The sequence below is a fragment of the Anastrepha obliqua genome, chromosome 6 (assembly GCF_027943255.1).
Source record: "Anastrepha obliqua isolate idAnaObli1 chromosome 6, idAnaObli1_1.0, whole genome shotgun sequence".
In the NCBI taxonomy this organism is placed as follows: Eukaryota; Metazoa; Arthropoda; class Insecta; order Diptera; family Tephritidae; genus Anastrepha; species Anastrepha obliqua.
The window spans coordinates 72012171-72084259 of NC_072897.1; the positions used below are offsets into that span (position 1 = coordinate 72012171).

Here is a 72089-nt window from a genome sequence, read left to right on the forward strand (position 1 = left end):
GGCTGATATTTTGATACCCAAATAGGTGAATTCTTGCATATTCTCGAATGACCAATTGTAGATCGTCATGTCTTAAACCGGAGCTGGACCTCCACCATAAACTTCGTTTTTTCTGTATTAATTCTTAGCCCGGTAGGTCGTACTATTTTTTCTTGTTTTTTAAACGCAGTCTGTAATTCACTCCTACAAGGTTGCCCATATTCTTTTTTTTTAAATGATTATTATCGTCAACATCAACATGGGTCCGTCGAATATGGGCAACCCTGTACTTTTCTCCATGATAAATATATCATCTGCATATACATACACAAACTTGGAACGGCTTGCTGTATATAGTCCCATTTGGATTTAGTTCGGTAATTGTTGCGTGCAGGAGCAGGTTGAATAACAATGTTCTCAAGGACAATTTTTTCATGGAACTAAATAACTTTATTTTGTAATGTATTGCCCATTTTAATCAATGACCTTTTGCCATCTTTCAGGCAGCATCATAGTCCCACGTTCATATGGTTCTTATTGGCAAAAAACTGAATTAGTTACGATTTGACATCATCATCATTATTGAAATTTTTACCATTCAAGGAGTTTTGTAAAGATCGAAACAAAATGTAATCAGATATTGCAAGGTCAGGATTATATGGTGAATATGGCAAAACATCCCAACCAAGCTCGAATAATTTTTGCCAAGTGGCAAAGATGTATGTGGCCTTGCATTGTCATAATGGAATAGAATACTTTTTCGATTTGTCAATTCGAGCCGCTTTTCTTCAATTGCGTTGTTTCATTTCGCTAGTTGTTCAATGTAGACATCAGAATTGATCGTTCGGTTGTGTGGTAAGAGTTTAAAGTAGACAATTCCTTTGTAATCTCACCAAACTGATAACAAAACCTTCTTTTGATGAATATCAGCTTTTGATGTAGCTTTGAGTTGGTTCCTGGTCTGCGTTTCGAGCTTTTCTGCTTGATATTGTTATAAACAACCCATTATTCATCGCCAGTTATCAGTCGCTTTAAAAATTGATCATTTTCATTACGTTCTTTTAGCAAATCGCAGCTGTTAATGCGTTGCGTTAAAGACGTTTATTTCTGTTCGTGAGGAACCCATGTATCAAGCTTTTGAACACAGCCATGTTGCTTTAAGTGATTTTCAACGCATGTATGTGATACATGAAGCTTCTCTGCAATCTCACGTGTTGTACTGTGACGAACCAAATCGATTATTGCTTTGATTAGGGCGTCATCAACTTCAACTGGACGACCCGAGCGTTTTTCACCTTTGAGTGAAAAATCACCAGAACGAAATTTGGCAAACCAATTTTGACAGTGCCGTTCTTTTAAGGCTTCATCACCATAAGCAGCACAGCTTGCGATGCGATTTTCCCTTTGCGGAAATAAAAAAGCAAAATATGACAAAAATCTTCCTTTTGATTGACCATTTTTCAACAAACGCCAAACGAAAACTTTGCAACCGATCAAAAAACTTTTTTTACTGAATGACAGCTGAATTGTCAACTATCAAATAACAAAATGTTTTTTTACATTTTTACTACGTCTGCAAACCTAAAACTGAAGAAATCTATGAGTGCAATCCGCAATTGCTTAGTTGCCAACCCAATAGAATGTTTGTAAATGTTTTATATGCAGCTTTTAATATCGAGATACCCCGATAATTACAGCAGTTTGCTTTATACACCTCTTTGTAATATATATAGGAATTATCAGGCTTGCTAATCATTAAATACATGCTATTATTTCGCCATATTTCTACCATGAGACTGTGTAGTTGTGTATGCAGTTCTTCTCCGCCGTACACTAATACTTCACTTTGCGTCGGGGTTACGTTCCAAAAAAAACACACCACAAATTGAAACGACGCTGGGTGAATTAAGATTTTCTATAGCAAACCATGTAAAGATGGAAGATAGGTTGCAGGGTTACGAAAATACTACTCTTTAAAAAGAAAATTCAACAATTTTATATTCAATTAATTTATGAAAAACAAAATTAAGATTAATCACTCTCTGCAGTGTTCATAGTGGCTGTTGTCTTAAGTCGGCTTTCTTTCACAAAAAATTGGTCCAATGTTTGCAAAACAGCTTTTTTTTCAACTTAAAATAAACTTCCTTGTAGCAATTGATATTTGTAGCTACCGCCTGGGACACTTTAAAACTCCTTCCGCTGTCGGGATCGCTTTTTAAAAAAATCTTCACAGCTTCGTCAGTCAAACACATCGCTTTGGAAATTTGTTTGGAGGTTAAATTCTGTTTTTTGGAGATTCTTATTAAACGGTCACTGTCATCTTCTTCATTAGCAAATTGCAATTCCAGTTACAATAGTTCTTCATTAGAAAATTCTTTTTTGTGCGGGGTTAGCAATTCATTTATGTCAGTCTCCTCCATACATTGAAAAATAGACTCTTTAGCTAAATTAGGAATTTCATGACGAACAGCTGGAGTACCATCAACTTCTGCAGCGCATATTCGGTGAACGCATTCAGGCCATAATTTGCGCCAAACACCATTCATGCAAGATGGTTTAAACTCCTCCCACGAATCGGAAATAATTTCTATGGTTTTCATAATGTTAATATCTGGAATAGCACAAGTTGAAACCCAGTTTTGAAGTAATGATGTTGTCATCCACGCTCTTTTGTTTGCTCGCCAGTGAACAGGAAGCAGATTCTTTGAACATCCTTTCATAGCTCTTGGATTTGCTGATTGATAAATGAGAAATGGCTTATATTAGCGCTAGCTGCTTCACCTTCTAGAGCAATGCTGTCCAAATTTGCTCGAATCGGATTCTCTCAAAGCTGCCCTGACTAGCTTCAAATGTTTCATTCTTGTCTGAATTAACCATTAGTGTTATCATTGGATACTGCTTTACCTTTTATGTCATCAAATAAGCTTTTTGCTTTCGTCCAAATAGAGAGCAAGGACTTCATTTTGATCATCAAAGCACCTCTTGTACGGGCCATCGTTTTAGCATCTACTGATGTTGCAGGTTTTGCAGTCCCTCTTATTTTATCCCCATCTCAATTTTTAATAGTTCTGACAATTGTTGCAGCCAGACCAACAACCTTTGCTATCTCCATAGCCATCTCTCCCTTATCAAATAGTGGCAGAATATCTAATTTTGTCTTCAATCTGTGAATGTAAAAGAAAAATAATATATAATAATAATAATATATAAATTAGAAAAATATTTCCCTTTTTCTAACCAGAAACAACACGTAAAAATTTATGTAAATTTATTATTCTCTTTTAAAAAAGCGCAACACACTAGGTAATTGAAGCTGAACTCTAAATTTAGTAAAACAAAGAGAAAATAAAACTGTATTAAAATTAACCTGATTTTAGTTAGAAAGAGAGTCCCCGAGTTTTGATGGCATTAGAAACAAAAGTGTGGCTAGCTTTTAGAAAAAAGATAGTGTGAAAATTGGTATAAATTAAGCAGCGGCGCAACTTCGAAAAAACGCAAAACGAAACGACGCAAAGCGAGGTATTGGTGTATTTCGTCTATACCATCGACACCATTGTATTCATGATTTTTTAGTTTAGCAATTGCACTTTTTGTTTCTGCAAAACTAGGGTCACTTATCTGTATTTCAGCAGTTTGCAGTTCTATATTCACGTTTTCCTCATTTTGCATGTTTAGAGTTTCATTAAAATGTTCTTTCCAGCGCTGCAAAATGCCTTGTTTGTCGCTTAACATTACTCCATTTTTATCCTTGCAGTTATTAGTTCTTGAATAGAAGGGTGTAGTTTGTTGTTTGATGGCTTGGTACATTTTTCGCAAATTTTTATTCTTATAGTCTGTTTCTATTTGCTCGACTTGTCTGTTCAGGTACTCTTTTTTCTTCTTTTTAATAATCATTTTTGCTTCTTTTCTTTTTTCTTGATATTCAAGTAAATTTTGACGAATGCATCTGTGTAGATATTTTTTCCGTGCTTCCTTCTTTCTTTCATTAGCTATTTTGCTGTCATTACGTTGTCCCATAATCATTTGATTTCCAACTTATTGAAGGTGCGATATTTTTAGAGATTTTATTAAACTGAATTAAGGCTCTAGTAATAGGAGCCTTTTGAGCATAAAGAGATTTTGAAGAACAACATAGAAGAACTCCGAACTACGCAGAGCTCTGGCCGGAATATTAAAGAAAATCCTCTCAAGAAGCACTGGACCATCAACAGCACCACGAATTAAGACAAAAATGAAAGATAAAGATAGAATTTTTATCCTGTTCTGCAATGATTTAAAGTTGATCAGTAAGCATCGCGGTTCATAGGTATGTAGGGATAGGATCCGAAATGCGTAAATTAAGCAACGCGAAATGTGAGAATATTTTTTGGATTCGTTCAATTCTAGTAGCATGGCACGTATAATACGACCAATTGAAGCATGCATTTTCAAGTTTGGAATGTTCAAATACCGTATGCAAAAGCTTCAGCGTATAAGTGTCGGAGGAATCGGAGCTATGACGCCTAACAAAAGCAAGCATGGCGTAAGATTTGGTAATAATAAAATTTATATGACTAGCAAAAGTAAGTTTCGAATCAAATATGACACCCAAGCCCTTAATTCCACTTACGTCACGTTTAGATATGTGATAAGAGGTGTCACCCTTAGAAAAGGAAGCGACCAAAGGAAGAGACCTAACATTGTCGCCGACAACCAAGCAATGGCGATTGGCAAGTAAGATGAGATTCAACTTAAAAAGGCTGAGTGGAAGCCAATGCAGGCTAATTTTTTTTATTAATACTACGAGTATATGGGAAACCCGATCAAAAGCCTTAGATAAATCGGTATAAACGGTGTCAACCTGGTGCCCTGATTGGAAGGCAGCGATACAATCATCCGAAAATACAGCTAAATTAGACCCTGTTGAGAGGACCTCAAAGAAGCCATGCTCCTCCGGACGCGCCATTTTCTTCACTGCAAAAAGCTATTTATCCTGGATGATGCATTGAAAAAGCTTTGTAGAGGCGGAAAGCTTTGAAATAGGCATGTAGTTACTAATATCGTTTTTATTACCGCTTTTGAAAATAAGTGAAATGAAAGCCATTAGCCAAAGATTAACAACTGATACAACTGGGTATATTAAAGAATTACCCTGCTTGAACAACACCGCAGACAAACCATCAACATCAGTGTTTGAAGAGGGTTATCGAAGGAAACATTTTGATCACTGTCGGAGGAGCATGCCCGCATAGTGAAGCAAGTAGTAAACAGAGCATGCGCAAAATGTATAAAGTTAAATTTAGATAAATTTCAATATAACGATAGAGAGGTAAAATATCTAGGAAATATTATATCAAGTGACGGCATCAAATGTGATCCAGAAAGAGTGAAGGTTATTTTGGAAATTGGTCGACCGATAGACAAAAAAAATTGTAGAAAGTACTTGGTGTGATCAATTATATACGAAATTAAATACCAAATCTTTCTGAGCTATTAAGTCCGCTACGAGAGTTTTTAAAATGTGATACAATATTCAACCAGCTATGATTGCATGATAAATGTATAGATTCAATAAAAAACCTCATTGCACATGCACCCATTTACAGACACCTAATGAATCTAAAAATATAACGATTGCAATGGACGCCTCCAAATGCGGACTAGGTTGTTGCTTGCTACAAGAAGGAAAACCGATTGCATCCGCTTCGAAAAGGTTGACAGAAAGTGAAATCAATTGCGTTCACACTCAAGAAGAGTTCTTGGCGGAAAAAATTCTTTCGGATAGATTGAAGCGTATGAAGCTTGCTCTGATCAAATATGACATAAAATGGTTTACGTGTCCGGTAACGAGCTAGCATACTTTTTGTGCCATTACTATGACAAAACAATTGTAGATAACAACGTTGAAAATTTCACTGAGTTCGTAAACTTCCACAACGTGACCGCTGTATACAACAATTGAAGCAAGTTCTGAAAAACGGATGGCCTAGTGACAAAAAACTGCTATATTTACAGGTTAAATATAGGATTTCCAATAACATGTGTTGCAGGTGAATGGATTGCGCTATCGAGAGATGATTAACGATTTTTTATGGCCGGAATTGGATGGCATTGATCTAGACAACGTTTAATTTCAACAAGACGGCGCTACGTGCCACACAAGCAACGAAACCATTGATCTTTTACGGGAAAAGTTTCCGGACCGCATTATCTCTCGAAGAGGTGATCACAATTGGCCAGCGAGATCTTGTGGTTTAATACCTTGTTACGTTTTCTTTGGGGTCACGTGAAAGAAAAGGTCTACGCCAACAGCCCAGCATTTTTCTTCGAGTATCAAAATAACACCTCTTATTGGAAAACCCTTTACTATGGGAAGCATCGTAATAAGTTAATATTAGATAACGACATCATATTCCTTAACGACCGTATGATTGTTCCAAGTAGCTTGAGAAAAACGTTCTGAGCCAGTTGGAAATGTCACACCTGGGCATAGAAAAAACTAAAAGGAGAGCTCGCAGCTTAGTATACTGGCCGTTAAAATTGATGATGACATCGAAAGAGTAGTGTCTCAATGTAGAGTGTGCCAGAAGTGTTGACTATCAAATGCCAAGGAACCTATGATGCCGAATCAGATATCAACGCTGCCATTTAATAAATTCAGTATGGATATGTGGGAGCTAGTGAATAGCGAAAACGATGTGTTCACTTGTACGGCTCGATCCAAAAAGAACGGGACTGAAAATTATTTCGTTTATTAGCTCAACAGTACAAAGCAAAAGAATGAGAAGTTAAAAGCAAATGAAAAGTCACACATGGTTGCATTTATAAAGTATTAAGAATGAATAACAGTATATGAACAAATTAAAGGGTAATTATTAAGAATGTGGTGTAATCTAGATGTGGTGTCCCCACAGTACTCCCCTCCTAGTTACAGGGTGTGGCAATGAATGCTGGCTTTAACCGGTCAATGGAGATGTTCACCTTGTTGTCGTTGATGCTCACAGTGAAGTATTTAGGATGACGTTCTAACACTTTGTATGGTCCTTTGTAAAGTGGCGTTAATGATGCACGAACAGAAAGATCTCTAACGAAAACTTGATCGCACGTCGTAAGGTTAGTGTGCACAAAGGATTTTTCTTTGTCATGACATGTCGAATATTTGTCATGACATGTCGAAGATGTGTTACCATTTCCGTTTCGCTTGTAGGTCGGCTGCCATCTATAAAGAACTCCGATGGTACACGTAAGGTTGTTCCAAAAACTAATTCAGCCGGGGATGCGCCAATGTCTATCTTGAATGAACACCGAAGTCCTAATAAAATAAGTGGTAAACAACTTGTCCATCGGTCGACGTTATGACACAAGATTGCCGATTTTAGAGTCCGATGCCATCGCTCGACCATGCCGTTGGTTTGCGGATGATAAGCAGCTGTGCGTAGATGCTTTATGCCAAGACATTGTAAAATATGTTGAAATCAGGAACTTTCGAATTGACGCCCTAGATCTGAAGTTATGTCAATTGGAACGCCAAAGCGCGCTATCCAGCTCTCTATCAAGGCTTTTGCTACAGTCGGGGCCGTGCTGTCCGGTATTGCTATCGCATTTGGCCATCGAGTGAAGCGATCAATTACGGTGAGGCAGTAGCGCTTACCGTCAGGTAACGGAAACGGTCCTACGATATCAATATGTAAATGTGAAAAACGTAGGCTCGGGCATTCACGACGTTTGAACGGTGACGCGCTATGTCGGCCAATTTCGTTACGTTGGCACTGGATACAGTGCTTTGCAAACTGGCGACTATCCCGTTGTATACCAGGCCAAACGAAACGTTCGGTCATCAACTTTGACGTAGTTCGCATGCCTGGATGCGAAATGTTGTGTGTTGCTCGCAGTACTGCCTGTCTAAACTTTTTTGTTACAAAAGGTCGTATGCGGCCAGTTGAGCTGTCACAATAAACTCTCTTCGAGCCTGAAGGTAGAACATAGCATGTTAGTTTAAGTGAATGATTTACGTTTAAATAGGAATAGAGTTCCTCATTGTTGGCTTGGTGATCGGCTAGATTATCGTAATTGATCGGCTCCTGCTGTTATGGACTCAATGCGAGATAGGAGGTCTGCCGTAATGTTTTGTTGACTAGGAACATGCCGAATGTCCGTTGTAATTTGAGCGATAAAGTCTAATTGGCGAGCTTGACGATCGGAGGCTTTTTCGAAGCGCTGCCGGAAAGCATAAATTAGCGGCTTATGGTCGGTGTAAACGTGACAATCTCATCCTTCTAGCATAAAACGAAAGTGGCGTATAGCACGGAACATCGCAGTAAGTTCTCTATCGTAAGTGCTGTATCGTTGTTCAGCCTTTGAAAATGATCGTTGGAAGAAACCTAATGGTTGCAGCGTGTTGTTGAGAACCTGGTGTAGAACAGCGCCACTGGCATTGTCCGAACCATCAACCCATAAAGAAAGTGTCGCGTTAGGCATCGCATGAGCAAGTAAGGTGCATTTTGCAAGGCTTTCCTTCCATGCTTTGAAATGGCGAATGTTGCGTATGTTCCCAGGGACCATCTTTAACAACGGCGCTTGATGAAGCAGTGGTTGAGGCAAGAACGGTCTGTAAAAGTTAACCATAGCAAGGAAACGTTTCAGGTCTTTAGCTAATGTAGGCAGCTTAATTTTTGTAATTGTCCCCACACGGCTTGGGATCGGTGTTATACCATCTCTTTTGATAAGATAACCAGGAAATTCAAGTTCTGTTACGCTAAGAACTGACTTTGCGACGTTTATGGTAAGTTTGTGTTCCCGCAAGCGTTGAAAAACCAAATGCAGATCTTTACGATGATCCTCTTGAGTACATGAAGCTACGCAGATGTCATCCAAATAGATGAACATGTTATCGATACCATGCAAAACCTCTTTGAAACGTTTGCGCGGCGTTGCGCAATCCAAATGTGATGTCTGTAAATTCGTATAAGCCGAATGGTGTTGTAATGGCAGTCTTACAAACGTCCTCTGGGTGAATGCGGAAGGCTCTCAGCAAATCGATTTTCGAAAATATTACTTTACCTGCAAGTATGTGTGTACCTGCCGGGTACTGTTACTGAATTTAGGGTGCGACAGTCGCCACATGGCCTCCAAGACCCGTCAGCCTTGCGGACCATGTGCAGTGGGCTTGCCCTATTACTGCTGTATGGTCTACATATTCCCAGTTTCATCAAAAGCTAAAATTCAGCCCGCGCGGCGGCCAGTTTTTCTGGAGAAAGCCGTCTCGGTCGGGAAAAAACTAGTTGACCCATATTGATGATGCGATGGGCGACTGTAGACTTTGCAATGGTTTCGACAGGCGGCGGTCGAGTGATAGCGGAAAACTCTTTAAGTAAGTCTGAAAAATTTGAGCTTGCATTAACGGTTGATACACTTGTCGAGTTGACTTGAGTTGCGTTGAGTTGAGCAATTGAACAGAGCGTTTTGTAAGCAGTTTTTCGGTCTAGCAAACATCGTCCATTAAGATCGGGTAGAAGATAAGAGGATGGTTCCATGTGTAGAAGTCCACGCAAGTGGGGAAAGTTACTGATCGCCATTCACTTGGGAGTGGCCAGGACGATTCTTCTACATATGGTTCAAGCAGCTCACAACGTCCGGGATTAGCCCACGTATCCTCTGGTTAGCTTCCAAACACCCGTTCGGGAGTGAGCTAACGTGAGAAGGCGAAGCATCCCAGCATAGCTGGTTGTGCGCCGGGTTTGGGACCCGCCACTTAAAAAGCCCCCCCAATGAAAACAGCAACAAAGCCTCGGATGAGAACTTCCAACACTGATGACGACCCCTGCAAACGAAATAAGGAATACGATTTGAGGGCATGCACCTGGAATGTCCGGTCCCTTAATGGGGAAGGTGCCTCTGCCCGGCTGGTTGATGTCCTCGTGAGAGTAAAGGCTCACATCACTGCCATCCAAGAGATGCGATGGACGGGGCAAGGAAAGAAAACCATAGGACCTTGCGACGTCTACTACAGCTGCCATGTAAAGGAGCGCAAATTCGGTTTCGGATTTGTTGTGGGAGAGAGACTTCGTCGCCAAGTACTGTCGTTCACTCCGGTGGACGAGCGTCTCGCAACAATCCGCATCAAAGCCAGATTTTTCAACATATCGCTAATTTGCGCCCACGCCCCGACGGAAGAGAAGGACGATGCGACCAAAGATTCCTTCTATGAGCGCCTGGAACGTTCCTATGAGCGCTGCCCCCGCCACGACATAAAAATCGTGCTTGGCGACTTTAACGCCAGGGTGGGCAAGGAGGGAATTTTTGGTCCCACAGTCGGAAAATTCAGCCTGCACAACGAAACATCCGGTAACGGACAGAGGCTGATCGACTTCGCCGGGGCCCGAAACATGGTAGTCTGCAGCACCAGATTCCAGCATAAAAAGATACACCAAGCTACCTGGCTGTCTCCTGATCGAAAAACGCGAAACCAGATCGATCATGTTGTGATAGATGGAAGACACGCTTCTAGTGTATTAGATGTACGTACGATCCGAGGACCCAACATCGACTCGGATCATTACCTTGTTGCAGCCAAACTGCGCACCCGCCTCTGTGCAGCAAAAAACGTACATCTATCTACGCAAAGAATGTTCGACATCGAAAAGCTGCAATCACAACAGACAGCCAAAAGATTCGCCACTCGACTCTCACTCCTGCTCTCCGAAAGCACTGCCCAACAAATCGGCATACGCGAGCAATGGAGCAACATTTCTCGTTCCCTACGTACCGCCGCCGAAGAAGAAATCGGATTCCGGCGAGCCCGAAAAAACAATTGGTACGACGAGGAATGTCATGCTGCCGCCGAAAGAAAAGATGCCGCCTATAGAGCCACGCTGCGATCGGGCGCAACGCGAGCCATGTGGGACCGCTACAGAGAGCTGAAAAAGGAAGAGAGACGTATTATCCGACAGAAGAAACGAGAGGCCGAAATACGTGAGTGCGAGGAGCTTGAGATGCTGGCCAATAGGAACAACGCCCGAAAATTCTACCAGAAAGTTCGGCGGCTTACAGAAGGTTTTAAGACCGGGGCGTTTTCCTGTAAGAACAAAGACGGCGATCTGGTGACTGACGTACAGAGCAATCTTAAATTATGGAGCGAACACTTCTCGAACCTATTAAACAGTGACAGCTGCGCATGTCACAGAGAATGTGAAGATCCTGATACCCCAATCGATGACGACGGAATTTTAGTTCCGTTACCTGACCATGACGAGGTGAGAATAGCAATATCACGGCTAAAGAACAACAAAGCCGCGGGCGCCGACGGACTGCCGGCTGAGCTATTCAAACATGGCGGCGAGGAGCTGGTAAGGTGCATGCATCAGCTCCTATGCAGAATATGGTCGGATGAAAGCATGCCTGCCGATTGGAATTCAAGTGTGCTCTGCCCAATCTATAAGAAAGGCGATCCTGCAATTTGTGCCAATTACCGCGGGATTAGTCTTCTAAATATCGCCTATAAGGTTCTAGCGAGCGTATTGTGTGAAAGGCTGAAGCCCACCATCAACCAACTAATTGGACCTTATCAGTGTGGCTTCAGACCTGGAAAGCCTACCATCGACCAAATACTCACAATACGCCAAATCTTGGAAAAGACCCATGAAAGGAGAATCGACACACACCATCTTTTCGTCGACTTCAAAGCTGCATTCGACAGTACGGAAAGGAGTTACCTGTATGCCGCGATGTCTGAATTTGGTATCCCCGCAAAACTAATACGGCTATGTAGGATGACGTTGCTCAACACCAGCAGCGCCGTCAGAATTGGGAAGGACCTCTCCGAGCCGTTTGATACCAAACGAGGTTTCAGACAGGGTGACTCACTGTCGTGTGACTTTTTTAACCTGATGTTGGAGAGCATCGCACGAGCCGCAGAACTTAATCGCTCAGGCACAATATTTTATAAGAGCGTACAATTGTTGGCGTATGCCGATGATATTGATATCATCGGCCTTAACAACCGCGCTGTTAGTTCTGCCTTCTCCAAACTGGATAAAGAGGCAAAGCGAATGGGTTTGGTGGTGAACGAGGACAAAACGAAGTACCTCCTGTCTTCAAACAAACAGTCGGTGCACTCGCGTATCGGCACCCACGTCACTGTAGACAGTTATAATTTCGAGGTTGTAAAAGACTTCGTTTATTTAGGAACCAGCATTAACACCGATAACAATGTCAGCCTTGAAATCCAACGTAGAATCTCTCTTGCCAACTAGTGCTACTTTGGACTAAGTAGGCAATTGAGCAGTAAAGTCCTCTCTCGACGAACAAAACTAACACTCTACAAGACTCTCATCATGCCCGTCCTAACGTATGGCGAAGAAGCTTGGACGATGACAACATCCGATGAAGCGACGCTTGGAGTGTTCGAGAGAAAGATTCTGCGTAAGATTTTTGGACCTTTGCACGTTGGCAACAGCGAATATCGCAGACGATGGAACGATGAGCTGTATGAGCTTTACGACGACATAGACATAGCGCAGCGAATAAAGATCCAACGGCTTCCTTGGCTGGGTCATGTCGTCCGAATGGATACAAACGCTCCGGCTTTGAAAGTATTCGATGCGGTACCAGCTGGTGGTAGCAGAGGAAGAGGGCGGCCTCCTCTGCGTTGGAAAGATCAGGTGGATAAGGACTTGGCTTCACTTGGTGTGTCCAGCTGGCGCCGGTTAGCACGAGAAAGAAACGACTGGCGCGCTTTGTTAAACTCGGCCAAAATCGCGTAAGCGGTTATCGCGCCAATTAAGAAGAAGAAGAAGAAGATCGTAATAAGATAAGAAGTCGGCACCGATAATCACTTGAGTTACGTCAGAAATCACAAAACTCCACAAAAATTCCTTTCGCAGGTTTAGGTTAAGGTTTAGGATTATTTCACCAAAAACTTCAATTGGTGTACCGTTCGCGGCAAACATTTGCATATCCGATGGTGTTGCTCTAACCAATTTCGAACTTTTTGGTATAGTAGACACATCTGCACCTGAGTCGGTTAAAAAATTTATATATTTTTTTTTGGACGTGTCAAATATACGTAGACGAAAGTTCGAAGGCATTTCAGACCGTTTGCCAATCTCTGAAAAGCAACCCTATTGTGGAACGTTTGGTGGTGGTGAGCGAGTGAACTTGGTAGCCGACATCCTTTAGCGTCTTGACCGAATTTTCTGTGATACCAACACATGTCATCATAACCGTTGTCTGACTTTCGATGGCGTCTGGTGTTTTAGAACGCGAACGGTAATGGGTTTTGCCGTTATCTAACGCTTTATAGAGGCGCTGTGTTATTGTAGCTATTTCGGTCCTGAGAACTGAATCTGAGTTGTTTTGTATGCCACACGCTTCGTTAACCTGTCCTTCTCGTAGTTGAATTGACTCAACACTTGAGTCGCAAATATTTAATTTTTCGGATATCGGTACATTGGTTGATATAATGGCTGCTTGCAGGCAAGCGGTTAACCCACAAATCGTGCAGAATGCTCTCACTCAAAGCGGAGCCGGCTGCATGCTTCGTCTAATTGAAAAGGTCGCTAGGATGGCGATCGCCTAATGGCATTTCGCGAAGTACGCGCTGCAACCGGCGTTGCTGACTGTACTGATATTTTCCAGTACTTGGTGCGGCATCGATAATAGGGCGCAGTTCCATTAATTTTAGCTGTGGTATGCTAGCAGCGACAATGTGGAATTTTGCTTTATCTGCGTTGATGCCTGACGCTTCGAACCAGAAGTCGAGTGAGTAGAAGTACGCTTCAATATTATCTTCCGATAATATTGGGAGCGGGATGCGTGGAATGAATGACGTAGCCGGAATTGATTCTCGTTGTGAAGATCCAGTTGGCGGTGCCAGAGTATAGTCGAAAGACATTTAATCAATAAGAAATGTGTAAATTTACCGTTCGGGGTTACCAAATTGTGGGAGCTAGTGAATAGCGAAAACGATGTGTTGACTTGTACGGCTCGATCCAAAACGAACGAGACCGAAAATTATTTCGTTTATTAGCTCAACAGTACAAAGCGAAATAATGAGAAGTTAAAAGCAAATGAAAAGTCACACATGGTCAGGATTTAAACTACTAATGAGATCGACGCTGTTTCTCATCAAGGTGCGAAGTTCAGCTTCCCATTTTTCTGTTAACCCTAGAACTTATACCCAAGTACAGGTGTGGCCAGTAGCTACTTTGGAATGATGTAGCTCCTAAATTGCTAAAGATATTGACTTGACATGTTACGCGTTCGTCTTCTGTGTTGGTCATGGATGTAGCAGCAAAAACTGCTTCCAACCTGCTGTTTCTTTGGTTTTGCACCAGCAGCTGCAGACGTTGATGGCCTATTGTCAGCACTTCCTTGCAAGGCCGTACTTATGAAACTCGCGACTGCAATTTTTGTGTTGAAGTTCCGCATCACTTGCTGATTCACCGACCGCTCTTCAATTGTGGGCATAGACAGTTCCTTGGCGAGCTGGCGAAGAAATCTCTTACGCTTCGCATTGGTGCATCTGATGTTGGCATTATTCTCATAATATGTGGTGTACGCTGCCAATGCCCGCAAATCAATCATATTGAAGAATAGGGACAACGGCCAACGCCTTGTCATCCTTTGGCAAGTATATTCTCCAAGCAATTGGTCCATCACGTCCACTCCTCCTTTTGTCTTGTTATAAAACTCGATCATTTCTGGTTTGTCGTTTTTGCCAATGTGATCATCGTCATGCATTGATGATAGTAATATAACTGCCTTGTTTTTTTCGGCACATAGGAGCATATGGATATGTTGGGCCTAAAACCGAATGTACTTGACCTCTCTGCACGATCTTTGTGTGCCAACATCTCCTTTGGTATGTAGGGCTTATTTTCCCCAGAGTTCCAACTGCCGTCAAATTCATGGAAGACAAGTTTTCCAGTAGATTTAGGGATGTGAAAAAATTGTCCATCGTTATATTTCGGCCGGTTCCATGAAAGCGGCTTACTAAATCCTTCACCACGCGTTCACCCTGGTTAGTTTCCCGTCCCGTAGGTGCTTGGCCAGTATATATTTGTCCATACAGTGGATATGCGTTTTTGGCATCACATACCCACCACACTTTGATGCCATATTTTGCCGGTTTCGATGGGATGTATTGCGTGAAACGGGTGCGGCCACGATATGGAAAGAGCTGCTCGTCTACCGTTAGATATTCACTTGCCTTATATGACTGCTCAAAGTTGTAGTTCATCATGGTCCACAGCTCGGATATTAGTGCAGCTTTGTCAGTTACCAAACGTTGTGCCCGTGTGTTGCCATCGTCAAACCTTATAAACCGCAGTATGGCCTGAAAGCGGTTAATGCCCATTGACGAACGATATAATGGACAATTTTCCACCGACCACAAGCCCGGCGTACATTCGGCATTGCTGCGGTTAGCGCCAGTCATAATAAGCACTCCAATGAACGTATACATTTCGCTCAAAGTAACCTTCTTCCATGTTTTTGGTTCCGCCTCTGGATGTTGCGTTTAATTCCGCATTTGTAGCTTCTGCTTTTTTGTTGGTGCAGCGTACTATAATATCCACCATTTCCGGAGTCATAAAACATTTATATGTATTGACTATTGACATCATAGTAGTTGATCTTGCGGGCCCACTTCGCTGTCGCAAAATATTTTGTTGCCTAGTTTGGCGTGCAAGTCGTGGCTGTGAGCCCCATATGGTACCATCACGTGCTACGAATTCACCTGCATGCAAATTAATCTATCTGGGCATTGTCAATTGTGTAATCAGGGTCTTCTACATCCGATTCAACCACGCCATCTGCTACTGCTACTTGTTCGCTTTCATCCCCTTCAGGGTCGGAAAATTCAAATAATTCATCATTTGAGATTTCGTCAAACAGATTTTGTATGTACTGCTCTTTTTTAGCGTCAGATAACACTTTGCGACAGTGATATTAGACTTTTATGGAGACCTAGTACAACTTCTAGGTATAGTAAAACTAAGAAAAATGGTATAGGAGAAATTTCCAATACATCCCCAAAATCTCATTTTATGGCCAAAAAACCGTTTTTCAGTAGGTTGATGTGAACAATCACTCCTAACTTCGCCAATTTCAATCCGATTTCGAATTTGTTTTTTTAGTTCGAAAGAACAAAAACAAGCCTTTTTGACAGTGTGTTGACAATTTTTCTGAAATGACAACTGACGAGACTGTAGACGGAAGTATTTGGAATTTTTTTATTTTTTCTCAATTTTTTTAACTTTGACATAATTTTTACGATATTATCCGATATTGAGGATTTTTTTAGTACACTACTGTTATAGTAAATTTAATGTTGCGTCGAATGAGCTATATTTGACTGTAATTGAATTAAAATTAATAGAGTTGTGTGAGTTTGAAGATTTTTTTTTTGAAGTGAAAACTTCTTTAGAATCGTTGGGAGTGATTTGAGGAAAAGTGAAACGAAAAAAGCGACCAACTTGGCTACGAAGCGTTATATTATATGTTGATATAAAAGTAGCGACGAAATAAATAAAAATAACTTTTATTTTTTTTTGTGATTCGAACCGAGGATTTTGGATCGGAAGCTCACATTGCTAGTCGCTCGGCTACCACGCCATGCTGTCGTCTCTCACCTAAAAGTTATCTAGTTACGAAGCGTTATATTATATGTTGATATAAATAATTTTTGTGAGCGTGTAATTCTCAAAAGTTTTATTAGGTTTATTATTTAAAATGTATTGACTAGGTAGTGTGGTTATCAGCTTAACATCTGATAGATCCTCGGAGGACAACATCGGAGGACAACAAATGTCAAACTGATTTTTGGAAATGGGCGGAGTGTTTTAGGGGCGGCTTGCTCCTTCTCTGCCACGGGTTGACCCGGTATTGCAGTACCGCCGGGATTTCGGCTTTGAATAAATACAAGAAAAAATATACTAATACATTTAGCTTTGGTGGGAAGAGCCATAAATTTTTATATGAATGCATGTAGACGAAAATGGAATTTTTTTTTTTGAAATTTGCATTGTAGGACATTTCTGATTATTTATTGAAAACAGTTTTTTGGCTTTTCTATTTTTGGTTTAGATACTGAAAGTCAGTTTAAGTGAATCGGATAAATATTTCGTACATTAATTTTTGAAGTGAAAACTTCTTTAGAATCGTTGGGAGTGATTTGGGAAAAAGTGAAACGAATTACAACATATAAACGTAGCGACGAACTAAATAACTTTTAGGCCAGCACCGACAGTATGGCGCGATAGCCGAGCGGCTAGCAATGTGAGCTTCCGATCCAAAATTCTTGGTTCGAATCACAAGAAATAAAATTTTTTTTTTTGAAATTTGCATTGTAGGACATTTCTGATTATTTATTGAAAACAGTTTTTTTGGCTTTTCTATTTTTGGTTTAGATACTGAAAGTCAGTTTAAGTGAATCGGTATAAATATTTTGTACATTGTTTTTTTTTTGTGAGCGTGTAATTCTCAAAAGGTTTATTAGGTTTATTATTTAAAATGTATTGACTAGGTAGTGTGGTTATCAGCTTAACATCTGATAGATCCTCCATCGGAGGACAGCAAATGTTAAACTAATTTTTGGAAATGCGCGGAGTGTTTTAGGGGCTTGCTCTCCACCTCTGCCACGGGTTGGCCCGGTATTGCAGTACCGCCGGGATTTCAGCCTTGAATAAATACAAGAAAAAATATACTAATACATTTAGCTTTGGTGGGAAGAGACATAAATTTTTATATGAATACAAGTAGACGAAAATGGAAGAAATTTGTAAGTCTGTTTCTTCGGTCCGTTTGGGTATTTTTTTTGACAACATCGAAACCAAAGCATTTGTATCATATTTTATCTATCATAAGCCACTCGTATCATTTGTTGAAATTGAAAACATTGAGGATGAATAATGATAAAATGAAGAAAATAAAATATGAACTTTATAGCAATGTTATAATGAACCTATAATTATCCCGCTCCTAATGCTGCTTTCGTCTTATTCTCTCTCAGTTTGTTTTACGGAAGGTTTCACTTCTATCAAGTCTAACCGTTAGACTGGTATTTTTATGTTGAGTTTTTTTTTTACTAATTTGGTATGTATGTAGGTATAACTTACGCTAAATGGGAATAAGGACGCGTGTCGAAGCATGAAAATTATAACAAGTGTCATTATAAACACATAATATTTATTGGAGTATTGTGCAGTGCAGCACTGTACGGTATGGTACGGTGCGGTACGGTGCACAACGGAACTGGTTCTAAACTTAAAAATGCATTGGAAACGGCCCTTTGGAGTTTAGTATGGTACGGTACATTTGTCATTCTCTTCATCAGTTTTGAATACTTCTCTGTAAGAAATTCGATCATCATCATTCATCTGAAGTCGTTATCAACTAAATTCCATTGTTTAAATCGAGAAGCGAGCGTTTCAGATTGTCTTCCCGATAGAAGTAAATCACGAGAAAGATCCTGAAAATCTGAATTTGATACAATGTGTCGTTATGAAGACTTAGAACCAGACGGAAAGTACTCTTCATCATCAGGTTTATTGTTATCAGTTTGATCATCATCAGCAATGAGTTGAACTTCCTTCAGTTCATGACCTGCAATTGAGTCAATCATATCGTCCAAGACTACGGGGTTCTTAACAGTTGCAACATCAGCATACTTTATGTGCTTTCGAGTTTTATAATGATGACCGTTTACGTTCGTTTTACAAAAATACCAATCATCTGGTTTATGATAAGGCTGATGATGCCACATCATCGGAGAATTTAAAGACATTCGACTTTTCTGGCAACGTTTTGATTTATATCGCTCTCCATTTTCTTGAATTTCAATGAACACTCAGTACAAGCAAATTCCGGTTCATACCAGTGATCAGAAGTAGTATATGTAAGCTAAAGAAATCGTTGTAGCCATCAACCAGAGCTTTATTACTCTGTAACTTCAAACAATGCTTTTGATCCACAAACCACATATGAATCAAAACTTATTGCGATTATCGCACATTTCTTTCCCACAAATTGAAGCAAAACAATAAAACTTTGACGTTTTAATAAGGTTAAATTATAATAACAAAGTTCCTTTGTTAATCAATGTATAGTGTGAACTTTGGTACACTTGGGAGCTTTTTCATATTTTTATTCAAAAAAAAAAAAAAAATGTGTGATAATGTGTCAGATATTTTCATAAGTTCTAACCAGTTCTGTTGTATACGTATGTATATACTCCAATAAATATTACGTAGGTATAATAACGCATCAAAACACGTCCTTATTCCCATTTAGCGTAAGTTATACCATACCTACATACCAAATTAGTAAAAAAAAACTAAAATCTTAAAACCCACACAACTCTATTAATTTTAATTCCATTACAGTCAAATATAGCTCATTCGACGCAACATTAAATTTACTAATATATAACAGTAGTGTACTAAAAAAATCGTCAATATCGGATAATATCGTAAAAATTATGTCAAAGTTGAAAAAATAGAGAAAAAATAAAAAAATTCCAAATACTTCCGTCTACAGTCTCGTCAGTTGTCATTTCAGAAAAATTGTCAACACACTGTCAAAAAGGCTTGTTTTTGTTCTTTCGAACTAAAAAAACAAATTCGAAATCGGATTGAAATTGGCGAAGTTAGTGATTGTTCACATCAACCTACTGAAAAACGGTTTTTTGGCCATAAAATGAGATTTTGGGGGTGTATTGGAAATTTCTCCTATACCATTTTTCTTAGTTTTACTATACCTAGAAGTTGTACTAGGTCTCCATAAAAGTCTAATATCACTGTCGCACAGTGTTATCTGACGCTAAAAAAGAGCAGTACATACAAAACCTGTTTGACGAAATCTCAAATGATGAATTATTTGAATTTTCCGACCCTGAAGGGGATGAAAGCGAACAAGTAGCAGTAGCAGATGGCGTGGTTGAATCGGATGTAGAAGACCCTGATTACACAATTGACAATGCCCAGGTAGATAAGGCTGATTACGAAGAATCTGACAATGAATCCGATGCTGCAGATGATTCTGAGGAGATTAATTTGCATGCAGGTGAATTCGTAGCACGTGATGGTACCATATGGAGCTCACAGCCACGACTTGCACGCCAAACTAGGCAACAAAATATTTTGCGACAGCGAAGTGGGCCCGCAAGATCAACTACTATGATGTCAATAGTCAATACATATAAATGTTTTATGACTCCGGAAATGGTGGATATTATAGTACGCTGCACCAACAAAAAAGCAGAAGCTACAAATGCGGAATTAAACGCAACATCCAGAGGCGGAACCAAAAACATGGAAGAAGGTTACTTTGAGCGAAATGTATACGTTCATTGGAGTGCTTATTATGACTGGCGCTAACCGCAGTAATGCCGAATGTGCGCCGGACTTGTGGTCGGTGGAAAATTGTCCATTATATCGTTCGTCAATGGGCATTAACCGCTTTCAGGCCATACTGCGGTTTATAAGGTTTGACGATGGCAACACACGGGCACAACGTTTGGTAACTGACAAAGCTGCACCAATATCCGAGCTGTGGACCATGATGAACTACAACTTTGAGCAGTCATATAAGACAAGTGAATATCTAACGGTAGACGAGCAGCTCTTTCCATATCGTGGCCGCACCCGTTTCACGCAATACATCCCATCGAAACCGGCAAAATATGGCATCAAAGTGTGGTGGGTATGTGATGCCAAAAACGCATATCCACTGTATGGACAAATATATACTGGCCAAGCACCTACGGGACGGGAAACTAACCAGGGTGAACTCGTGGTGAAGGATTTAGTAAGCCGCTTTCATGGCACCGGCCGAAATATAACGATGGACAATTTTTTCACATCCCTAAATCTACTGGAAAACTTGTCATCCATGAATTTGACGGCAGTTGGAACTCTGGGGGAAATAAGCCCTACATACCAAAGGAGATGTTGGCACACAAAGATCAATATTATCAGGCATGTTCTGCAAATCGTTTTCGGGCAATATTTTCGCATTTTCCGTTTTCAAATCGTTTGACATGTTCTGTAAATCGTTCCGTTTTCGTTTTTTTTCGAACATCAGCAAATCGTTTTTTCACCCTGTTCTGGAAATCGAAATCGTTAAAATTTTCCAGTTTTATTTTCGGCAACTTAAACGTTAGCGGTTCGTGACATTCTTAAAACTGTTTGTTGAAATAAATTTATCAAAATGTAAGTATTTACTCAAAATAACTGCATATATTTATGTAAATAAAAGTGTTTATTTAAAATATTTAAAACTTATTCAAAAACTTTTAGGGGAAAACACAAGAACTCCAAGCAAGAGCTAATTTTAGTCGAGTTTATGGAATCTCATCCAGATTTGGCGAAGAATTTTTCGAAGGGCGACAGAGTTGCTGTTGAGGAAAAGTGGAAAGAGCTAACGACGCTGTTAAATGCAGAAGGGCCGCCCCAAAAAGATGTTAATGGATGGAAAAAAGTAAGTATTTAGTCAAATATTAAAATAAATATTTTTGAGTTGTCTTTTTTCAAGATATGGTCTGACTGGAAGGGGTGCATTCGGATTGATTGCCCATAACAATATAGAATCGAGGGCAACAGGAGGTGGACCCTTTAATAAGCATGTACTGACGAGCAACGAAGAATGTGTTGCAAGAACTTGTGGAATTTTTGCAGCCGTTGAGGGCATAGGCCATTCTAGAAGCTTTGGGACAGAAGAAAATAATAGCGCTATCGAATCTGAGGAAGAACGTCCCCAAACAAGTAGGGAAGCGGTGGCTACCCCGAGAGCTGCAAAAAGGCCACGAGTGTCAACGCAGGACAGCCTTCAGTCGTGTATGGCAACGCAATCTAGTTGTATGGAGAAAATATCCACCACTTTAGATAACATTTGCGAAAACCAACACAAGATTGCAAAATCGCAGGAAGATGAAAGGGAAGAGATTCGACGACTTCGTCGTGCTGTTGAGAAACAAAATGAATTGCTGGCAGAGCAAAATCGCTTGAAGACTCAAAGTATAGAGCAAAAGCAAAGACATTACCTCAAAATGGAGCAGTTGCAACAGGAAACAGTTAATATTAAAACTAAAATGCTTGAGATAGAGACTAAAAAATAAATATAAAAGAATCTTATTGAACTGTTATGTATATATTTACTTTTAATATGAATAAATTTTATGTTTCATAATATTAAATTTCTAGCAATAGAGTCTCTTATATTTCTGCCAACACTATATAAACTACTGTTTTCCTCATTTTCAGCAATTTCCTCATCAATTGGATTGTTTTCTAATACGGTTTCTGTTTCAATGTCATCTATTTGATTACTCCTACATATGTTATGTAGTGCGCAACAAACATTTATTATCTTCACTACCTTTTGCGGCGTATATGGCAGTGTAGTTTTCAAACAACGAAACCGACTTTTTAATACTCCTATAACACGCTCAACGATGTTACGTGCTTTTGCATGCTGCTGGTTAAATCTGTGTTCTGCCGATCTTGGGCCTGGGTTTCTATATGGAGTCAGTAGAAATGGCTCTATGCCAAAACCAGAATCTCCCAGTAGCCAAGACCCTCGGTCACCAGCTTCATACTGCGATAGGTAATAGTGTTTTGCACTGCTCATACTTGCACCAGGCCGAGTTGCATCTACTGCTCTTATTATCATATCAAAATCACAAATCTGTAAAATAAAGGCAGTAAATTTTAAATTTTAGAAACACAATTTAAATTCATTCTTACAATCATTGCGTTTATGCTAAAAAATCCTTTTCGGTTAAAAAATAGATGCTCGTTCTCAAAAGGTTTAATCAGAGCCACATGTGTTCCATCAATAAACCCTATTACTCCTGGAATACCGAATTTTTCTACAAAATGAAGTTTTGATTTTCTAGAATCCTCTTCAGACATTTTTAGCTTAATCCACTTAGGACACAGAACATTTTCCAAATCATTGATCATTTCAGATAATATTTTTGAAACTGTGCTTCTACCCATAGCAATATCTGTATCCTTTCCGACGGAACGTTGATAGAAACCTTCTGCGAAAAACCTAAGATTTGCTGCCAGCTTTAGTAAAATAGGTATGGACGTTTCTTTGACGAAAGGTTTTACTTCATTGAGCACTTCTAAAAAAGCGTACTTGTTTAGGCGATAGTTGGAAACAAATCTAAAGTAGAAAAACTTAATGAATGCCACAAAGTATAACCATTTCTAATCTTACGTAGAATCCGGTGCACTGAGAGGATTCGAATGGTCTCTTAAACGCCGCCTATCTATTCTACTTTGGTAATCTTGCTCCTGTTCGTTTAACACATAAGCTGCCATAAAAAACATGATAATTTTTTAATTAAATCCGTTTATTTTGAAATTATTTCGTATTTTTTGCCAACGAATTCTTTTGTCATTTGGTTTGTTTAATTGCCAAAGAGAAATCAGCTGCTTCGAACTTAAATTCGAATTTAAATGAAATCGGACGAATTACAGAACACCCAAAACAAAATCGTACGAATTGCCATTTCGGATACGAATTGAAATCGCGCGATTTTCAGAACATGCCTGTATGTGTTTATAATGACACTTGTTATCATTTTCATGCTTCGAAACGCTCCCTTATTCCCATTTAGCGTAAGTTATACCTACATGCATACCAAATTAGTAAAAAAAAAAATCTTCAAACTCACACAACTCTATTAATTTTAATTCAATTACAGTCAAATATAGCTCATTCGACGCAACATTAAATTTACTATAACAGTAGTGTACTAAAAAAATCCTCAATATCGGATAATATCGTAAAAATTATGTCAAAGTTGAAAAAATTGAGAAAAAATAAAAAAATTCCAAATACTTCCGTCTACAGTCTCGTCAGTTGTCATTTCAGAAAAATTGTCAACACACTGTCAAAAAGGCTTGTTTTTGTTCTTTCGAACTAAAAAAACAAATTCGAAATCGGATGGAAATTGGCGAAGTTAAGAGTGATTGTTCACATCAACCTACTGAAAAGCGGTTTTATGGCCATAAAATGAGATTTTGGGGGTGTATTGAAAATTTCTTCTATACCATTTTTTTTAGTTTTTCTATAGCCATAAGTTGTGCTAGGCCTCCATAAAAGTATATTTAATTTTTTTTTGTCACACAGTGCAATCTATATAAAAATAATTAATTTTTATTCCATTTATGAAATTATATTTGAGTTATTTGTATTTACTTCATATATTGATTCGAAGACAAATATACCATGTTCCTTCTGCTATCCATGTTGTAATATTTTAAATTTTTTCTGACTTGTTATTTTCACAAATATAAATCAACTTCACACTTCAAAAGAACACTTTACAATGAATATAAACTCGCAAAACTGCCGTTTATATAGCTGCAACCCTTAAGTTTCTGGAAGCATTTCTTACCTGCCAGGTAGTTGGATTATATCAAATGTTGTTTGTCAGCAAATTCTAGCAAGGGTACAATATAATGTCTTCTTCTAAATAATTAAGAGTGCGCGAAAAAGGTTGTATTCTAAAAATTCTAACAACAATAGAAATTATTGACTTCTTAGAAGTAACTTAGAATGCGCGCAGTTCTTAGAAGCAGGCTTCAAATATATGTTTATAACTACTTAAAATATTCGCAAGACAGTCAGCTACAACATTGCATTAAAAAAAATAACTTGTTTCTCAGAAAAAATGAGAAAAAACGGGTAAAACAGGCTACTGGCCACACCTGTCCCCGGGTATAAGAAGTCATAGTAAAAGTTGGGTATAAGTCCTAGGGTTAAAACCGCTAACGGAACATTATCTTCAGGATCATCATTGTTTCCCGCAAAATTTAACTTAGTTAATGTTGCTTCACCAACACGAAACCAAGCCGCATCCAAAAGGTTTGTAGCTGTTTTTAAGTTAATTTTTTCAACGACTCGGGCAAATCAGACTTTGTTGCTGCTATTGAAGCTAGAAGGCTGTTTCTGTAATGCAACTTATTGATTTTTATTGCATTTAGATCCATCGGTTGAATGAGGGGAGTAACGTTTGGTGGCATAAACATTGTCGAAATTTGCCCATTCTACGTGGTCAGTTCAGCTTCATTTGGGTGAGAAGGAGCGTTGTCGATTAGGAAGAGAGCTTTAATTGGTAAGGCTTTCTCCTTTAAAAACGATGTAACCTTAAAAAACCACCAGTTAACCTTAAAAATCGGACAAAACTTAAGAGGAATATTCACCTGTGGAACAAATGACTCATGAAACCATTGCTTGAAAATAGCCGACGTCATCCAGGCGGATTTCGAGCTCTTATAGTTGGTGAGACACTAAAAGTTTTTAAAGCAGCGTGGATTCTTCGCCTTTCCAATTACCAAAAGCTTAAGCTTGTGGGATCCAGTGGCGTTTAAACAGCATAAAAACGTGATTTGCTGCTTCTCGGACTTTACCCCTGGGGCTCTCTTCTCCAAACTTGACGCGTACGTTTTCTCTGGAAAAAGTCTCCAGAATAACTCCGACTCATCAGTTTTATATAACTGATCGTTGCACAACTCCAATTCGGCCATTTTAGCTTTAAGTTTTTCCTTAAACGGATTCACTAGCTGAGGTTGCGAAGACAGTTTTTCGCCTGATATTTCAAGAAGACGAATACCGTACCTCTTTTTGAATCCTTGGAGCCATCCATCACTAGCGAAGAAGTTTGCTTAATTTTCTTTAAATTTTGCATGCAGTGTTTTTGCCTTATCTTTAAACATTAGAGCACTTACTGGCCAGTTTTTATCTCGCATTCGGATAAACCAACGATAAAGAGCTCTTTCCTTTTTGGGCAGCTCTGAAGAACGCAGTGCCTATTTCCAGGTTCACAATACGTGTTGTTTACGCATTTTAAAATCACTTGCTTTTTTGCTTTAATGTTACAAATTGTTGATTTAGCAACAGTATATTTCTTTGCTAAAGTCGTCACAGATGAGCCTTTTTTTAAGAAGCCGAGAATTTTATCCTTTTGTTTTAATATCAAGCACACGGGGTTTTTAGAACTCATTTTCACCAGAAAACATAAGACAAAACACTCTTTGCAAAACCAAAACCGCGACTGAAATATTTTACTCCTTACATGCAATTACGAATAAAATGCCTATTTTATAATTAGGGGATTGCCCAATTTCAGAATTAATTGAGATCAATGTAAACTACATTCAAATAATTGTAACGTTTATTGTTCATGTTATAGAGCTTTTTGGGTTTGTTCACGTTTCAGAGTAGTCAATGCACAAAAATGTCTGTTCACGTTTTGGAGTGTTCACGCTTTAGAGCGTTCACGTTATCGAGCGTGCGCTGTAACTTCCCTTAGTTCAAAAACACCCAGCGCATGCATTGAAAATTTTCTTGTTAGGCCACGGTATTCCCCTGAAAACCATATGCGATGACATGTCATTCAATTTACTCGAGTTTAGACAATTGTGCAAATCATTCAAAATTAAACTTCAAGCCACAAGCCCAGGGTACTCCCAACCAAATGGCTTCGTAGGGAAGTGTGTAGGTATCGCGAAGGCCTTAGTTAAGAAATCTAAGGAAAGTGCGGTAGATCTTTGGTAAGCATTGCTATAATATCGGAATACACCATTGATGCCTCACCATCCTTCAGTTCAAGCTAGAGCATATTTGTACAATCCAAACGTTTTTTCTAATATGAAGAAAAATTTGGAAAAGTCTAATAAATTGCACATGAAATATTATATTCATATCCAGGTTGAACTATGTCGGCAGACATAATGTCCTGATGCTAACATGGGTCCCGGGACAAGTAGGTATCGCTTTGACTCTTTAGCTAGAATGGGCTTTGAGGCCAACTTCGTTGACCCGGAGCCCATTCTGCCACTCCCTTCTGCAGCCATCAAAGGCACAGTTAGCAAAGGGTTACTCTAACCCTCAAGCGAGCCTGGCAGGCTGAGAGAGGCTGCAGATGGTTAAAACTGATGTTACCTGTCATATCCGACTGACTGTTGCAGATCCCCCTGTCAGTAGCAGAAGGTACTAATGACAGGCCACCTTCTATGAACGAAGCACATGGAAAGGGTGGGCATCTCAGACAGTTCACTCTGCCAAGCATGGGGAGAGGAAGATGAGACGGAGGACCTCTCTCTATACGTATGCCCGGCCTTCGCTTGAATCAGGCTTGAAGTCTTTGACAGTGATTTGTTAAGAAGCGACCACCTTGGCTCCTTGGCATCGCGAGATCTACTCAGATTTCTTTGGAAGTCGGGTAGATTTAATGAAAATTAAAATGGGATCCCGAGCGCAGTACAATGGACTTAAATGTGACTGAGTGCCGTACTTCCCAGTCTGTCCCGACGAAAAAAAATTATATTATGACCGCACCGCCAAATCGTCGTTGTTGTCGGTGCTCCCAGATCGTATTGGATAAAACTAAAGGTTGAAAGGATACTGCGTCGAAATTGAAAATGGCTCCGACCCCGAAATTACGTTTTTTTTTCTTTATTAACACGCTGTAGCTACAAAAGTCGGCACCCACGACGTTGTTGACAGTTATAGTTTCGAGGTTGTAAGAGACTTCGTTTATCTAGGAACCAGCATTAACACCGATAACAACGTCAGTCTTGAAATCCAACGGAGAATTTCCCTTGCCAACAAGTGTTGCATTGGACTAATTTGGCAATTGAGTAAAGTCCCAAGCAATTCCAGTAAAGTCCTCTCTCTACGAACTAAACTAACACTTTATTATGCCCGTCCTATCGTATAGCGCAGAAGTTTGGACGACAACAATATCCGACGAGGCGTCCCTTCGCGCCAATCATGAAGAAGAAGATGCTATAAAAATAACATGAAATTGATGGATTGAACTTCTTCTTCTTAATTGGCGATATAACCGCTTACGCGATTTTGGCCAAGTTTAACAAAGCGCGCCAGTCGTTTCTTTCTCGTGCTAACCGGCGCCAGTTGGACACACCAAGTGATCTTTCCAACGCAGAGGAGGCCTTCCTCTTCCTCTGCTACCACCAGCTGGTACCGCATCGAATACTTTCAAAGCCGGAGCGTTTGTATCCATTCGGACGACATGACCCAGCCAAGGAAGCCGCTGGATCTTTATTCGCTGCGCTATGACTATGTCGTCGTAGAGCTCATACAGCTCATCGTTCCATCGTCTGCGATATTCGCTGTTGCCAACGTGCAAAGGTCCAAAAATCTTACGCAGAATCTTTCTCTCGAACACTCCAAGCGTCGCTTCATCGGATGTTGTCATCGTCCAAGCTTCTGCGCCATACGTTAGGACGGGCATGATGAGAGTCTTGTAGAGTGTTAGTTTTGTTCGTCGAGAGAGGACTTTACTACTCAATTGCCTACTTAGTCCAAAGTAGCACTTGTTGGATTGAACTACTATGATGTATTAAGTACTTTTTAATGATATAACTCATCAGTGAATTTTATATATTTGCAATAAGTACGAAGATGTATTTTAAATTAATCTATAACTTTTTACTCGTATGCATTAAGATAACTTCCTTTAGTTAATACTGTACGTAAGTATTTATATATATTATATATATAAAATTGGCGTTTACACGTGCCGAGGGGCGATAGCTATTAGAAAAACACTCCGAATTCCGAATGGTAGCCACGCACCAACCCATTCGGCTACGGCGGTAAGTGATGACAAATACTTAATTTTAGAAGGAATATATTGGGATTTTTAGCTTCATTTAGTTTTTTCTTTATATGCTCCTGCCAGTTAAATTTTTTTTTTTTTTTTTTTTTTTTTTGGCGGTGAGGTTGGGTTAAAAATGCCTTCGCACCATAAAGTAACCGTCGCTACTACGTGTGTGGTGATTCCACTAAAAATATCCCTCCTCTTCTCTTGGATTTTTCCCTCCACCCTGGGACTGCTTCCGCATTGCTTCGAGGTAGAGGGCCAAGACGGCGTCCTAAGAAGGACACTTACTTACTCACCCTGCGTCCAGGGTCGCCTGTTTTGAGAAGCCTATGCTCAATGCTCTTCAGCATAGCTTTCCATTTCACGCTTCTTTTTTCGGATAATATCCTCCACAAAATTTGCGACGGCATTCCATTTTTCTTCGTCTATCATCATTTTCTCGATAATTTCTTCAGGTGTAAATACACCAATAGCTCGCTGCAGACCTGTTCTCTGTACGTTCCACCTCTCGCATTTAAAGAAGGTGTGTTCCGCATCATCATACTCAGTATCTCCATACATGCAGTTTGGTTGGCTCACTTTTCCCATTCGCCACAGATACTTACGAAAGGACCCATGTCCGGACAGAAACTGTGTGAGGTAATAGTTAACCTCACCGTGCTTTCTTTCTACCCACTTTTTTAGATCGGGTATTAGTCTCGCTGTCCATCTACCATACTTTTCAGAGTTCCATCTTGCCTGCCAAAGTGTGAGTGTTTGAACTCTATTATCGGAGAAGTATGGTACTGGGATTCCTGTGTTTTTTGCCTCCCATCTCCGTTTACGCTCTTGTGCTAGAATATCTATAGGGATGGTTCCGCTGATAACTAACACCGCTGCTTCAGATACTGTTCTGTATGACGAAGCCACTCTGAGAGCACAGGTGCGTTGCACAGATTGCAGAATTTTCCGCCGGCATTGCACCTTAAGCGAATCTGCCCATATTTCGCATCCGTATAAGAGAATCGAGTTCGTCGTGTCCATTAAAAGTTTACGCTTGTTCTGCGTTGGACCTCCAAGGTTTGCCATGAGCTTACTTAACATGCCGCTTACCTTGGCAGCTCTTGTGGCAGCATGGTTTATATGCGCCCAGTAGGTTAGCCTTGTGTCTAATTGCACTCCTAGGTACTTGACCACTCTTTTTGTGGATAAAGTGGCATCAAGTACTTGTATGTCTACTTCTAATGGGATACGTCTGTTCGTTAGAAGGAATAGCTCTGTTTTCTCTGTGCCCAGCTTTAATCCATGGTCTTCTAGCCATGTCTGGACTCGGATCATCACCTGATTTAACTTTCTTTTGGCTTCGTCGGTGTTTCGGGCGATTATTACAGCTGCAATGTCATCTGCGTATCCCACTAAATGCACATCCTCAGGCATCTCTATTCGAAGGATTTCATCGTAGCTTATATTCCAGAGTTCAGGTCCAAGTATTGATCCTTGAGCCGCACCTGCTGTTATTTGTTTAGTCTTACACCCTTCTCGCGTTTCGTATAAGAGCACGCGATTGCTGAGATAGCTACGAATAATCTTGAATAGATTATTCGGGATCTTGAATGTTACCTTTAAGGCTTCAATTACGTCGTTCCAGCTTAAACTGTTGAAAGCATTTCTAATATCCAGTGTGGCTAGTAATACTAAGCGTTTGGAGTATCGATTACCCGCCTGGGCATGTTCTACGCTAGCTATTAAATCTTGGATGGCTCCTAAGGTGGATCTGCCACTTCTAAAACCGTGCTGCCTGTCGGAGAGGCCGCCACTGTTCTCTACGGCTTCGCTAAGCCTATGCTTTACCAGTTTCTCAAAGAGTTTTCCTGCACTATCCAGCATACATAACGGTCTATAAGAGGACGCTAATGTTGGGTCTCCCTCCTTACTGATTAGTACCAGTTTTTGTTTTTTCCATATTTCTGGAAAAATTCCTTCTTTTAGGCATGCGTTGTACATGTTTAGCAGCAAAAGAGGGCGTTCGATTGCCAGTAGTTTCAATATTTCTGCAACTATGCCATCAGGTCCTGGCGCTTTATTGCATTTCATTGCTTTTGCAGCATCTATTAGTTCTTCTTCTGTGAATGGGACAGGTTCCGTTGCTTCATGCTCGAGTTCTTCCCTCTCAGCACAGTGGGAGTCGATCGTAATGCCCAGATATTTTACTTTGATGTCAATATGTACGTCGGAATTGCCAACCCTAATTGGGTCGGTGGATGTCTTCGGTTTGTGTGGTTTACTTGTATTGTTTTATTTGTGTTAATTTCGATGTTCCATTTTTTGAACCAATTTAATGTCACATTTAACTCGTTCTGTAGATTTTGTTTTGCGAGTTTTGTATCTTTGTGAGATATCATTAGGACTGTGTCATCCGCAAATGTTGCAATCATGCTGTGTTCTGACTTCGGCACCGGTAGATCAGTCGTATATTATATTTAGATACCATGAAGAATGCCCGCGTTAATAGGTTGGGTGTCTGAGCAATGGTCATTGTATTAGAATTTTCTGTCTTGGATGTAACTCTTAAGTATCAGATAAAATTCATGGCTACCTATGTTTTTAATTTATGGAGCAACCCAGAGTGCCATACTTTGTCAAAAGTTTTAGCTACGTCGAGGTATATGGAAATGCACAGTTTTTTTATTAAAGTCATCATTATGCGATCAAATAGTAGTTGTTTTGTTGCGTTAATATTTTTAAAGTAATTGTAATTTGTTAAGCTTTTTTTGTCATTTGCAAATCTTGTTGTCTACCTAAGAAAGCTTGCTTTTTTGTTTTAATTTCTTTTTTATCATGTTAGGGATGTAAAAGCTCATCACCTTAATTGGTGAAGAGTGTGTAGACTTACTAATTAACTTAATAGACGAGTTGGTCTCACTTTCATCATAATTTCACATGCTCTGTAAACGCATTCCAGTCTGTACAATGATTGTAAATTGGTCGATTTGGCATTTGCTGTGGTGGATGTTGGGTTCTTAGTACAATTAGCGAGTGATCAGAAGAAAGCTGAAGACAAGATTCAATTGTCAGCATATTTGAGTTAATTGATTTTATGGTGGAAAAGATAAGCGAGCCTGGTAGTTTCTTAATGTCAGCAGGCCAGTAACTGGGTTGACTTGGATACTTATTAGACTGGCCGTAACTTTTTTTTGTGGAAATCCATAAATTTTCGGGTCTTAAAACATGAGGTTAGGAGTAATGAAAAAAGGTGTAATTTTTTAACCCGATCCGATGATGCCTAACCATGCCCATTTGATCCCAAAGTATGGACAATTTCAAAAAATCACAATTTTTACAAAGTTTTTTTTTTGTTTCCAATTTATATAATTTAATTTAATTTAATATGTATATACTTAAATTATATATATAATTTAACTTTATTTATATAATTTATTTTAATTTAATAAAATTTTAATTAAAGAACTAGATTGTTTTTTAATGAGAGATGTTTTGGTGTAAGACAGATACAATTGCCTGTAGTGCTCAATAACTTGCAGTAAGTACTGTTTATCTTCTTCATTATGAGTAAGCGATCCGTTGTAGTCTGTGATCAATTTCAATGCTCTGTCTACAGCGTCGTTAACTACAGACAAATGCTGACAAATTCGTTTTCCCGCTATATAGTCTTTACTTTCTTGCCATGTTGAAGGATCTGATTCCAAAAAACTTGTTTTAATTCCTAAGCGGGTAAAGAATGTTTTAGTTCTTGATGAAATAAAATCATTTATATTCTTGCAGCCGTAAAGCGTTATTTCTGACATTGTTGCAACAACTCTCTTTGGAACAGCATCTTCCTTCTGGTTATCGCTAGTAATTGCTTCCACCATTTTTCGCTTAATATGTGAAGGAATTTGATCATCAAAAAATGAAACGCCAACCGCCTCTTCCGACAAATACCATAAATGATTTTTAATTTTATGTAACAAGGCATTAGATACATTCTTATCGAAATATACAATCACATCTTGAATGAGCTTAAGGTCATTTTGTGGAGCAGCTATTGGATCCACACAACGAAACCAATATGGAACGTAGATGCAGGTTAAAAAAATACAAATGCTTCTTAGACTCTTTATCTTTGAAGTCGTTAACACGAATTGCTCGCGAAACAGAAACATTTTGTAGCAATATAGGCACTTCGACATAAACCTTGCTTGTGATGTTGCACCAGGTGACCGTACTTGTGAAAAATTTGGTACGTCTTCCCCAACAAAGAGCAACGAGTTGTAGTAATTCCTTGTAATCGGCACGAGTGTGGTGACTATTTAATACAGTTAGACAAAAATGCTTAAAAATTTCCACACCAGCTATTGTAAAGACTTTCCGAACTTCATTTTCCGATACTCCACTTTTGAATGACTTAGAATTAATGTTTTTCCAGCTGTTAAAGAAACGATTGAATAAGGGAACTTCCGGTGCTGATGCTTTGCCAAAATTTAGTTCGAACACTGCTTTGACTAGCAACTCACTAACATGGTGACGACAGGGAAAGAAAAGTAGATTTCGGCCCAACCTTTTTTCAAGCAAGAACGCTGCTCCATTATTAACTCCCGTATTAGCAGCTGTTGTATCAAATGATACAATTTCCACTAAATCATCGAGCTTCCACTTGCACAAAAAATTATGTATTTCTGCAGCTATTGCATCTCCCGTTGAACTTTCAATTTTTGGTATCCCCAGCAGTTTTTCCATATTTTCTCCTGTGACAACGAGAGACAATCTATCTTTCTTTTCTGTGCCTCGGATTTCTGCAAGCAGCTTGCCATCCCAGTGAAGGACGAAAACGTCGGGAATCTACAAACAAGTAAAAAGAAAGGTCAAGAATCCAAAATCTTATAAACAGTTTAATAATAAAATAAACAATTCAGTAAAACCATTACATTGAATCCATTAATAATCTCTTCAGCTTGTATGCGACGATAATCTCTCCTCATCGAATGTAATGTTGTTAGATTAAGAATTAAATCTTCCATTTTTATTGACGGCGTTCCATTAACATTTTGCATGGTATTTATGAAGGCAGCAACCGTTGCACTCACCAAATGCATGGCATCTCTTGTAGAGAGGTTACATTTGTCCATGCATGCAAGCATTCTATCATGAATAAAATTAATTTTTCCTCGATTTGCCTTTTTCGGTAGTAAATTAATGTTACTTCCGTCTGTATCTTCGCCTTCATTCATATCTTTTGCTGCATTTTCTTCGCCAACTGAAATATCCTTTTCAGCGTCCTCGGTATCAGAGACTTCAGGAGCATAATTAGCTACAAATGGGATCAAATATTAAAAAAAAGAACCAGTAAAGCTTAACTTTAATAAACTTACTATGAACTAAATGCTTTTCAACGCGCTTTCTTTCTTCTTCCATTCGTTGCTCTTTGCGTTTTTCTTTTCTTGTGAGTACAGTATCGGCACCATACTATACATACTACCTGGACGTCCTCTATTTCTTTGGAGCAAAAGAAAGTCTTTATCTTCGTGCATTTTCATTATACCTAGGGCATCCATGGCTGCAATGTCAAATATGAAGTTTTCAATTTTATCCTTAAACTCTGCTTCATTTTTACGACACTTCTCGTTAGGAGTCTTGGAATGTTTTTGTAAATTTCTCCATTCCTCGAAAAGATTTTTAAGTTTTTTAATACAATTTTTTTCTTGCGCCGTGGGAATTTTAGCTTTTTCCCAAAATTCAATCGTGGCACCAATCGTGTATTTCATACTGCTTTCCAAAGTCAAGTTTTCGTGCCTCATTTTGTAAAACAATAATTGGAGCACCTGTTTCATTGATGGCAACTTGGCCCCCAAAATAACACTTTCACATTCACCCACAAGAAATATTTTTTGCTCAGAACGTAATCTTTTTTTCGGAATGCCTGATAATGATTTCGAACTCATTTTTTCACTAACTAATTACTTTTGTACTATTAAACGCATAAGACAACTGAAACTGAATAAAAATACAATGCCATAGCCTACCAATTCAAATATCGAGAAAAAAAATCACACTAAATAAGAATGCAATGTCACAGCCTACTAATTCAAATGTCGAGTAAAAATTCAAAACTTTTAGCGTATTCAGCGAACACAACAGTTGATGAATTGTTAAGTGATCACTAAAGTGTTGATTATGAAACAAATTTTTATTTTTATTATTATAGTGAAGTGTGAAAAATTATTTAAAAAGTACCTTTGCATAAAATTTAAAAATAATTATTTCATTTAGTAGCTGGCTCAACACACCGTTCATAAAACACAATTTCTATTACTCAACTGACGGTGACGTATTTTCCACGCAATCCAAATCAGTTATGTGTGCTGAAAGCGCCTTTTGTCAGGTGGCTTTCGCGATATAAATTGGGCCATAAAGTAAACAAGATCATTAATTAAAATCGCATCACATCAATAAATATAAGATTCGAACAAAAAAATTAGAAACGAAAAAAAATTAGTAAAAATTGTGATTTTTTCAAATTTTCCATACTTTGGGATCAAATGGGCACGGTTAGACATCATCGGATCGGGCTGAAAAAATATACCGTTCTTTATTGCATCTAACCTCATGTTTTACGACCCGAAAACTTTTGGATTTGCAATTTTTATTTTTCTTCATACAAGCTGCGGCCAGTCTAATACTTATACATTTTAAATTTTGTGTTTTGATGAAATCAAGTAGTGCTTTTCCTTTGCTGTTTGTCAATCTTCAACCCCACATTATATTTTTTGCGATATAATCTCGGCAAAACCGGTAATAAATCTACTTCCAAGCGTTTTAAGGTGTGTTATTTTATTGTTGTGTTTCGGAGGGCAGTAAGCAGCTGATATGGTCATGTACTTGAATCGCCTTTGCTTGAAGGTAATCCATTTGATATTCTTCCATTTCGTTTAATACTATGTAGTATTTTGTCTCAGTATGATAGCTGTTCCACCGTGCGGTTGTTGTCAGGGTGAATGTTACTTATTATTATTTAGCAGAGAGTACTAATGTAGCTTTTATCACAAAAATGAATTTCTGATACCAGTAGTATGCCAATGTCATATTGGTTAATAAAGGCTTTTGTTTCAAGAATATGCTGATTTAGTCCGCTAGTATTCCATTGGTCGGCTGCATTTTCTTGTTGAGGTGGGCTTAGTAACGGAGTCTGCAGTTCCTTTTTGCGTACGGCTGGAAAACGTTGCAAACGTTTTCTCCACAGACTGCACATTTAATATTGCAACTATTTTCATTTATTAAACAGTTCATAGTGTTGTGTGGGCCTGCACATATTCGCATATTGGACTTTTTGGCAGTTGTTTTTAGTATGCCCATATTTTTGGCAGTTGAGACACGGTGGAAAGGATCTTGGTTGGAATGAGGGCTCGAATTTTACCTTACAATGTGTTAAGTGTAAATTCCTTGGTTGTTGGTATTTGTTTTTATTTACAATGAGACAATACTTTGTGGAACTTTTAATAAAGTTAAAGACATTAATTATGATGCATATTGCACAAAATTGCTTTAAACCCTTTCTCTTCCTTTGGTCTGGATGTGTAATATTGAGTATTTCGTTATTTAAGAAGTTTTAGTGTTGCTGTATCAGTGGCGTAGATAGCTTTTTGTGATGGGGGGGATATAATTTGACAATATCTTTTTTTTAGTTTCAATATATTTTTATCGGTTTTCTTTTTCCATAATCTTGGGAATCACTTACCATACTCTATATAAACAAACAAAAAATTACGAATAAATTTTTTCACTTGGATGCCCTCAATATGCAAAAAATGCTTGCATCAATTAAAGAAGAAAATCAAGTTTTCGGGATTTTTTCGATAACTCATCTATGACTTCATCAGCTGTGATTGGAATATCATGATGAATAGCTGGAGCAGTCAATCCGTTCAAGCGATCAGATTCCACCTGTCGATCCACCTAATTCACCCTGATGTTGAAGAAGAGATGAGAATCTCATATGAGTTTTTGATGTAAGATTTTCACATGTGATTCTGGTATGTCGTTCTCATATAAGAATTTCGTGGAATTCTCATGAAAAAATCTCACATGAAAATTTCACATATGAGAATAAAGGACCAAAATTACATGTGAACATCTCGTAAAAGAATCTTTTATGTAATTCTCATTCGTTTCTAAAATTCTGGGTGGTGCTTCTAAAAGTATTTTTAAAAGGTGATAATATCATACAAATAAAATGAAATCGATACGAATTATTTGACTGGGTGAGTTCAAAGAATATTGAAAAGTCATGGATAAACTTATCAATAATTTATGATTGAAAAGACATTATGTATTTTATAAAAAATGCTCGAAACCTGCTTCCTTTGCTTTTTTCCAATTGTCGAATTTCGTTTTCACTAACTGATCCAAATTTTGCGATCCCTTGCCACCACTTTTAGCAAATGCTACACACGAAATGCAAAATGCTCCTTGGTGTAATTCTGAGTAGGCAAGCCAGGAAAATTCTTCCAGCCATTTATAACAAAACTTTAATCCTCGAGCTTCAAACTTTTGCAGCAACGGAAGCACATAATTTTTAGATGGGACCCAAACATTTTTTAATAAATCGAACCTTTGGGAATCATTCAAACGTGTGTCGACAAAATTTCCGATGCCATTTTTATTTATAACTTCTTGAGGGATGTATTGTTCAACACTCTCTCCACTCTCATCGAGAGAATTTTCTTCGACTGTATTTTCACTGACTGACGCTTCACAACGAAGTTTCTTCGCAGTCGTTTCAGCAGATAATTCTGCATTTTCTTCATTTTCGCTATTCTTAGCAAAGGGTGTTCTTGCCACTAAAAATCTTTTCATCATAAGATGATAAACAAATACCAATGCAAACGTGATTATGGAATAGGTTATAAATCCGCAATATTGACTCTATGTTCGATTATCGAACTTCAATACGTCCTTATCGATGACAGCGCCATTTAATGCCTTTCAATTGGTAAGCCCGTTTAGGCGCGGAAATTCTATTGTGTTCAAATTCAAAACTATAATATTATAAAAAGATTTTTTCTTTCTCTTCTTTCTTTCTTTTAAAGTGGTTTAAATGATGTCATACTGCAAAAAGGTTGAAGGCATTTCGAGAAATGGACGCATATACCTACATATATAAGTACAATTTTTCAAAAATTTTAGTTTCAATTTCTCATGGGGGGGGATTGATCCCCTTGACACCCCCCCCCCCCCCCCCTTATCTACGCCACTGTGCTGTATAGTGCGTATGTTCTTAAGTACTTTTAGTTCGTAGTTATTTTGTATACATTCATTAAGAGCGCTGATAAGAGTGCTTAAGACTTTTACTTTTTGTATATACGTAATTAGGCGGTGGCTTTGTTAAGTATTTGGGCTTTGGTGTTTTTGAATTAAAAGTTTGTGACTCTTCATTTCCAGTATGTCGCATCTGTTCTCTGAAGGCAGTCAGCCAATATGTGATCTGTGGTTGTTTTGAGGAAATTTTTTTCTTTCTTTCTTGTTTACACTGCTTTCTGATTTTTCTGGAGGGCTGCGTATACGTTTAGGTGTTTGGCTTTTCTTTGAGTTGTTGGACTCTTCTGCAATAGATGATTTTAGCGTCGTGCATATAATTTTCAGCTTTAGGAGTGTGGATTTTATCGATTTATGACTCACATTCACGCGCGAGAGCACAGTATTTGATCAGACCGCAAACGGTTGATTATTTTTTGGAATTGCAGTTACAGTGTGAGAGCGCTTGCGGCCGCACGGAGGAAAGCATTGGACACTCATATAATGTGATGATTTATATATATTATTTATACTTAACGAATAAATTTAATAGCATTTTTGATATTAAGAGTCACTATCATATTTGTTTATCAAATATGCGCGATATTTCACCGGGTTTTAGTAGGTATAATTTGTGAGTCTTATAACTGAATCGACCGGTGACGAAGTCAACAGTTTCACTTTTAGTTATAATTTTATGAATACACCAACACTTAGTTGAGTGGACTAAGTCCATGCCATTCTAAGACGTTTTAGCACAAAACAAAATGATTATGAGCTAATGCTAGTAGTAAATATAAGACCACTATTATACACAGCCCTAAAACAGATATAAACCTCCCCCTTCTTTGATTTTTTACCCTACACCACTGCGCAACTGCTATTGATACTACAAATACTTGAAGAGCAAGTACAATATTTTCATAATTAATCAATGACCCTATTATATATTTTTTTTTTAATTTTTGCTCTGTAGCGTTGTTTCCGCGAAATAGTTATCAAACTTGGTGAAATATTGCGCACAACTTATAATAAAACGAGAGACTCTTTATCCAAAGTGCGAAATACATCTGTTAAGTTGTGATTTGCAACGTCTAGATTTGTATCCAAAAATCCAGATAAAATAAAATCAAAATTAATTACTTGTTACAAGCTCACTGATGGGCGTCCAACATTCTGCCCCTCGCGGGCATAGGCAAGCTCACAATGCAACTATTCTAACTTCAATAAATAATCAACCGCTCGCGGTCCGACCTAATATTAAGCTCTCGCACGCGTATATGATTCTGAAAGAAGTAAACAAAAAGTGTTCTAACTTTTGCTTTTGCAACGATAACAAAAAATACTAGCAACAGGACGACAACCACGGTATCAACTGCATTCGGCATAACACCTGTTATGTGCACTGCTGTAAATACATTCGTTGATGAACAATGTAACAATTCTAAGCAAAATCAACCGCAAAACACACCAAAACGCTCTCTCAGCTCTACAGAACAATTAAAAAACAATAAGGAACAAAAAAATAAGCTGCAAGGAGAAACACAAAAGGAAATACACGACTACTGGCTTGGTAAAACGAAATCGAATCGAAAATTCGAATAGGTTAGAACTTCTGTCAGAAGATGATGATACGAGTATTTCTGTTGCTGTTAGTAACAACGAGAGTCTAACGGACTCTTATGTGAATAAAAGAATAATAGATGTTAATGATAGGCAAAAAACAAATAAAAAATTACCAGTGGTGCCTAATCCTCCGCCGCTATATGTTGAAATTTCAATGTTTTTCACAAGGGCCTCCACCGCTATATCGATGTAAATGAAATCAAGGAGTACCTAACAAACGCGGGCTTTGAAGTATTTAATGTGGCAAATGTTACACAACGAATCACAAAAAATCCGCTTCCCATGTTCTATATTAATGCCAAAGTCGGTGAAGATAACGCTTCCATTTACAACTTCAGCCCGGTTACGAATACAAGGTAACTTTTGAACCACCCATTAAAAAGCGCAAAATCGCTCAATGTACAAGATGACAAAGATACGGACATACCCATAAATATTGCAATGTAGCCCGCGTTGTGTTAAATGTGTTGGTGAACTTGCACCAAGTGCATGCCCTATAAAAGGCATGTTGAGCGAAGCTAAGTGTGTGTTATGTGATGGAAAACATCCACTTAACTATAAAGGATGTACTGTATACAAAGAATTGCAATATAAAACGTTTCCACCTCTTAGAAAAAAAACTATGCCTGAAGCTAACAAAGTGACAACAGAGCAAGCCAACTTAGATAATAACGTACGCTCAACAAAATGAGTCCAGCGAACTAAAATGCATGCTGAAAATGGTTTTGGAACAGATCAGTACTATAATGTCACTACTTACAACCCTCATCGCTAAGTTGTCAGTATGAGTTCGAACCTTAACACAGCTATTTGGAATGCCAACGGGCTTACTAGACACATTCCCGAAATAAAAACTTTTCTAACAGCGCATGAAATCGATATAATGCTTGTTTCCGATACGCACTTCACAAACAAAAGCTTTGTCGGTACAACATATACGCAACCAATCACCCCGCGGGGACAGTTAGAGGTACGGCCATAATAGTTAAGAGTAACATTAAACACAATGTCCTTAACAAATTTGAAGCTGATTATCTTCAAGCAACAAGAATAGTCATTCAAGATCATAAGGGACCGCTAACTGTTACCTCTGTTTACTGTCCACCGCGACACTCTATAAAGTAGTTGGATTACATAAAATTTTTCTCAATGCTTGGCACAAGCTTCCTAGTCGGGGGGAGATTATATTGCCAAACATCCGCCCTGGGGCTCGAGAACTACAAATCCAAAGAGCCTGTATTATACAGAGCCATTCAATCTGAACATAATAGATATGCGTCAACAGGAGAACCAACATTCTGGCCAGCTGATCTAAATAAGCTGCCTGATTTGATTGACTTCATAGTTTTAAAAGGGATTGATAGTAACAATTTGGTATTCAAGTTTTTCGCCGACTTATCCTCAGATCATTCCCCGATACTTGCTCGGCTCAGCTCCGATTTTCTTCATGTTCAGAAACCACCCATTCTGCACAGTATACAAACAAATTGGTATTCATTCCGGTCCATAATTGATGAAACATTGCATCTCTTAATGGTGGATCTTAAAAAACTGGCTTGATATAGAAACAGCTTTAGAGATTTTTAATAACGCAGTTCAACATGCATCTTGGACCCCTGCTTTATCTAACCTCAATGGTAAAAAGGGCGTGAGTTTGCCTATAATGCAGTTAATCAAAGAAACGCGAAAGCTGCGCAAAATATTTAAAGAAAGTCGACACTGTAGAGACAAACATAAAATTCAATGCTGCAGCACGTATTCTCAGAAACACAGTTCGAGAAAAGAATTATCGCGAATTTTCAAAACACTTGTCTGGACTAACTGCAAACAGAAATACTGATTATTCCCTATAGAAGGCACTGAAAAACTTCGACCATTCGAGAACAAGAGTTCCTCTACTAAGAAGTAATTTGAACGGTTGGCTAAAAACTGACAAGGACAAAACTAAGGCGTTCCCAGAGCATCTTACATCGGCATTTACTCCGCATCCATCCACATCCCCAGTAGATGAAACCGACATCTTTGAATATCTTGTTGCGTCTTTGGTCATCAAAGCAAACAAGGCTTCAGGATATGACCTTGTAACTGGAAAAGTCCTAAAAGAACTCCAGTACGCAGGCTAAAAATACATCACGCAACCCTTCCTCACCATTCTGTGGGCCAGTTATGTTTCAAAGCAATTCAAAATTGCGGAAATTATCCTTATCTCCAAGCTTGGTAAGCCACTAGAAGCTGTTACTTCTTACAGACCGATTCGTTTTCTCCCACTCGTATCAAAAGTTTTTGAAAAAATTCTATTCTTCTTCTTCTTGTTAATTGGCGCGATAACCGCTTACAAGATTTTGGCCGAGTTTAACAAAGCGCGCCAGTCGTTTCTTTCTCGTGCTAATCGGCGCCAGTTAGACACACCAAGTGAAGCCAAGTCCTTGTCCACGTGATCTTTCCAACGCAGAGGAGGCCTTCCTCTTCCTCTGCTACCACCAGCTGGTACCGCATCGAATACTTTCCGAGCCGGAGCGTTTGTATCCATTCGGACGACATGACCCAGCCAACGTAGCCGCTGAATCTTTATTCGCTGCGCTATGTCTATGTAGTCGTAAAGCTCATACAGCTCATCGTTCCATCACCTGCAATATTCGCCGTTGCCAACGGGCAAAGGTCCAAAAATCTTCCGCAGACTCTTTCTCTCAAACACTCCAAGCGTCGCTTCATCGTATGTTGTCATCGTCCATGCTTCTGCGCCATACGTTAGAGAGCCTTGAAACTAACACTCTAGTTTTGTTCGTCGAGAGAGGACTTTACTACTCAGTTGCCTACTAAGTCCAAAGTAGCACTTGTTGGCAAGAGAGATTCTACGTTGGGTTTCTAGGCTGACATTGTTATCGGTGTTAATGCTGGTTCCTAAATAAACGAAGTCTTTTACGACCTCGAATTCATAACTGTTAACAATGACGTGGGTGCCCATACGCGGTTGCGCCGACTGTTTGTTTGATAACAGGAGGTACTTCGGTTTGTCCTCGTTCACCGCCAGATCCATTCACTTTAGCTCTTTATCCAGTTTGGAAAAGGTAGAACTAACAGCGGTGTTGTTAAGTCCGCTGATGTGAATATCATCGGCATACGCCAATAATTGCAGCATACGCCAAATTCTTATAAAAAGTTGTGCCTGAGCGATTAAGTTCTTCGGCTCATACGATCCTTTACAACATCAGGTTAAAGAAGTCACACGACAGTGAGTCGCCCTGTCTGAAACCTCGTTTGGTATCAAACGGCTCGGAGAGTTCCTTCCCAATGCTGACGGCGCTGCTGGTGTTGAGCAACGTCATCTTGCATAGCCGTATTAGTTTTGCGAGGATACCAAATTCAGAAATCGCGGCATTTAGGTAACTTATTTTCGTAGTGTCGAAAGCAGCTTTGAAGTCGACGAAAATACTGTCTTCTTTCATGGGGTTTTTCAAGGACTTAGCGTATTGTAGTATTTGGTCGAGGGTGGACTTTCCAGGTCTAAAGCCAACCAATCAGTTGGTTGATGGTGGGCTTCAGTCTTTAACACAATACATACAATTGGCACAGATTGCAGGATCACCCTTCTTATGGATTGGGCAGAGCACACTTAAATTCCAAATCAAACTAGGAGACGAAATCACGGACTTTGCCCCGATCTCTGCAGGTGTACAGGGTGCGCCATCTTTTATGCCGGTATGAAAACAATAATTAACTTTGAAAAAACACCTGATTTGTATAAGTGAGGTGTTTTATTTATTTAGTAACCGTTTAAGCCTTTCTCAGCATTTGCGGGCAGACAAAATGAGTCAACATCCATCGATATCGGTTTCCATCGACCGTTTCGTTTTCTCGCTAAAAATAGGGCCAAATGATGGTTTTGACGCAAATGCCGGCACAAACAGTTGATTTTCGGTCATGGAAAGGCGTTTCATGAATCTCGTGTGGACTCTCAGATCCCCAAATGCGGCAATTTTGTTTATTCACGCTGCCAGAGAGGTTAAAATGTGCCTAGTCAGTCATTAAAATGTGCTTCCAAAAATTGGGGTCAGTGTCAACCATTCGAGCGACTGTTTGACGTATATTATTTGGGTATGTGCCAGTTGCTACGTTGGCTGGGTCATGTTGTCCGAATGGATACAAATGCTCCGGCTTTGAAAGTATTCGATGCGGTACCAGCTGGTGGTAGCAGAGGAAAAGGGCGGCCTCCACTGCGTTGGAAAGATCAGGTGGAGAAGGACTTGGCTTCACTTGGTGTGTCCAACTGGCGCCGGTTAGCACGAGAAAGAAACGACTGGCGCGCTTTGTTAAACTCGGCCAAAATCGCGTAAGCGGTTATAGCGCCAATTAAGAAGAAGAAGATGTGCCTGGACAGATGCCTAACGTGGCAAAAACACATAATGATCGACCCCAAACGAATCGGTTTTAAACTCACCTTGCTACAATGGCTTATGGGAAGCAGCTCAGTGCTGTCTTCAGAAAACAAACTTCTCCTGTACAAAGCCCTAATTAAACCCATTTGGATTTATGGCATCCAACTATGGGGAGCGGCGAAAAAAACGAACATTGACATTATAGAGAGGTTTTAGGCAAAGATACTGCGATTAATCACTGCAGACTCGATTTACTCCAGCAACGAGCTAAAACGCAACAAAACGATGATACCAACAATACAGGCAGCGATGAAACGATTCAACGACAAATACAGCAGTGTTTTGTCGAGCCACCCCAACGCACTTGCCAGGGCCATAATTCAGCTAAACACTGCGCCTCAAAAGGGCATACCTTTTCAAATCATATAAAAAAAAAAAAAAAAAATCATGCGCAGCATCGTACACGTGATAGAAGTGAAACTTCTGTGTGTGAATGAGTGTGAATAAGAGAGAGAGAGAGAGGAAGAGAAGGAGACAGGGATAATTTCAAAAGAAATACAACAGTATAAAATTTGTGTAACCAAAATTCGATTTTATTAATTATACCTATATGCATTATGCTATCATCTGTTGGTGGTTGAATTGGTTATACTGATATATTAATACAATATATAATATTGCTGAATTGTACACTGGTTGAAGATCCGGGAGTGCATACTGGTTCGACAAAATTTCGATATGCACGACTTCGCCCTGCGCATTCTTGACTTGCGGTGGCTGTTGCCGTGTTTATTACTTGTTGAGATGGTTCACCAAGTACAGAAATGTCATCAACGTGTTGCCGGTTGGCAGCATTTTTTGCAGCCGTTTGCCGTTCTCTATAAGCACGAACACGTTCTGCTGATGTTTTCGTTGTTTTGCCACGTCTCCCCAACATTGATGTGCCAGGCAGAACTTGTGCATTACTGCTCGTTGACGGAGCATCCGAAAGCGATGGCAAATCTGGTTGATGAACATCAACTCGAACAACAAATTCTCGATGAGTATTCCCTGCTTCCTGATCACTCTGGCTACTCCGTTGACTGAGGACAGCAACAATGCTTATAGATGCAGCCGCGGCTGCATTTTCGAGGGCCCTTATGCGCGCTCGGTATGCGCGAGTTCGCTCTGCTCCCGTTTAGGCTATTTTTTTTACTTTTTTTATTTTTTCCCTTCGGTACCTCGAGAACGTTCGTCATTTTTTTTTTGGCTTGGTGAAATCTGTGAAATAGAAAAATTCATGTAAAGCATACTTGTTTTTTGATAATATATTGGATCTGGTGAGAATTTTTTTCGAAAATAGCATTTTTGAATGTTATAATAATTTCAAGTGAATTCGGCAGTCATAATGTAATGCTAAGGTTCAGGTATAAAATGTAAATGCTCACTGACGCACATAAGTGTGTATGTTGGCGCGTGCACGCCGAGCGCGTATGCACACATAATTACATGCGTCAGTGTGTGTTCGCGCTCTCAATTTCACTTGAACATTTAAACAGCTTTGCGATATATATATCAATTGGTATATATTACTTACATGTATTATAGCGATGTATAGATATATTTCTTGATTGCACAGAAGTAATGCCTCTCTCACGTACTGATGGAAGTTATTCGTTATAGTTATCTGTGATGAAACACGTGGCGTAAATCAACTATTTTTATTTTTTCAGCCCAATATAGGCTTAGAAATATTATTTATAATAATATTTTAATAATTTAAATATACTTACATTATAGCGGTTCAAGGATATTATCAAATAATCACAGAATACAGATGTATATAACGTAAATAAGCACAACAAAATACAATGATATATAATATATGTCAAGTATACACACGTGCTGTTTCAACTGCTAATATATAGCGTCTGACGCGTACATCTATAATACGCGCATACGATACGATATGTTATATATCTGTATACTCTGTCTTACAACGAAGCCTATGCCTTAAAACAGATTGCAAAAAAATGGGAAATTAAAAAACAAAACACAAATGATGTATAGTTCCAAATAGGTGCAGATTCTAACTCTGAAGCGCACGAATACCTTTTGCCCCAAAAAGGGTATAAGCGCCAATTATATATATTCTTAGTCTTGACGTAAAATCTCTGTCAAATTTTACAATGCATACGCCGAGAATAAATTCACAGAAAAAAGCTCCGTCATTTTGTTTTGTTGCTTTCTCTACTCATAAATTATAAGAGGGCGGTTCAATAAGTACCCCTGTTTGATGACAGAGAGCATTCCTGAGGGAAATTCTTGTTAGTATCGTGTGCTCCCATCTATCAAACGATGGCAAAACAAATTTCAGACTGATTTATAGGTTAGTTTGGATTTGGCTGCTATTCGAGTAAGACGTGTTTCGAGATTTTCGCTAAGATGGAAAAAGAGCAGTTTCATTACACACCGGAAATTAAGCAACAATAAAATCAATGGATTTCTCTTGGTGAATCTATTCCAAAGAAGGCAAAGACAATCCCATCGGCTGGAAGGTCATGGCGACAGTTTTTTGAGATGCGAACGGCGTCAGCTTCATGCATTTTTTAGAAAATGGAAGAACGATCACTGGACAATACTATAGTAAATTATTGGACCGCTTTCATAAAAAATTCAAGAAGACACGACCGCATTTAGCGAAAAAGAAAGTGCTGTTTCACCATATAAACGCTTCAGCTCATTCATCCGCAGTCGTCACCGACAAACTGCATGAATTGCGTTATAAATTGTTGCCGCACCTCCCGAATTCACTCAATCTGGCTCCCTGCGACTTTTTCTGGTTCCCTAACATGAATAAATGGCTCGCGGGAGAAAAGTTTAGTTCATACGAGAAAGTCATCGCCGATACAGAGGTGTATTTTGGAGAATTCGACAAATCCTATTTCCTGGAGGGGTTAAAAAAGTGGCCGGAGCGTTCGGAGAAGAATATTTTTCCTTGTATCTGTACCTTGATTGATCAGCGCCCGATAAATAACGGGTGGGCCATATAGTGTTTGCTTTTTGAACCACCTATTTTTTTGAGAATGGTAACACAAATGACATGTCAAATGTGTTCATAATTTACTTAAAGGTTTGACATTTACGAAATGGGACGCTATACGCTTGAACAAAATTGGGAAATATTGAAAACCTATTTCCAAAGTGGTGAGTCTTCTTCTTCTTCCGCGGTTGCAGTAAATGGCGGGCGTTACCGTGACATCCTCAGCGAGTTTTTGTTTCCAAAAATTGAAGAGGATGACATGGACGACATTTGGTTTCAACAGGACGGTGCAACTTGTCACACTGCCAAAGTTACACTCGAACTTTTGGCTACCGTTTTTGAAAACCGAATAATTAGCCGAAATTCCGATATCAATTGGCCGCCTCGGAGCTGTGATTTAAGCCCGTTAGACTATTTTTTGTGGGGAGCCGATAAAGACAAATGCTATGCGAACCATTCAGAGACCATTGATGCTTTAAAATACGAAATCGAAGTTGCCATTCATGAAATTGGAGCCCAAACAATCGAAAATGTGCTTAAAATTGGGTTGATCGAATGGCCTACTGTAAAGCCAGTCGTGGCAGTCATTTGAACGATATTATGTTTTATTCATAAATGACAATGTTCAATCTTCAAAATAAGAAAAGGTTTGAAAAAATATTGATTACTTTTTTTTATAGCCTATTCAAAAAGCAAATTTTACATGGCCCACCCTATACATACAGTTTGTCATGGAAGTTTTTTGGCTTCTTGCTTAAGGAAATATGTTTTTTTGATGGTTTTCTTTGGCTAATATAAATAATTCAAAGCCAATAGTAGAAAATACTGGTATCACGTTTAAAAATAACACAAAACTAAAAAGCATAAACGATATACATACATACATATGTACACTTCACTCATAGCTGTCAACAAAGTTTTTTTTTACATTTGCAGTTAAAAGCTTTAAGTTATAAGTTTTAAAAAATTGAATATGAATCAGTGCTTTGTATTACTACTCCAAGCATCTATAGTAACATATAATACCTTGCAGTCTGCAGTCTGGAGGATGGTTCCATGTGTAGAAGTCCACGCAAATGGGGAAAGTTACTGATCGCCATTCACTTGGGAATGGCCAGGACGATTCTTCTGCATATGGTTAAAGCAGCTCACAACGGCCGGGATTAGCCCACGTATCCTCTGGGTAGCTTCCGAACACCCGTTCGGGAGTTAGCTAAAGTGAGAAGGCGAAACATTCCAGGATAGCTGGTTATGCGTTGGGTTTGGGACCCGCCACTTAAAAATCCCTCCCCAATGAAAACTTAAAAAAAGCCTCGGATGAGACCTCCCTATACTGATGACGACCCCTGCAAACGAACTAAGGACTATGATTTGAGGGTATGCACCTGGAATGTCCGGTCCCTTAATGGGGAAGGTGCCTCTGCCCGGCTGGTTGATGTCCTCGTGAGAGTAAAGGCTCACATCACTGCCATCCAAGAGATGCGATGGACGGGGCAAGGAAAGAAAACCATAGGACCTTGCGACGTCTACTACAGCTGCCATGTAAAGGAGCGCAAATTCGGTTTCGGATTTGTTGTGGGAGAGAGACTTCGTCGCCAAGTACTGTCGTTCACTCCGGTGGACGAGCGTCTCGCAACAATCCGCATCAAAGCCCGTTTTTTTAACATATCGCTAATTTGCGCCCACGCCCCGACGGAAGAGAAGGACGATGCGACCAAAGATTCTTTTTATGAGCGCCTGGAACATTCCTATGAGCGCTGCCCCCGCCACGACATAAAAATCGTGCTTGGCGACTTTAACGCCAGGGTGGGCAAGGAGGGAATTTTTGGTCCCACAGTCGGAAAATTCAGCCTGCACAACGAAACATCCGGTAACGGACAGAGGCTGATCGACTTCGCCGGGGCCCGAAACATGGTAGTCTGCAGCCCCAAATTCCAGCATAAGAAGATTCACCAAGCCACCTGGCTGTCTCCTGATCGAAAAACACGAAACCAGATCGATCATGTTGTGATAGATGGAAGACACGCTTCTAGTGTATTAGATGTACGTACGATCCGAGGACCCAACATTGACTCGGATCACTACCTTGATGCAGCCAAACTGCGCACATGCCTCTGTGCAGCAAAAAACGTGCATCTACCTACGCAAAGAATGTTCGACATCGAAAAGCTGCAATCACAACAGACAGCCAGAAGATTCGCCACTCGACTCTCACTCCTGCTCTCAGAGAGTACTGCCTAATAAACCGGCATCCACGAACAATGGAGCAACATTTCTCGTTCTCTATGTACCGCCGCCGAAGAAGAAATCGGATTCCGGCGAGCCCGAAAAAACAATTGGTACGACGAGGAATGTCATGCTGCCGCAGAAAAAAAGGATGCCACGCTGCGATCGGGCGCAACGCGAGCCATGTGGGATCGCTACAGAGAGCTGAAAAAGGAAGAGAGACGTATTATCCGAAAGAAGAAACGAGAGGCCAAAATACGTGAGTGCGAAGAGCTTGAGATGCTGGCCAACAGGAACAACGCCCGAAGATTTTACCAGAAAGTTCGGCGGCTTACAGAAGGTTTCAAGACCGGGGCGTTTTCCTGTAAGAACAAAGACGGCGAACTGGTGACTGACGTACAGAGCAATCTTAAATTATGGAGGGAACACTTCTCGAACGTATTAAACAGTGACAGCTGCGCATGTCACCGAGAAAGTTAAGATCCCGATACCTCAACCGTTGACGACGGAATTGTCGTTCCGCTACCCGATCATGACGAGGTGAGAATAGCAATATCACGGCTAAAGAACAACAAAGCCGCGGGCGCCGACGGACTGCCGGCTGAGCTATTCAAACATGGCGGCGAGGAGCTGGTAAGGTGCATGCATCAGCTCCTATGCAGAATATGGTCGGATGAAAGCATGCCTGCCGATTGGAATTTAAGTGTGCTCTGCCCAATCCATAAGAAGGGCGATCCTGCAATTTGTGCCAATTACCGCGGGATTAGTCTTCTAAATATCGCCTATAAGGTTCTAGCGAGCGTATTGTGTGAAAGGCTGAAACCCACCGTCAACCAACTGATTGGACCTTATCAGTGTGGCTTCAGACCTGGAAAGCCTACCATCGACCAAATATTCACAATACGCCAAATCTTGGAAAAGACCCATGAAAGGAGAATCGACACACACCATCTTTTCGTCGACTTCAAAGCTGCATTCGACAGTACAGAAAGGAGTTACCTGTATGCCGCGATGTCTGAATTCGGTATCCCCGCAAAACTAATACGGCTATGTAAGATGACGTTGCTCAACACCAGCAGCGCCGTCAGAATTGGGAAGGACCTCTCCGAGCCGTTTGATACCAAACGAGGTTTCAGACAGGGTGACTCGCTGTCGTGTGACTTTTTTAACCTGATGTTGGAGAGCATCGTACGAGCCGCAGAACTTAATCGCTCAGGCACAATATTTTATAAGAGCGTACAATTGTTGGCGTATGTCGATGATATTGATATCATCGGCCTTAACAACCGCGCTGTTAGTTCTGCCTTCTCCAAACTGGATAAAGAGGCAAAGCGAATGGGTTTGGTGGTGAACGAGGACAAAACGAAGTACCTCCTGTCTTCAAACAAACAGTCGGTGCACTCGCGTATCGGCACCCACGTCACTGTAGACAGTTATAATTTTGAGGTTGTAAAAGACTTCGTGTATTTGGGAACCAGCATTAACACCTATAACAATGTCAGCCTTGAAACCCAACGTAGAATCTCTCTTGCCAACAAGTGCTACTTTGGACTAAGTAGGCAATTGAGTAGTAAAGTCCTCTCTCGACGAACAAAACTAACACTCTACAAGACTCTCATCATGCCCGTCCTAACGTATGGCGCAGAAGCTTGGACGATGACAACATCCGATGAAGCGACGCTTGGAGTGTTCGAGAGAAAGATTCTGCGTAAGATTTTTGGACCTTTGCACGTTGGCAACAGCGAATATCGCAGACGATGGAACGATGAGCTGTATGAGCTTTACGACGACATAGACATAGCGCAGCGAATAAAGATCCAGCGGCTACGTTGGCTGGGTCATGTCGTCCGAATGGATACAAACGCTCCGGCTTTGAAAGTATTCGATGCGGTACCAGCTGGTGGTAGCAGAGGAAGAGGGCGGCCTACTCTGCGTTGGAAAGATCAGGTGGAGAAGGACTTGGCTTCACTTGGTTTGTCCAACTGACGCCGGTTAGCACGAGAAAGAAACGACTGGCGCGCTTTGTTAAACTCGGCCAAAATCGCGTAAGCGGTTATATCGCCAATTAAGAAGAAGAAGAATACATTTTTAACATCATCGTCATATTCCGGGTCATCCCTCTAAACTAACGTTCTTCAGCTTTTCTAGACTTTTTGAGTGTTTTCTTAAAGCTTTTTATTTAAATATGATCACAAATCTTTTATTGGATTAATAGCCAGGTTCTATTTAACCGCATTGAAAAAATTGAGTGAGTAATAAATGTCAAAAAACACAACGAAAGAAATAAGATAAAGATGACCTGGAATGCTAAACACAAAGATGAACTCGAACTCTTACTTACAGAAAAGAAAATTGATATTTGTTTGACATCTGAAACTCATTTAACTATCCAAACATATGTTGACTTCAAATGGTTTAATTTGCATTGCTCAAATCATCCCTTTAATGATGCAAGAGGCGGTAGTGCCATTATCATAAAAAAAAACATTTGAACAACATGAAGAAGAAAAAGTTAGCACACCAGAGTTTGAAGCCACATCTGTGCGAATTAAATTTAGTAATTATGATCTAACAGTTACTGCTCTATATAGCGCACCAAGGCACAACATAAAGTCCACAGAATACTGTCAGCTATTCAACAAACACAAAGGAAGATTCATTATTGGTGGCGATTTCAACGCAAAACATGTGAACTGGGGATCACGGTTAACAACAAGTAAAGGTCGGGAATTATCGAAAGCAACACAACAATGCCGATGCTAAGTATTTGCAACAGGCAACCCTACCAACAATCCTTAATAAGACTCCAGATCTGATTGACTTCTTTATATGATAGTAAAGCAAATTTCACACAACATAACATTTCTAGAAGACGGCTTAGATCTTAGCTGCGACCACTCACCAACATTCATGACACTCGATGATGAAACCAGAATCACTGAAAACAATTAATCTCCCTCGAACAAACTCACAGATTAGGAATTTTTTAAAATCAAACTGGGAATCTATACAAATACTTCAAACAAATTCAGCAATGTCGATGAAATTGAAGACGAAGCAGTTAAGCTGACAACACAGATTCAACGTATGGAAGTACTGAGACAGAGTAACAATCACTCAATTTTTGGCAAACGGTAATATGCCCGGTCGGTCGGGTTAAAAATTCGAGACGCGAGAAACCATGATGGAAAGAATAATGAGATGGCGCCCATCGTGGTCATGTTACTTTGCTCTCAGCGAATTTGACAACGAGTTAAGTGATTTTAGCTCCAGTCTGGCCAGATTACCATTTTCGTGACTTGATTTAGCATTTTTTTTTGTTATTTAGTCTGAGAGTTTTAGTTCTTTCTTCATGACATTTTTCTAGCCTGTTCTAATTAAAAGTAATGTTTATTATTTTGTAAAATATATATTTTTTTTAAATTAGTTCAATAATTCACTTAGTTTTATTTAGCTTTACTTTTTTTAACATCTGGTGGCATTGCCAGCGATTGCAGGTGTTGTTGGTGTTCTTCTGCTTTCGGCAGTCAAATCTCTCTCTCGCTACTGCAGTATTGCCTACCTTTGGATATAAAAACGCACTAAAATTTCCATTCAAAGAAAATAACACAACAAATTTTTATTGAATCATTTAAAGAACTTTGTATGCGTGACAAATTGTCTTTAGAATGTGTTTTTTTTTTTAATAAATGTGTTGTGCTTATGTACATTTTAATTTATAAGTTATTTTTGTCAAGCGAGACTCTTTTGTTAAGGGAACGACTTATTTGCTATATTTGAGGTTATGTAACTAGATAAGGTACTCTTTTTGTAAAAATGTCAGTATGGTTTCTTTAGTATTTTCAGGTATTTTGTAGCTTATTTTTACAATGAATACACCTCTTGATGCCCTATGTCCCACTAAGAATTGATGGCCGGAAGAAACGATTACACCTCTATGGTTTTAATCCGCATTCAGTAAATTCAAACGCCTTTTAAAACGTGTAAAAAGTTTTCAATCTTAAGAAGAGTTGAGAGAGGGACATTTAATATTCTTCCATAACCTTAAAAGGAGCAAAAAATTAAATTCGCACTTTCAATATATCAAATTTTATAAAAACCAACTAATTTTCATTAGCACTAAAATCTTCTCAGAGTGGCCTTCTTTAACCTTCTGTTGTATAATAATACAGTTTTTTTTTAACCTAAAGTTTCGGTAGCTTTAAATTAAAAGAAAAAGAAACAAACACGAAACTTCAATATTTTCGCATTTTCGGTATAAAAAAGCACTAAATTTATTGCGAAGAGCAAATGGTTGGCAATACTGCACAACTCAGCAAACGTGACGTCACGTACTCTCTGATGGGCGCAATCTTCTTTCTATCATTCTCGGCGAGAAACGATGTCTATGCTCGTATACACAAAAAGAAATCGACACGAAGTACATACATTCGAATGCATCGATTTGTTGTTGCCGTACGGTTAACGTATCTACATACATACATATATTCATGCATACATTTGTATGTACGCACTAATGTATCAAATTTCATGCTATTGCAAAATTTTGATTCGCCTATTTTTGATTTTTGTAGGATTTTTCTATAAAATAGTCTATCGCACTTAAGCATATAATCAAATATCATAACATCAGTTATAAATAAACGCATTAATATGTATTTACATCTTTCTATACTAAATATAATATTATTATTAAAGTATACAGTGCTTTAGATATACATACATACATATGTAAGTGTAGGAATTATTTATAATTGTTTCTCTTTATACAAATAAATAAGTAAATAAAATAAAATAAAAATTATTTAAATATTAATGTCGCAATAAAGTAGATAATTTTATACCTACGAGGGGTGCCTTTTATGTTTCGGGATTTGGCAACCCAGGTGTTGCAATCTGGCAACTGACAGCTGTATCGCAAAGTTTGGCATTTTTTGGCTTTTACGTACTCAGAACGTTTTGAAATACCAGCGCTATTTGTGTTGTTTACAGTAACTTAAAAGATTCATCTCGGTCCAAAAATGGAATTAAATCGTGAACATTTTCGTTCGATTATTGCTTACAACTTTCGACGTGGATTAACTCAGCAACATTGCATGGATGAACTTAATTCATTTTTTGGCGATGAAGATCCATCAAGGACCAGTGTTTATCGATAGTATGGTGAATTCAATCGTGGTCGTAGTTCACTCCAAGATGAATTTCGTGAAGGTCGTTCAAAATCAGTTGCTGTTCCGAAAACCATTGATGCTGTGCGCGAACTGATATTGCAAGATCGTCATGTGACCTATCGTGAGATTGAAACAATCTTAGGCATTAGTGGGACCAGCATACATTCAATATTGCATAAACATTTGACTGTCAAAAAAATTTGTTCGCGTTGGATCCCACACAATTTGTCAATCGCTCAAAAAAAGGCTCGTGCCGATTGGTCGAAGGAAATGCTCAAAAAATACGATCGCGGGGCTTCGAAACACGTCTATGACATCGTGACAGGTGATGAATCATGTATTAACGCGTATGAGCCCGAAAGTAAACAGCAGTCGACTGTATGGGTGTTTCAAGATGAGCCAAATCCAACAAAAGTTGTTCGCGCACGAAGCACTTCCAAGCAAATGGTCGCCTGTTTTTTCGGAAAAACTGGACATGTCGCAACCGTACCACTAGAACAACGCAGAACAGTAAATTCTGAGTGGTACACAACCATTCGTTTGCCAGTTGTATTCCAAGAAATTAGGAAAACCAATCGCCAAAGATGGATCACTCTTCACCAGGACAATGCGAGCTCTCACACATCGGCTCTAACAACTGCATTTTTGAGCACCCAAAACATCGAATTAATGGGTCATCCGCCGTATAGTCCTGACTTGGCACCGAATGACTTCTTTTTATTCCTGTAGGTAAAAAACAAACTGAGAGGTCAACGTTTTTCGACACCTGAAGAAGCGGTTGCGGCATTCAGAATGCATGTTTTGGAGGTACCTCATTCAGAGTGGCAAAAGTGCTTCGACAATTGATTCAAACGCATGGAAAAGTGTATAGATCTTCATGGAGAATATTTTGAAAAACAATAAAGTGATTTTCGATGATTAGAATTTGTTTTTGTTCTCTAATCCCGAAATATAAAAGGCACCCCTCGTACCATTAAACGTTCTATGCTCCAACTAGGAGATAGAGGATCTTATATATCAAGAGTTCAAAGATTTGACTTAATATTGACGTAGTATATATTATACATACATACGAGGTGTGTTCAAAAAGTATCGCGAATTTTGTGTTTTTTCTAAAATTACTTATTTATTCGTTAATATCTATTTTGTCCCCTTCAAAGTAAGGGGCCGTCCAAGTATTACGTAAGCACTATGGGGGGGTGGGGGGTCTTTGTTTTGCTTATTTTGGATGACATGGGGGGTAGGGGAGTCTAGATGATGATTACGTCATCGGTAGTTATTTACTTTTTTACACGAATGGCAACCCTCACATTGTCTATGCTTGAAAACGAAACGAATTTTCGGGGATTCCCGCAAATATACACGCATACGTTTAGGCACTCGCTTTAGGGTACGTTTATAGTGAGCCAGGTTGTCGACACTGCAGTATACTGCAATACACGTACTGGTAGCCGTACATAATGAGTCAGGTGAATCTGGCTGTTGTGACAACAATTTTTTTTTTATTTGGACTTTTCGTTTTTTATAATCGGGTGATATAGCCAAAAATTTTGACGGGGTCCGATAATAATAGAGTCTCCGAGAAACCGGTAATACGTTAAATCAAGAAATCAAGCTGGCGACCGAGCGAGACTATCGAATCCGGGATTGCAGGCCCTAGGCGCGATGAAATGATTTCTTTATCCGGAACAGACAGACACCCTAGACACCCAAGATGATAAAGCTCGAGTCCCTATTGGCGTAACTGCGGCAAATAAGCAAGCACCTCTTCTAATGCACATGGAATATAGAATCAAATTATCTGACCACGATTAAGTAATCGCTGAGCGTCATAAATTAATACCATCTGTTTATGCTGTTATCAAAATCACTTCCAGTATGCTAGGACAACCGGAAGCCGTTGGATATTCTGGACCAACATACATCGCTATTCGAAGTGAAAAGCATAGTTCATCTACTGCTAATACTCATGCTCAGGATTTCGAGACGCTTCTCGAACTTGAAGAGTTTCGACCATTAGCTAAAACTGACCATGGACTAGTAAAACCAGTGGTAATCATGACGGTTGATGGAGGGCCAGATGAAAATCCGCGTTATGAAAAAGTCATAGGGTTTGCTATACAATTAAGCGATATGATCTCGATGCATTGTTTTTAGCTACCAATGCTCCTGGAAGAAGTGCGTACAACAGAGTAGAGCGCAGAATGGCTCCTCTTATTCGGGAACTGGCTGGTTTAATATTGCCTCATGCCCATTTTGGGTCTCATTTGGATCAACGTGGGGTTACAATTGATGAACATTTAGAAAGATCTAACTTCGAATTTGCAGGAAATGTATTTGCTGAAGTATGGAGTTCAATGGAAATTACTGCAAAATATGTTGGGGCAGGTCAACAAGATGTTCCTGATTTTCCAGACATTAAATGGTATTCAGAACATCTGCGTGAAAGCCAATACTTGCTTCAAATTGTGAAATGTAGAAATACAGAATGCTGTCGTCCAAGAAGTGGCCTATTCAGATTACTAGGTAACAGGTTTCTTCCACCACCTATAAAAGTAAAACAAACAGTTGATGACTTGGTTTTGGATGAAGGAGAGCAATTTCTTGATCTTCCAGTCAATTTAGCTCTACGCTTAAGTGCTTCACTCAAAGATTTCCTGCAAATGTCCTACGATTATTTTTGTCATGGTAAAATTGAGGCTATGAAGTCGAACATGCAAAACGTGTGGTCTTTATCATGCTTCCATCAAGTCACTAAATCGTCACATCGAGAAGATCCATAAAAAAGTAAACACGCACACTGATAGGAATGTTAGACCTGTAAGAGTCGCTGCTCGTCGTGCTAATGAACTGATGTGCATTATTCAAAATTTAGAGCACCATGATGTGGAATGGCTCGATGAGAACGACGTAGACATTCCAAAATCGGATGAAAGTGAGCAGACTCACAACACGGAGCAGCAATCGAAGCAATCCAATGTCATCGAAAACTTAGAATCATGGATTCGGGTTTCATGGACTGAAGACTGTCAATTTGAATTTAATATGTGTACCAAAAATTTTAAATAAGCTTGTTATGTTCGTAAGATTATAGTATTTTTGTCCCTTACTCTATGTTGAATACTGCATCAGTAAAATCTAATCTCTATTCTAAATCTATTTTCTTATTTTTAAAATTATAATTATAACATTATAATTATAATATAAAAAAATACATTTTTAATTGAAAAATGTTTACGTAAGCATGGGGGGAGGGGGTAAAAGCTTTGCTTACTTTTGCTGACAAGGGGGATGGGGGGGTAAATAATTGTAATAAATCTGCTTACGTAATACTTGAACGGCCCCTAATCCCCATGAGAATTGTGCACTTTTGCCAACGTTTTTTTCATTCTTCGAAGCACTTCAAAAAATATTTTTTTTAATTTTGTTCAGCTCCTCCTTAGATGCCGTCTTTGTCTTGTCAAACGTATCGTAGCGTCGTCCTTTCATGGGCTTCTTCAGTTTCGGGGACAAGAAAAAGACACAGGGGGCCAGATCTGGAGAATACGGTGGCTACGGCATCATTAATGTGTTGTTTTAGGCGGAAAAGTCGCGCACAAGCAAAGATGTGTAAGCAGGGGCGTTATTGTGATGCAAGAGCCAATTTTTGTTCGGGCGTTTCTGGCGGATTTCTCAGTGCAAATTGCGCATTACATGCAGGTAATATTCCTTATTGACCGTTTTACGCTGTGGCAAGAACTCATGATGCACAACGCCCCTGCAATCGAAGAAAAGGGTAAGAAAAACTTTTACATTCGACCGAACTTGGCGCGCTTTTTTCGGTCTTGGTTGGTGCGGCAGCTTCCAGTGAAATTATTGAGCTTTGTCTTCCACGTCATAACCATAAACCCACGATTCGTCACTAGTTATGACCTTCTGGAGCAAATTTGGGTCGTCGCGGACAGAGTCAAACATCTCATTAGCAACGTTCATGCGATGTTGCTTTTGCTCGAAATTGAGCAGTTTTGGTACGAATTTTGCGGCGACCCGTCTCATGCCCAAGTCATTAAAAAAAATCGAATGGCACGGTCCTCAGCAACTTTTCTAACGCTGATTCGACGATTTCCCAATACCATTTTCTTCACTTCATCAACTTTTTCGTCTGTTGTTGATGTGCTCGGGCGTCCGCAGGCTTTTCGTCGTTCACATCTTCTCGGTCTTCTGAGAACATTTTGTACCACCGATAAACGTTGCTTTGGTCCGAAGTAGCTTCTCCGTATGACACAGTCAACATTCGGAATGCATCCGCACACTTAATTTCGTTTTTTTCACAAAATTTGATACAGGTTCTTTGATCCATCTTTTTGAATAGTTATAAATCGAGCCGAAACACGTGTCGGCACGTCCATATTTGGATTTATCTATAAAGGTTAATGAAATAGATGACCTTTATTTATTATATACATAATGAAATTTGACGTCCTTCAGTCGATATTCCAAATATTGTACTTACAAAAAAACACACATACCTTCATAGGCGCAGAAACAGCATTTAAATGTTCTTTAATAAAACAAAACCTATTTCATTCATAAATGCAAGTACATATTTCTCAAAGCAAGGATCGATCATTCATAAAACGAGCCCACCACCTACGCGCCACATCTTCTGCGCGACAGAATGGCGACAGTCGTAAAGAATGGTGATTGTTTTAGCTGCTCTGTGCAAGAGCGCGCAGAATCATACACTAATGATGTTAACAAAAGCCGCCGTGAGCTTAAAACAAAATATCGTCTTCGACATTTCGTACTATTAAAAATTTAGAATATGTACATTCGGCTTTGTTCTCTTATAGAATACTGAATTAAGATATATCTTCACATATGCGATTATCCAATCAACAAAAAATGAACGAAAGAGGCTATACTACAGCCGTTAAGTTAGAAATTTACTTTAAAACCAGATAGCTGATTTTTTTGCTGTAGGGTATTTATGTTAACATATACATTTTTCTGTGCGCCCGCCGCAGGAATTGCTTGCAAATAAAGGCCCTTATTATGAGCAACATTCGATCTTCGACTATAGTCGAAAGTGCTGATCGAACGAATTTTCATTTGGTATTATGGTGCTCATTCGTTGAAGAATAGGACTATTGTGAATTTCGATCGCTCGACGTATTTACAATAGATAATGTTTCTCAACTGATACAGCAAATCAAAATAAAAGAAAAACCGATTGTGTTGAAATTCTTTGCTAACAATAATTTTAAAAGTTAAAAAAAGTATTTTTTGTGAAAATGAGTACAACGGAGTTGTGGTTCGACGATTCATCGCTCGCATGAAAGATTAGTGGAACTAGCTAGATGTAGAAAACAGCTGAGGGGCGCATTCAACCCCCTTGAAATGGGTTCCACTGAGTAAGTTTAGTATTTTCAAAATGTGTTGACGTACTTAATATTACAGAAATTTCCTTACAGTTTTTTAAAGAACTTTAGATTATCTAAAGAGGTGTTTATGAGCCTACTGTCCAGTACAGAAAACCAGTTGCAGCAGTGCACCCGAGCCAAGAGCTCTTCACTATTATCCAAAAAAAGCAACACAAATTATTAATGTGTGTGCAGCTTTGCACAACATTTGCTTGTTTTATAATGTTCAACTTCCGGATGAAGAGTTATCCGATGAGACCCTCAACGATGATGCTGAAGATATTGAAGTGGAGTCAAATAACGGAGAAGCAGAAAACATAAGAAATGAAATTCTTAGAATATTATAGAAAAATCTAAAAAGTATTAAATAGAAACCTTTACGCCACAGTTTCTGTTTTATTTTTGTTATAAATTTTCTTTATTCAATTATTCGTCATTCGAAAAAAATATGTAATATATTTCAGCCCATACCTGTCAAGGGAAAATAAAAATGTATTTCTATAAACATCACAAAAAAAAAACCATTATTAACCTTAATCCATTTTGCTGCCGTTCTAACTGGTGGTTCCAAGCAATTTAGCTCCGTTGTAAATTCCTCCCATTTTTTTGCTGCTTGTACTTTGGTGGAAATCCCTTTTGCGAATTGTGGATTCTCTTCCATTAATGCAACTAGCCTTTCTAATTGCTGTTTGGTATTCACGACTTTCGACCTGCATAATATTAACAAAATTAGTATATATTTATTATTTGGTTACTATAAAACAATAAATAATCGCAAACAACTTACATTTTAACAAGTTTTCCCACAATACGCTACACAATCGAAAGCAAAATTGCATTCGACTCTAAATTCGGTATACAACGAAAATTTCGACAGCGTTGCACCGCTCATAATACCAAATTGACATTCGATTTTCGATCTTCGACAACCAACGAATATCGAAGATCGAATGCAACTCATAATAGGGGCCAAAGTGTTTTATTGTGAGAAATATAGACGTAAGTATTTGGATTGTTAAAATGCTTTAGACTCAATTTCATCGAAAATATTAAAGCTATGAACACCCAAAAAATGAACCCGGATACCAAGGATTTAAAGTAATCTAGCTCATTAAGGAAAAAAGTGTTTAACAAAATTCATTAATTTTTGCCCACTATGTATATTGAGCGTTTACTCTTGCTGTTTACGAGCAAAACCATCATTGGGCGCCTTTATTACTTGGCACGATGATTTACGTATCTTTATGCATTGAGTAAGTAGTAATATGGTATTACCACGGAGTCGAACCAGCACGCTTTGAAACTCGAATTAAATACGATCCAATACAACATTACTTGGTCCCAAACTTTTTCAACGCCACAGGAGCGGTGCTTTCGCAGAAGCACCAGGACGAAAAGTGTAATAATTGAATCCTTTGTTCTCTACACTTACCAGTTAACCAGCTAGTTGTAGATAAAACACAATTGTCAATAATATGGTGCATACGAAATATCATCATTCTTAGAAAAACAAACGCACATACAAAAAAGCATACATTATTCCCTGCGACAATATTTCCCTATCCCTAATCCATACATATAGTCGGCAGACATATACGCATGTATAGGGTGGGCCATGTAAAATTTGTTTTTTGAATCAGCTATAAAAAGAACTAATTAATATTTTTTCAAACTTTTTTTTTTATTTTGAAGATTGAACATTGTCATTTATGAATGAAAAATAATACTCGTATCGTTCAAATGACTGCCACGACTGGCTTTACAGTAGGCCAGTGGTCGCCAACCTTTTCAATGTGTTGAGCTACTTTAAAGATTTTGAAATAAACAGCGAGCTACTTGCACAAGCCAACATACATAAATTAAATAATACACAGTTATATTCGACATACAATACATGTATTTATTTTACTAATATAAAGCGTTTTTCAGTAAGAGCGCTTCAACTTTTTTTTTGAATAAAAAACAAACGGTTTGACTTTTTTAACTAATTTTTTTTTATTATTATCGAGTTTGAACATACACATTTAAGTATGAAATTCGACTTCTTTTGCATGACCACCGCGTGCACGTTTTACGAAGTCCAATCGTTGAACTCAATTTTCGACCACTCTTTTGCATAAATCGGCCGAAATTCCAGCAATTTCACGTTCAATATTGGCTCTGAGCTCACAAATCGTCGCCGGCTTGTTACTGTAGACCAATGACTTCACATAACCTCCAAGAAAATAGTCTAGAGGCGTCAAATCACACGAACGCGGCGGCCATTCGACCGGTCCATTTCTGGAAATAATGCGCTCATCGAACTTACTCCTCAACAAATCAATTGTAGCGTGTGCTGTGTGGCTTGTGGCCCCGTCCTGTTGAAACCACATGTCGTCTAAGTCCATACCATTCTATTGTGGCCAAAAATAATCGTTAATCATGTCGCGGTATCGATTTCCATTCACAGTAACGTGGCGATCGTTCTCGTCAACGAAAAAATATGGGCCAATTACGCCGCCGACATGTAAACCGCACCAAACAGTGATGCAACGGTGCCTCATGAATCACGTGCGCTTTTGCTTGTTGAAAAAGCCATTGAGCCAAAAGTGAGCTTCATCACTGAAGATGATTTTTTGGAAAATTTATAAATTTTCATAAAAAATTTGCACGATTATTTTCATAAAAAATTTGCACGATTTGCAATCGTTGCTCAAGTGTGTAGCGTTCCACGATGAAATGTATACTAATGAAGTTTGCAAATGATAAGCGAAAAATAAAAATATTGCGTCGTTCGCCTTCCCTATCGAAAAAAAGTTGAAGCGCACCTATTGAAAAACGCGTTACGTTCTATATATTATATAATAAACTTATGACTTATAGTGCTTATACTTATGCATAACTACATCCATGTTCACACCTATCAATCGTAACAAAATTTTTTGCAGTCATAATGGCAAATCACAAGCGACTTAAAAAAACAACAAAACAGTAATAGTACATTATTAAATAAATAAAATATGGGCAGATAAAAAGAGCATATTTAATGAGAAGGTTGACATTCTGACTCATCGATAGTTTTTTTAATATTTGCAGTATAATTTGATACAGTCATTCGAATACAGTTATCCAAATGTATATCTGTAAGCCGATTGCGGTATTTATTTTTAATAAATTTCATATTGGAAAAAGAAGATTCACACAAATAAGTTGAACTGAATGACGCTTTCACTTTCAACGCTACACGACATAAAACTGAATACTTATCTTTACTTACTAAAGCCCATATACATTTTGTATTTGAACCTAAAGATTTTAAAGTCAAGTCACTTTGAAAAGCAATCAGTTCCATTTCTGTCACAGCAATGTCTTCGCCAAAGTTGTTCATAACACAAGTTGCAAACTGTTGTATATCAATGTCCATGAAGGGTGAAACAACAAATTGCGTCACTAAAGCAATTTTGCTGAAATCCTTGAAACGATTTTTGAAGTTCTCCTTCAAGTTAGAAACTATTTCCATATGATATTTACTGTCATAGGGCTCTAATAGATTTTTGGATATCTTTTCGGAAAGAATAGGAAAATGCTTAGTATCGCGGTTCCCAAAATTCAAGTTTTGTAATAAATGCATTTATATCAGAAATCATTTCCGCTAATTCTTTATCCCTGCCTTGAAGCTGCAAGTTAAGCTCATTTAATTTCTCTGTAATGTCCACAAGAAAACCAAAATCTCTGAGCCAAGTCGAATTTTCCAGTTCAGGAATCGGTTCATCGCGTTCTTTGAAAAATTGGAGTATAGCAGGCAGGACATCATTGAAACGTTTGAGCACTCGTCCTCTGCTTAACCATCGCATTTCGGAATGAAGAAGTAGCTCTCCGTATTGACAGTCAATTTCATCAGCCAAGGTTTTAAATAATCTTCTTTGTAACGCTTGAGCTCTAATCTTGTTCACAATTTTCACCACCAGTTTCATAACGTTGTTCAAGTTGAGAAAATTTCCACATAATGCTTGCTGATGTATAATACAGTGGTAACTAAGAAATTGTGGAAAACTTTCATCCTTATGACATAGCGCCACGAGCCCCTTATCACAACCCACCATAGCTGGAGCACCGTCAGTTGTCAGGCCTACCATTTTTGATATTGGAATTTTCTCAGAAGAGATGAAATTTTTTAAATGAGAAAACAGCTCTAGCCCAGTAGTATGTCCTTTGAGTGGAATAAACTTCAAAAGATCTTCTTTAATTGTAAAATCACTAAAAGCCATCCTGACAAATATGGCCATCTGTGAGGTGTCAACTACATCTGTTGATTCATCCAGTTGCAGTGAAAAATAAATACAGTTATCTAAGTCACTTCTTAACTGTAAAAAAATATCATTGCTCATTACTTCTACTCGCCTCATCACTGTATTAGCAGAAAGTTGCATAGATTTTATAGCAGACACTATTTCGTCTTTATTTCTAAAGTTGGCGAATAAAGAATCTGCAGCTTCCAAAAATGCTTGTTTTATGATTTCCCCGTCTTCATAAGGTTTTTTTTTTGTGCAATTATCTGGGAAACACGATAAGATGCTTCAGTTGCAGCCTCATTTTTGTCGATTGTTTTCAAAAATATTGAATGTTGTCCAATTAACTGGATTTTTAAATGTTTCAGTTTTTCTTTTCTGGTGGCAGAATTTAACGGGAATGCCTTCTCAAAAATCGAATGTACAGTTTTATGATGCCTCTCAATATTTCCTTTTTTAGGAACTGACACAGATGTATTACATAACAAACAAACACTTTTGCCTTTAACTTCTGTGAAGAAGTATTGCTCTTCCCATTCCGAATGGAAATGGTATGTCTTCGCCTTCTTACTACTGCTTGCCATAATGTTTCGAACTCTAACCCAACCGCTGCACGCAGAACGTTGATAATGCCGTTCAGTATTAAACTGAGCGCAATGTCGACGTGCATTGCGTATATATAAAGCCAAAAAATTCTCGAACACGCTAATCGGTTCCAGCCGAACCTAGAACGGAGACGCGACTTCGCGTCGTGTTTGTCGGCGCGAAATCGCTTACCGCAGTGTAGCCGCTGTTTATCTATTTATTATGAAAATTTCTGAAATTTGCTAATATTGGTATGATTTTCAGACTTTTGGATTTTTTGCAACGTGAGCAGCGCGAGCTACCAGAATTGCCTTTGCGAGCTACCGGTAGCTTGCGATCGACGGGTTGGCGACCACTGCAGTAGGCCATTCGATCAACCCAATTTTTAAGCACATTTTCGATTGTTTGGGCTCGAATTTCATGAATGGCAACTTCGATTTCGTGTTTTAAAGCATCAATCGTCTCTGGATGGTTTGCATAGCATTTGTCCTTAACCGCTCCCCACAAAAAATAGTCTAACGGGCTTAAATCACAGCTCCGAGGCGGCCAATTGATATCGGAATTTCGGCTAATTATTCGGTTTTCAAAAACGGTAGCCAAAAGTTCGAGTGTAACTTTGGCAATGTGACAAGTTGCACCGTCCTGTTGAAACCAAATGTCGTCCATGTCATCCTCTTCAATTTTTGGAAACAACTCGTTGAGCATGTCACGGTAACGCTCGCCATTTACTGTAGCCGCGGCTCCTCACGGATTTTCGAAAAAAAGGGCCCGATGATACCGCCAGACCAAAAAGCGCACCAAACAGTGACTCGTTGTGGATGCATTTGCTACTCTACAGTAACGTGTGGATTTTGTGAGCCCCAAATCCGACAATTTTGCTTATTGACGTAGCCACCGATGTGAAAATCAGAAAAGAACAAGAAGACTCATCACTTTGGAAATAGGTTTTCAATATTTCCCAATTTTGTTCAAGCATATAGGGTCCCATTTCGCAAATGTCAAACCTTTACGTAAATTATGAACACGTTTGACATGTCATTTGTGTTATCATTCTCAAAAAAATAGGTGGTTCAAAAATCAAACGCTATATGGCCCACCCTCTATATGCATCGGCACGCACTCGCCTCAGCAAAAATATCACCATTTGCCGAATTCGGGACAATTCTATTTACAATATATTGCGAAGTTAGCAATATATACATATGTATGTACCTACATATGTATATGTATGTGATCTATATAAATGCGTATATTTTAATAAATAGTTTAATAACATTATTAAAAGTTACGTTTATATTTTTATGAAGATTTTTGAATAAGTAATTTTCGAACAAATAAAATTATTGGGTATGGGAATAAGTTTCCGTCCTTTCCTAGCCAAAGTTACGAATTATTTAAAGAATTAAGTAATACATGATATGTAAGATTTCCTAATTAAGTGCCTCTAAATATTTCTGGACAGATTTAGCAACGTGTGGTCTGACGTTGTCATGCAGCAAAATCAGTTTGTCCCTTTATGGCCGCATTAAACGCATTAGCCAGTCGGTAACGATCGACAGTGATGGTTTCAGATGGTTTAAGGAGTTCATAATAGATAACTCCCTTGTGATCCCACCAGATACAAAACATAACATTTTAAACATGAATATTTTTTTTTGCTGTCCGTGGACCTGGTTCATCTGGCAGGCTCCAACTTTTTCGACGCTTAGGGTTATCATAATAGATTAATTTTTCATCGGCATTGACGATGCGATGCAGAAAACGTTTTCTTTTCTGCCGTACAAGAAGCATCTGACACTTCACCAAACGTTTCTATATATCCTCCAGTTACCTGCTTTCTGGACCATTCCCATTGCGTGCAAATGGGATCTGTCTGATCTGTCAACATCCAACTCTTTAATGTCTAAAGGGATCGACATGCGTTTTCATTCAGTAATTGCTGTAGTTAAGTGATTTAAAATTTTTTCGGTTCCCCTTCGCAATATTTATCACTCACGTCGAATTTGCCCCTTTGGAAACGTCGAAATCACTCTTTAAAAGTTGTATTTAATGGAGCATTATTACCGTAAATATTGATCAGTATACGACACGTTTCAGCTGCACTTTTCTCTAAAAGGTAATAATGATGAAGCATGACTTCCCGCAAATGCTGTTTTTTCGGAACGAACGTAGACATTTTTGACGTAGATAGAAAAGGATCTTTACGCTTCAAACGAATGTCAACTACTGCGATCGAGACCTCACATATATACCTTCAAATTACCAATATATTACTAGAGTGAACACAAAAATAGTATCAGCAGCGACACCGCTTTTACGAGGGCGGAAACTTATTCCTATACCCAATAAAATAAAAAATTAATGTACGGAGATGCGGTTCCAGAATTCGAATCGGGTGCCAAGCATCTACGGATCTTGCTGCAAAAGCATTTATTGAGTAATTCAATGAAACAATAAAACATTGTAGCCACCAAAGTGCTACAGGTATCAGAACAACCTCACACATCAAACTCACATATCGAATTCACACGTCAACTGACCCTCAACACATATGCTTTATTTGCACCATAATATGCCATATTTTTCAATTTCCAGCTCATTCCACATGATGCGAATTATTGTCATACTTCGCAAAAATTAGTCACGCAACATGTTTGAGTGCCTGTACTGGCACCCCCCATACAAAATACTTTTTGTTCGAGATTGTGACTTTATGTTACTACTTACTCTATGATTCAACAAGCTGCATGGTTGAATACTCCATTAACTGAGCGGAAAATTTAACAACACAGAGATCCAGTAGATATAAATGAACTAATATAAGAAAAATCAGAAAAAGATGGCAGACAATCTTAAAAATAAATTAAACAGGTTGACCAAAGTGGTGATATACAATATATAAGAGCACCAAAATCAAATATTAAATACAAAACTGCGAAACTTATCTGTGCAGAAAACTTCAGATTACTCACTCTGGGAAACTATGGCTTGCATGAAATGACCAGTCTTGCACAATTGCTCAATCAAACATCTGAATGGTAAGCAAGCATGGGCAAAAAGTGGCCTGGATAAGGTCGAGCTATTCGCACAACACCTTCAAAACATCTTTGGACCACATGAATAGGAAAACAGTTTCAAGCCTCCTTCCTCTGTCCAAGAATTTCTTTGAAAACTTTGCCATTGATGAGGTCACCAAGGAAATTTCAAAATTAAAATTAAAGAAAAATCTGGGATATGACTTAATCACAGCCGGCCTGCTAAAGAATTTATCTCCTAAAGCAATAACAAAACTAACTTCGGTAATAGGTAGATAGGTCAGATGGCAAGAGTACCACAAGTACACTTCAAGTAGCCACTACGTGCCGTTTCGATACCATAATGTGGACAACTACCTGCGAAAAAAATTGAGGGAAAAGAATTTCCTCAAGCCATCCCCAAAGAGCACGCTAAGGAACCTCAAGCGCATAGCTTGCAGGGGCGGACATTTGCAGAGAAAGTGCTCAACTCCCTCTTTCTCTGCAGGATCCGGAACAGCTTCTGCAATAGGGCTTTTACGTAAGCTTCTCCGCATGAGTACCGATCACCCAGTGACAAGGGAACACCGCACTAAGTTTGGAAATTGAATGGCAGGGAATTCCCATTGCCTTAAGGATCCTGGCCTCAATACGATGCAATAGTGTTTTCGAAATAGCACACGGAGAGACAGACCTCCATCTGTCATGCGCTTTTCTGAGAAAGAAATTGTGCAGTTTCCTTTTAACATCGGTCAAGGGGACACCGATGTCTGAGAAGGGGACAACTGAAACCGGTTCTGTCGACCTCTTCCTGGCAACAACATTTTCATTTTACTCTATATTCCTGTGCCCAGGAACCCAGATAAAGGAAATGTTTCCTGCACGTTCGAGACGTTTGAGTTCCTTTTTATAGGAGTTAACCAGAAGAGAGTTGCAATACGGCGACGACAGGGCTTGACTATCGGAAAAAATATTAATGTCTCCCTCCGAACAGCGATCCCTAAGCATTTTGCATACCTGCAGGATCGCGAAGACCTCTGCTTTAAAAACGCTGCTTGTTTCCAGCAGTTTAAAAGGGACCGAAATATTGACTGATTTAGAGAAAACCCCCGCTCCCACTCCAGATTACATCTTGGATCCGTCAGTGAAAACAGAGGTACCTATATCCGTGCCGACTCTCCCCTCCTTCCAATCTTCTTGCTCGAAAAGATAGCCCTAGCACAACCTCAAGTGGAGAATAACTCTTGCTAGCAGGTGTTACTTTAAGCTCAGTGGACAATTATGAAGTAGAGATCTCTCTCGAAAAACTGACACTCTACAAAACGCTCATCATTCCTGATCTTCTATATGACGCAGAAGCATGGACGATGTCAACAGCAGATGATAAAGTTTTGGGAGTTTTCGAGAGAAAAATACTACGAAAGATCTTTGGCCTCTCCTCCCGTTGGTGAGGAGTACCGCGTATGGTGAAACAGCTAGCTGTATGAGCTATACAAGCACATGGATATAGTGAAGCGTGTAAAAATACAGGGGCTACGCTGGGCTGGCCATGTCATCCGTATGAAAGAAGACACTCCAGCAAAGCGTATATACGATAGGGTACCCCAAAAACGGAGAGGATAAGAGGAAGGGCACATCTTCGTTGGAAGGACCAAGTACTTCAGGACCTGTCACACTCGAGATTTCTAGCTTGCACCAGCGAGCATAGGACAGAAACAGCTGGCAGGTTATTTTGTTTTCGGCCAAAACCTATACACGGTTGTACCGCCACGTAAGTAAGTAGCTTAGAAATAAAGTAGTTTATGAAGTATGGAAAAATTGTCGATGCCCCAACTCATGTTCCGCCTCATATCTGTTTTATGCATATACAATATTTAATTAAGATGCTTTCCATTTCAATTCAACCGGGCTATTCGGGTCATGTTCTCCGATTTCGATGTAACTTAAATATGTTGCTCTCTGGTCAAAATAATGAGACACGTATTTTTTTGTTCGCCCGAAAAAAATTTTTTTCAAGAGTTATCGGCAATTTTGTTTTTCGGCTCAAACCCGATTTTTTTAAGAAATTTTTTTTTAATGCCCATAACTTAGTCAAAAATGAACCGATTTTAATAATTCTGGGTTCAAAATGATCGTAATTACTTACACGAGCGACTTCATGTAGAAACAATTGCAAAAAAGGAGTCGAAAATTTTTTATTTAGCAAAAACAAAAAAAAATTGAAATTTTTTCGAAATTCAATATTTCAAAAAGTGTATTTTTTTATTTTTTTTATAACTTTTTCTAAATCAAGAGGACACCTCAAACTTCAATTAAGCTGAATGCCCAGTAGCTAAAATGAGTTGTTTTTGAGTAATGAATTTTTGAGCAAAAAACCTGTTTCGCACTTTTTGTTTTTTGCGAAATAAAAAATGTTCGACTACTTTTTTCTAACTGTTTCTACATGAAATCGCTCGTGTAAGTAACGACGATCATTTTGAACCCAAAATTATTAAAATCGGTTTATTTTTGACTAAGTTATGAGCATTTAAAAAAAAAATAGTAGCTACTGGGCATTCAGCTCAATTAAAGTTTAAGATGTCCTTTTGATTTGAAAAAAGTTATAAAAAAAATACACTTTTTGATAAATTGAATTTCGAAAAAATTTCAATTTTTTTCGTTTTTGTTAAATAAAAAATTTTCGACTCCTTTTTTGCAATTGTTTCTACATGAAGTCGCTCGTGTAAGTAATTACGATCATTTTGAACCCAGAATTATTAAAATCGGTTCATTTTTGACTAAGTTATGGGCATTAAAAAAAAAATGTTCTTATATAATTAAAAAAAAATCGAGTTTGAGCCGAAAAACAAAATTGCCGATAACTCTTGAAAAAAACAGCTAAACATTTTGCCTACAAATACACACATATTAGAATTTGAATATGAATCTCCGAATTCATTTTTTGCTTTTATAAAACTGTACGAAAACAGTCAAAGCTAGAACAGGTAATCTTTTAGTCACATGACCAATGATGTTTTTTTTTTTTGTTGGAAATAGATACATACATGAAAAGTAGTGTTTAAAGTTAAAAAGTTGTGTTTAAAAGGGAAATTCCAAAAAATTGCCTGAGTGCTGTTGGCCCTTTCAAGGATATTTTTAACAAATTTCAACATATTAATAAACATATTTTAACCCCTTTAAAAGGAGTTTTCATCAAAAAATGCCCTACCTACTTTGGGTTTGGGTACATATGAATTAGTACATATGGTTAGTTGAAAGTTGAAAAAGGACACATAGCCTTCCAAGAATTTTGTGAACCTTTACCACATAGCCTGCAATTGCAAGATGTGCTTATCTGCTCATTTATGGATATTGTAACGATTTGCGACATATCCCAAACTACACATATGTTAGTTATTTAAAAAAATTCACTGTTTCAATTTATTTAGTTTTTTTTAGACAATCCCATTTTTCCTTTTGTATTAATTTCAGGTATAAATATCCATACGAAAGTCTCCGAAATCCTTGAACACTTCAACCTGGGTCTTGACGATAAAGCAATTATTGTGACAGACAGAGGATCCAATTGAAAGCAAAATTACCAGGGAAATACATAAGTACGAGAGCACTGACGTCGAATTTTACGATGATTTCGATATTGTACGGTGGTGGGACGGTCATAAAAGTGATTTCCCTATTTTGTATAATCTGAGCTGCCGAATTTTAGCAACTCCAGCATCCTCAGCTCCGTCTGAAAGAGCAAAATTACCAGGGAAATACATAAGTACGAGAGCACTGACGTCGAATTTTACGATGATTTCGATATTGTACGGTGGTGGGACGGTCATAAAAGTGATTTCCCTATTTTGTATAATCTGAGCTGCCGAATTTTAGCAACTCCAGCATCCTCAGCTCCGTCTGAAAGAGTATTTTCAGTCGCCCGGAATATTATCACCGAGAAACGCTGCAGTATTAGTTGTAATGACAGTCATTACCTTATGCAAAAAAGGCATTCGCTGAAATAACTACATATGCAAATATACATATACACATATTTTTTTACATAAAATAACACATTATTTGCGCAGCAATTGTTGGAAATATCAAAAATATCTTGGATGTATTGTACATACATAGTAGGTAGAACATATTTAGCCAAACAAAATTACCAACAATAAGCAGTTCTATGAAAATACTCAAGTACTTGCAAGTAGAGTTCTGTACTTGCGAATACTTTTCAGGCAATGTAATTGTCGCTTGCAAGGCAAGTACTACTTGTCTTGCCGTTGATCGGTTTCTTAGTTACATATACACCAAATGATTTGTATTTGCCCGCACTTAAAAAGAGAAAGGAGAGACAAAGAGAGTAAGTAATTGCTCTGCCAACAAATGTCTTGTTGGGCTATTCAAATGTATTTGTGCAGCCCTTTAATGTATACTAGCTGTTGGCGACAACGAGCACGATTCAAACAGATAGTTACAAGCATCGGTAGATGAACTTATAATGTGGACTAACTTGGACTTGGAACATTAACCTAAACGAGAGCAAA

The 72089-nt window shown here is 38.8% G+C and overlaps 1 non-coding gene and 2 pseudogenes across 1 annotated transcript; 2 read left to right on the plus strand and 1 right to left on the minus strand.

Moving 5' to 3' along the window:
* Window positions 1-16679: 16679 nt before the first annotated feature.
* On the plus strand, window positions 16680-16875 carry LOC129251032 (U2 spliceosomal RNA). Its single transcript, XR_008582879.1, has one exon. It is a non-coding gene; the product is annotated as a U2 spliceosomal RNA (small nuclear RNA).
* Window positions 16876-17459: 584 nt separating this feature from the next.
* On the plus strand, window positions 17460-17645 carry LOC129250995 (U2 spliceosomal RNA; annotated as a pseudogene).
* A 6931-nt stretch (window positions 17646-24576) lies between these two features.
* On the minus strand, window positions 24577-34377 carry LOC129250705 (uncharacterized; annotated as a pseudogene).
* Window positions 34378-72089: the final 37712 nt, after the last annotated feature.